The sequence below is a fragment of the Mustela nigripes genome, chromosome 2 (genome assembly GCF_022355385.1).
Source record: "Mustela nigripes isolate SB6536 chromosome 2, MUSNIG.SB6536, whole genome shotgun sequence".
NCBI lineage: Eukaryota > Metazoa > Chordata > Mammalia > Carnivora > Mustelidae > Mustela > Mustela nigripes.
In genome coordinates this window covers 20861703-20933277 of record NC_081558.1, presented here as the reverse complement: position 1 = coordinate 20933277, position 71575 = coordinate 20861703, and the positions used below count along the sequence as shown (strand labels likewise).

The following is a 71575-nucleotide window of genomic DNA, read 5'->3' as shown; positions in this document are numbered from 1 at the left end:
GGTCACTATATAGAGGTAAAGGAGTCAATTCATCAAGAGGTTATAACATTTGTAAATTGATATATGCCAGAGCACCTAAATATTCAGAGCAAAAAAATTTTTTAAGATTTTATTTACTTGAGAGAGACAGACAGTGACAGAGATAGTGAGAGAGAGCACAAGTGGAGAGGAGAAAGAGAAGCAGGCTCCCACTGAGCAAGGAGCCCAATATGGGTCTTGACCCCAGGACCACAGGATCATGACCTGAGCTAAAGGTAGACATCTAACCAACTGATCCATCCAGGTGCCTCTAGAGCAAATCTTAACAGAGGTGAAAGGAGAATCAGATGGCAATACAATAAAAATAGAGGACTTCAAACTCCATTTTGAACAAAATATAGATCATCTAGACAAAAAACCAATAAGGAAATAATGGACTTGAATAACACTATAGATTAAATGGACTTAATAGATATATCCACAACATTCCATCCAATGACACCAGAAAAACATTCTTCTCAAGCACACATGAGACATTCTCCAGGATAGATCACATGTTAGGTCTCAAAAAAAAGTCTTGGAAATTTTAAGAAGATTGAGGCCATACAAAGTATCTTTTCTGACCACAATGGCATGATGCTAGAAATCAATAAAAAGAAGAAATCGAAAATTTCACAAGTATTAGAAATTAAACAACATGCTACTGAACAATCAATGGGCCAAAGAAATAAAAATGGAAATCAAAGTATCTTGAGACAAATAAAAATGAAAATACAACATACCAAAATTTGTGGGATGCAGCAAAAGCTGTTCTAAGAGGGAAGTTTATAGTGGAATGTCTACATTAAGAAAAAAAGAGAGCTCTCAAATAACCTAACTTTATACCTTAAAAAAAACAAGAAAAAGAAGAACAAAGGCCAAAGAGAGAAAATATATTAGAGCAGAAATAAATGAAATAGAGAATAGTATGATAATAGAAAAAAAATCAATTAACCCAGAGTTGTTTTTTTTTTTTTAAGATTTTTATTTATTTGACAGACAGACCACAAGTAGGCAGAGAGGCAGGCAGAAAGAGAGAGGAGGAGGAGGCAGGCTTGATCCCAGGACCCTGGGATCATGACCCGAGCCGAAGGCAGAGGCTTTAACCATTGAGCCACCCAGGCGTCCCCAGAGTTATTTTTTTTTAAAGATAAACAATTTTGACACACCTTTAGCTAGACTAAACAAGAAAAAGAGAGGCTTCAAATAAATAAAATTATAAAAGAGTGTATATTACAACTGATACTACAGAAAACCAGAGGATTGTAAGAGATTACTATAAACAGCTGTACATAAACTGATTGGATAGCTTTGAAAATGGGTAAGCTCCTAGAAACATACAACCTATTATGACTGAATCATGATGAAATAGAAAATCTCAGCAGATCAATGAGTGAGATTGAAGCAGTAATTCAAAAAAAATCTCCCCAAATAGAAAAGCCAAAACCATATACTTGATGAAACCATACACTTGATGGGTGAATTCTTTTTTCTTTTTTAAAAGATTTATTTATTTATTTATTTGACAGACAGAGACCACAAGTAGGCAGAGAGGCAGGCAGAGAGAGGAAGGGGAGCAGGGAGCTGATGCGGATGCTGGGCTCAATCCCAGGACCTTGGGATCATGACCCAAGCTGAAGGCAGAGGCTTTAACCCACTGAGCCCCCCAGGCACCCCTTGATGGGTGAATTCTACCAACCATTTAAAGCCAATTCTTTTCAATTGTTTCCAATCATTGCCAATACTAATGTCAAGCAGTTTTCCCTCCTATGCTTCCTTCTTGAAGTTTACAGTTTCAGGTCTTATGTTTAGGTCTTTAATCCATTTTGAGTTTATTTTTGTATATGGTATAAGATGAAAGTCCAATTTCATTCTTTTGCATGTGGATATCCAGTTTTCCCATTATTTATTGAAGACACCATTCTTTACCTATTGTGTATTCCTGGCTCCCTTGTCAAACATTGACCATACATGTGTGGGTTTATTACTGGGCTCTTTATTCTGTCCCATCAGTCTATGTGTCTGTTTTTATCTCAGTATCATATTTTTCTGAGAACTACTGTTTTGTAATATCAGTTGAAATTAGGAATATGATACCTCCAGTTTTGTTTTATTTTTTTCTCAAGATTACATTGGCTATTCAGGATTGTTCATGGCTAGATACAAATTTTAGATTGTATTTTCTATTTCTGTGAAAAAATCCCATTGGAATTATGATAGGGATTGCATTGACTCTATAGATCACTTTGTGTAGTGTGAACATTTTAATAATATTAACTCTTCTTTACCATGAACAGGACATAGGTTTCCATTTATTTGTCTCTTCTTCAGTTTCTTTCATCAGGAAGGTAAATAAGGCCTGCTTACAACAGCAGATGATAAATTGGTGGGTTCTGCTGCTACTGTTTCTGAGGACAACTTGGGCACTGCCGCTGGCCAATTTGGGTTGTGAAGAGGGTAGATAAGCCTGGGTTCCACTGCTATGGACAGATCATGCCTGCTGCTACCAGTGGGTATAGAGCATGGGATGGATTGACCCATCTGGGTACTGGTGTCATTACTGCAGTCAGTTTAGCCTGTCATTGCTATGACATATGGGTCTCCCTGCATAGTTTCTTCTGGGCTACCCTTCCTTTGGCCATAGCAGGATTTTCTTGTTTTTGTTTCGTTTTCCCTATACATGTTAGTGGTTCTTGATTGCAGATATTTCTGGTTTCCTGTCTGAGATATATGGTAGACAAAAAGATAACTGAGGGAATTCATCATGGTGTACATTTTAAAATCATGAGGTTTCTAGCTTATCCCCACTTTCTTCTTTCCATATTTAGAGTCCTTTTATGATTGTCTATTGAATTATTTTCAGACTATTTAGTTTGTATTTAGAGGGGAGGAGAAGGGAAAAGGGAGTTGACACCATCTTGTGCCAGAATGAGAAGCTCTTATATCTAGGTTTTTAACCAAAGAAAGTGCAAAACTTAGATTCACACAAGTATACATAGCAGATTCATTTGTAATCACCAAAAACTGCAAATAACTCCAAGATCCTTCAACGGTCAACCAAGAATACTATACCTAGGCAATGATGTCCTTTTAACATCCATACAGTGGATTGTTACCCAGCAATAAAAAAAAAAATGAATACTTACAACACCATATAGAGTTCTCAAACCAGTTTCAAAAGGCAACAAACTATTATTCATTCTATACGAAATTCTGGAAAAGGTAAAATAATAGAGGCAGAGTAGAGATCTGTGGTTGCTAGGGTCTGGTGGTGGAGTAGTGGTTGATTACAATGGGGCACAGGGGAATTATGCTTTATGTATTTTGAAGCTCAGTTATAGGGTGCATATACATAGTCTACAGTATTAAGGTATTAGTGTGAATGTTGAAAGAAGTAATAGTGAGGTTATTATTTTTTTACAAAGTTCTCATTTATTAAATATATATTAAAGTATTTATGGAGTAAATTGTAAGATTTTTGTTGTTTGCCTTTTTACAAAAGTATGTATTCTAATAAGGAAGTAGTAGTTAACTTTGTAGCCTGATGTAGAGAGGATGCATAAGGTAAAAACAGAGAAAAAAATCATTGGATTTGGCCAGCTGGAATATTGATAATGTTGATCAGTGCAGTCCCTGTGGAGTGAGAATGATAGAGAAGACTGGCTGGAAATGGTTGAAGAGAAAATAGTAGGAAGAGAAGTGGAAATGGCAACAACATAAAATATTAGGAAGAGAAGTGGAAATAGCAACATGTTTTGCTATGTATGAAGAGAAGCAAAAATCTGAATAGAAATTGACCAAGAGCATATTTGTTAAGGATGGAAGAGGTAGACACTGATAATTTAGATAGTGAGGTTTGGATGCAGGGTAAAATACCTTGAGATGGTAACAGGGTAGTGGAGGGGTTGAGCTTTGATGGGATCAAAGACCATTTATTTCAGCTGAAGGGAAGGCAACAATTATGGTCCAGATGGCGCTGGGATGGATAATGTGGTGGTGTGAAGATGGAGGTCCAGTCTGTTCTCATTTCTTCAGTTAAGTGTGTGGTGACATAATCAAGTTTAAGGGTAGAAAAAGTAGAGTTGGACATTTGGAAAGGAGGTGATATGGATATTCAACTCAGAAAATGGAAATGCAAGCAGGTCAGAGAAATGTATCAGGAAATTTGTCCAGTAGATATCTACAGTCATGCATATAAAATGATGCCATGCCTCAGGGTTGTTTGTTTTGCTCCAGTCATGCTCACTTTTCTGTAGGCACAGAGCAAGTAGATGGTTGAGTTCACCCCACATGCTGTTTGCACGGAGAGCACTAAGAGGACTCAAGTTGTGCAGGGCAGAGGTTACAATGATTACCCATAGAGTCTGAACTGGGTAAAGAAAGATGCAAGGACATGATGGGGATGATGGCTGTAAAAACTAAAAAAGTAGGGTTAATAGATTAGAAGACATTCTCACCTGAAGAAACATTCTATTGGGTGTATTTAAAGGGTTAACTGGAAGGATAGAATAAAGTAATCAGAAAATGGGACACTAGAAAAAGCAATTTGGGCCAGAGAAGAATTACTCGTACTGGTGAGGTCTAAAAACACACTGTCCAATGGAATAGCCATTACCCACATGTGCCCATTTAAACTTAGATTAAATTAAAGACTGAATTCTGGGGCACCTGGGTGGCTCAGTGGGTTAAGCCTCTGCCTTCGGCTCAGGTCGTGGTCTCAGGGTCCTGGGATCGAGCCCCACATCGGGCTCTCTGCTCAGTGGGGAGCCTGCTTCCCCCCTCTCTCTCTGCCTGCCTTTGCCTACTTGTGATCTCTCTCGCTCTGTCAAATAAACAAATAAAACCTTAAAAAAAAAAATTAAAGATTGAATTCTTTAAAGTTGCACCAGGCACATTTCAAGGGCTTCACAACCATATGTGGCTAGTGACTACCACATTGGGCTGCACAGATACAGCACTTCTATCATCACAGAAAGTTCTATTGAATCGTGTTGCTTTATATGACTATGGGAGTGAGTGGTTGAGGATGGGAGCAAAAATAATTAGAGGCAAGGAGATTGATAGGACCATCTGGCCACTGGTAAAATCACCAGTGGAGATCAGAGTAGGGATGGGATAATATCAGAGAGAGCTCTGTTTGTATCTCAGCCCTTAGAGAAAAGGATTCAGGTAAGGATATTGTGGAGATAGAGTTGTAGTACCATGAACTCCTGTTTTCCATTAACCCCCAGGGTCATACTGTTAGGTTCCATGATCAAAGGAAGAAGACTGATACAAAGCGAAGGTCAAGCAAAGCTTTATTTCGCGCCAAGCATCAAGAATCAAACTGACCGGTCAGGGCTGTCTCTTACGAAAAGGTGACGATGACGACCCCTGCAAGACCACTACCAACGTGGCCACTCTGGACAAGGCCGTTCCCTGACGGGGCTGCTCCAGACGAGGCCTCTCCCCAGACGATGCTGCTCCTGACTGGGCGGCTCACCGAGGAGGCCTCACGTTGAGGAAGCCACTCCCGAAATGAAGCTTCTCCCCGCAATGACACTGCTCCAGCAAGGCTGCTCAACGAGGCTGCGGCTTGGGTTGGTGGGGCCACTGGCTGCTCTCAGGGCTCTGACAGAGCTGTCAGCTCTGTGGGCTCTGACAGCTCTTACAGCCCTGGCGGCTCTGACGGCTCTCCCGACTCTCCTAGTCCTCCAACGGCTCTCCTACTCCTCCTCCTCAGCCCGGCAAACGAACCTTTATAGGGGTGGTTGAGCCCTGCCCACACACAGGTGGCCAATGGGATTTAAACTCACCTCAGTAAATATATGCGTGCCCCACTGATTGGATGTCTTCACCTGGCCTGACCCACCCTTGTATCTAGGCTTTGCAAGTAAGTTCCTCTGGGAGGGGCAGGGCCAATCTAAGTTCACTGCATAGGGTCAATCTAAGTTCACTGCAACAAAATGGCTCCCTCTGGCCAACCAGGCCCTTACATTACCAGCTCATCAGCCTGCCCAGCCGTACCTATCACTAAGACCAGCTTCTTGTCCATCACCTGGAGCTGCACTGCAGTGTTCCAAAAGAGTCAGGCAAATGTTGGCATTTTCTCTAAGGGCTTGTCAAAAATAACTTGTCTGAGGTATCCCCACCAACCTCAACCCCAGGCAGACAGAGAACACTCTAAGGTCTCTACCATATGCAGAGGTACTCAGAATCTTCAGGAAGAAGCAGCCCAGCTATTTTCAGATTCCCAGGTGAGAAGAAAGGAATGGGGCTGGGAATAGGAACTGAGACTCCTGGCTCTGTCATATATCAGGACAGTCTAGGACCCAGTTTCTGTTTTGACAATTGAATAAATAGCATCTGGTCATCGTGAGTCCAGAATGGGGTTCATGGGCACACAGGGAAAACCTCACTGAAGTTCTTTCCCAGGAAGAAGAGGTGGTAGCATGGCCCGAGACCCAACATTTCCATTAGCTGGGGGAGACCATGAGACATACCAGAACCGATTAGATCTTTACTGGGAACAGGAGACCCAGTGCCCCTTCTTGCCAGCCCTTAGGGGTTGATGATCTCAATGTGGAACTGTAGGTGAGTGGCTGTGACTACACAGTGGCCCCGGAGGAGAGCACAGGTATAACAGTTTTGGCATTCCCAGTGGCATTGGATGACACGGATGGCATTGAGCACCTGACAGTATCGCCAGTGGATACGCCACATACGGACCAAAGACTGGATCTTGACCACCGCTCTCACTGTATTTGCGTAGGTAACCAGGGCTTCCCTTCGTTTCTTCTGCAGCAGGTTCACCAAGGTCTGCCTCCACCAGCGCTGAATGATCCAGGCCCTGAGGGCTGCATGCAGCAATGTCCGGCGTACCAGGGTGCCACGCCACCAGGCCTGAATCTCTGTGGCTGCTTTTGTTTTTTTTTTTAAACTTTTCTAGGTGGAGATAAGAGAGACCACTCAGGGAACTTCCTGCCATCAACTTCCAAGATCTTCCTGGAAGGGGCCCAGATTCTCTTAACCATCATCGCTTCTTTGAAGTGTTTAGGGGAGTTAGGACACTGCCTGGGAGCCAGAAGACCTGGGTGGTGAGCCCTCCTCTGTCACTATGGGCAGATCACTCTGCTCTCAGAATTACACCATCCTCCTGATGGTCTCACAGTTGTATGGATAAAGGGAAAACCATTAGTAGCTAGAAGGGTGCATTATGAATATGAGGGACCTTGTTAGTCATTCTCTACCTCTTCAGTGCTTATTGGGTTTGGGAGGTTTGACCTCATAATGCCTTTGCCTGGTAGTCTTTGCTAATTCCAGTCCCAACCATCATTGATTGATTTCTCACTGCCACAACAATGTAGTTCAATACGGTGGTGGGTTTTCAGCACCCTCATTCCACTTTCGACTCCAGCCCATATTTTGAACATTATACTCTCTAATTCAGAGTCCTCACATTCTCATTTCCCAGATCCATTTGTTCCTTGATGGCTTTCATTCTCTCCATTCACTTTTCATGCCATAGTCTAACCGAGATCCAGAGAGTCCATGCAGAGAAGGGAGTGGAGGAAAAAATGAGCCAATATTGAGTTGACACCTGATTTTTTTAGACTCTGGATCCATAAAAAGCACATTTCCACACCCTCATGACACAGACATAAATGTGCTGGATATCTCCTAACTAAATGGCAATTTTACCCACCTCGAGGTTCTGCTTCTTCTTCCTCTTCAGTTCAATTACTTCATCAGCATCTTCAACTACAATTAGAACTAAATTGCCATGAGTCTGTCATCAGAATTAAATGGGAAATGAATGGATGAGTTAAGACTGTTGTTGACTCTTTATGGCTCTGTATTCAGATACCCCGTGCTTCAACATCCCTTCTTTTCCCAAGACCTGTGAAGTCCCTGGTGATTTCCACCCCCTTCTAGCTTGCCTAGTAAATCTGGCAACCGTCTCTTACACAAAATTGGATCCCCATGGCTTGTCTTTAGATGGTTCATTAGCCTTGATTTCTCTACTTCCCAAAGTCTGGCATGAGTAAAATGAGGGGGACAGCTGAGTTCACAACTGCATTATGACATAAGGATTAGGATATCTACCACAGAGTTGAGTCTTCTTCAGAACAAGCTCCGTGGGAATTTTTATTCCCTGTCTACTTTCCTCTTGTCAGAGATGTACCAGGGCTCAGAATGGAAAGATATGGCAATTGAGAAACCAGGGCTCTCCTCCTGTGAGGCCCATCCACATCCCTCCTCATTATCAGCCACACAGGAGAGTAGGAGGGACCACTCTCCTGTATCTCCATATAGCTCTCTAGTGTCTTCTCAGACTTAGCATTTCCTGTCTTCCCCTGACTGAAATTTCAGTGCCTCAATATACCATAGGAAACTAGAAAGAAAGAGAACAGATGAATCTAGAAAGTGGTAAAGTAAAAACAAAAATGTAAATTAAATAGAAAACAAAAATGGGTGGTGGAAAGTAAATTTAAAAGGTGGTATTTTTGAAAAGACCAGTATTAAAGATAAATGCTCCATGAACTTAGGTAATGGATAAAGAGAACAAAAATGAAACAAGAAAGGCAAGACAATCACAAGGAGATTTAAATAAATATAAGAATATCATGGTAATAACGGGGCACCTGGGCAGCTCAGTAGGTTAAAGCCTCTGCCTTCAGCTCAGGTCATGATCTCATGGTCTCAGGGTCCTGGGATTGAGCCCCACTCTCTCAGCAGAGAGTCTGCTTTCTGATCCCCCTCTCCACCTGCCTCTCTGTCTACTTGTGATCTCTCTCTGTCAAATAAATAAATAAATAAATAAATAAATAAATAAATAAATATAATAATAACAACTTTGACAACTAAGAGGAAATGTTTTCCTAACAAAATGTAAATTAAATTAATCGAAGAAATATGTAAAACTCGATAAATTGAGAAGGATATTAAAGATCCACCATAAACAAGTCCCTAAGGTCAGGTAGATTCATATCCAAACTCTAAAAAAAAACTTTACATATTCAGGTATTTCCAATGTGACAAATATTCAAGCCTATTGAACTGAGATTTCCAACAAACATTTCATAGTGTCAGTGTTAGTTCCCTGAAAAGTCCCACTAGGATTGTTGGTTTTGGGGAGAAAGGCTACCGTGTGATATTGAGTTCCTTCTAAGACCACGGATTATTCCTCTCTTTGCTTAAGAATTCTTTAATGTCTTAAAAAAAAAGAATTATTTTATGTCTTTCTAGAAGGTTTCACAATTTTTCTCTTTAAAAGTCTTTTTTTAGAAGATTTTATTTTTGAGTAATCTCTACAACCAACGTGGGGCTCAAACTCACAACCTTGAGATTAAGAGTCACATGCTCCACTGACTGAGCCAGCCAAGCACCCCTGTAAAAGTCTTTTTTTTAAGATATAATTTATATTCTATAAAGCTCACTATTTAAAACTATACAATCCAGTAGTTTTTAATATATTCACAGAGTTGTGCAACTATCACTACTATATGATTTGAGAACACTTTCGTCAGCCCCCAAATAAGCCTCATACCCATTAGCAGTCAATCTCCATTCTTCCCTAACCCAATCTCTGAATTCCACTGTTCCAATATATGTCCTTATAAATTTGCCTATTTTGTATGTTTCATATGGTTTGAATCACACAATAAGTGGCTTTCTTTGTCTGGTTTCTTTTGCTTAGTATAGTGTTTTCAAGGTCCACTTACATTGTAGCATGTCAGTATTTCGTTCCTTTCTTTCTTTTTTTTTTTTTTTTAAAGATTTTATTTTTTTATTTATTTGACAGAGAGAAATCACAAGTAGATGGAGAGGCAGGCAGAGAGAGAGAGGGAAGCAGGCTCTCCGCTGAGCAGAGAGCCCGATGCGGGACTCGATCCCAGGACTCTAAGATCATGACCTGAGCCGAAGGCAGCGGCTTAACCCACTGAGCCACCCAGGCGCCCCAGTATTTCGTTCCTTTCTATGGTCATATAATATTCCTTTGCATGCATATATTACATTTTTTAATCCATTCATCAGTTAATGGACATTTGAGTCATTTCTACTTTTTGACTATTTTGAAAAATAAAGTTATAAATATTGATATATAAGTTTTTGTATGGGCATATGTTTTCAGTTCTCTAGGGTATATACTTAGGAGTGGAATTGTTAGGTCATATGGTAAGTTATTTTTTCCCTAAAAACAAAACAAAACACATGTATTTCTCCACCTCCCCTCACTGCCTCTTGCAACCATCAATCTGTTCTCTGTATCTATGAGCTTATGTTTTGTTTTGGTTTTGGTTTTAGATTCCATATAAGAGAAAGTATGTGGCATTTTTCTTTCTTTGTCTGACTTATTTCACTTAGTATAATGCCCTTGAGGTTCATCCATAGTGTTGCAAATAGCAAGATTTCATTATTTTTTTATGGTTGAGTAACATTCCATTGAATACACCACAATTTCTTTATCCATTCATCCATCGATGGACATTTAGGTTGTTTATATATCTTGGCTATTGCTGCAATGAATCTGGGGATGCATGTATCTTTTCAAATTAGTGTGTTTCCTTCAGATAAATACCCAGCAGTGGAATTGCCAGGTAGTATGAGAGTTCTATTTTTAATTTTTTTAGGAAACTCCATTCTGTTTTCCACAGTGACCAGCGCCAATTTACATGCCACCAACAGTAAATAAGTGTTCCCTTTTCTCTGCATCCTCATCAACTTCTTTCTTTCTTTTTTTTTTTTTTTTAAATCATAGCCATTCTAACCGGTGTGAAGTTATATCTCCCTGTGTGTGTGTGTGTGTGTGTGTGTGTGTGTGTGTTTAAAAGATTTTATTTATTTATTTATTTGAGAGGGGGATAGTGAGAGAGAGCCTGAGAAGGGAGAAGGTCAGAGGGAGAGGCAGACCCCCCGCTGAGCAGGGAGCCCGATGCAAGGCCTGGTCCCAGGACTCCAGGATCATGACCTGAGCCAAAGGCAGTTGCTTAACCAACTGAGCCACCCAGGCGCCCTCACTGTGTATTTTTTAAGTGATTTTATTTATTTATTCCAGAAAGAGAGTGAGCAAGCAAGCTGGGAGAGGAGCAGAGGGAGAAGGACAAGCAGACTCTGCATTGTGGAGGACCCTGAGATCAGGACTTGTGCCAAAACCAGAGTCTAACGTTTAACCAACTGAGCCACCTAGGCCCCACTCTTCTTGTGGTTTTGACTTACATTTTCCTGATGACTAATAATATTGAACATCTTTTCACGTACCTGTTGGCCATCTATATGTGTTCTTTGGAAAAATGTCTGTTAGGTCTTCCACCCGTTTTTAAGGATTGTTATTTTTGTTTTTGTTTTGCTATTGAGCTGTATGTGTTCTTTATATATTTTGGATATTAACCCCTTATCAGATATATGATTTGCAGTTATTTTTTCCCATTTGGTAGGTTGCCTTTTCATTTTATTGATGGTTTCCTTTGCTGTGCAGGCTTTAATTTTTAAGTAATCTCACTTATATATTTTTACTTTTGTTGCTTTTACTTTTGGTGTCATATTTTAAAAATCATCACTAAGGCCTATGTCAAGGAGGTTATCACCTATGTTTTCTTCTAGGAGCTTTATGATTTCCGGTTTTACATTCAAGTCTTTACATTTAACTCTTTGAGTTAATTTTTGTGCATGATATATAGATGGTGGGCCAGTATCATTCTTTTGTATGTGGCTAATTTTCCCACCATCATTTATTGAAGAGATTGTCCTTTCCACATCTTATAACCTTGACTCCTTGATTGACCATATGTATATGAGTTTATTTCTGAGATTTTTATTCTGGTACTTTGACCTTTGTGTCTCTTTTTATGACAACACCATACTGTTTTAATTACTATAGATTTGTAATATCATTTGAAATCGGCGAGTGTGATGCCTCTAGTTTTGTTCTTCTTTCTCATGACTACTTTGGCTTTTCAGAGTCTTTTGTGATTCTACACAAATTTTATGATGATTATTTTCTACTTCTGTGAAAAATACCATTGGAGTTTTGATAAGGATTGTATTGAAATCTTATATTGTTTTGGGTAGTATGGATGTTTTTAAAATATTAATTCTTCTAATCCATGGACATGAAATATATTTCCATTTATATAAATTTTCTTTATATAAGAAAATTTATATAAAGAAAATTTATATTTATATATTTTCTTTATATAAAGAAAATTTCTTTCATTAATGTTGTGTAGTTTTCAATTTATAGGTCTTTCACCTCCTTGGTTAAATTTATTCCTAGGTATTTTATGTTTTTTGATACAATTGTAAATGGGATTATTTTCTTAATTTCCCTGATAGTTCATTATAAGTGTAAAGAAATACAACAGATTTTTGTATATTTATTTTGTATTCTTTAACTTTACTGAATTTGTTTATTCTAACAGTTTTTGATGGAATCCTTAGGGTTTCCTAATATAATATCATGCTATCTGTAAATAGTGATAGTTTTATTTCTTCCTTTCCAATTTTTGCTCTTTTTTTCTTTTTCTTACCTAATTTATCTGGCTAGGACTTCAGTATTCACTTTTATGGTGAATAAAAGTGGCAAGATTGGACATCCTTCTCTTGTTCTTGACCTTAGAGGAAATCTTTTAGGTTTTTAGTATTAAGTACGATGCTACCTGTATTCTTGGCATATATGGCGTTTATTATGGTTGAGGTACATTCCCTCTATAACCAATTTGTTGAGAGTTTTTACAATAAATGAACATTTAATTTTGTCAATTTTTTTTTCTGCATCTGTTGAGATTATGTGATTTTTATCCTACATTTTGTTAATGTGGTATATCACATTGGCTGATTTTTGGATATTCAATCATCCTTGTATCCCTGGAATAAATCCCACTTGATCATGGTATATTATCCTTTTAATGTATTGTTGAATTCAGTTTGCTAATATTTTGTCGATGACTTCTGCAGTTACATTAATCAGGAATACTGACTTGTAATTTTCTTTTCTTACGGCATCCTTGTCTAGCTTTGGCATCAAGGTAATGTTGGCTTTATAAAATGAGTTTGAAAGAGTTCCTTCCTCTTCTATTTTTTGAAGTTTGAGAGGGATTTGTATTAATCCTTCTTTGAATGTTTGGTAGAATTCACCAGTGAAGATGTCTGGTCCTAAACTTTTGTTTGCTGAGAGGTGGTTTTGTTTTGTTTTGTTTTGTTTTTTTAAGATTTATTTATTTATTTGAGAGATAGAGAGTGGGAAAGCAGGGAGAGAGGCAGAGGGAGAGTGAGAGGGGAAGCAGACTCCCTGCTGAGCATGGAGCTGGACACAGAACTTGATCTCCTGATCAGGAGATCATGACCTGAGTCAAAACCAAGAGTCAGTTGTTCAACTGATAGAGCCACCCAGGCACCCAAATAGGGTTTGGTTTTTTTTTTTTTTTTAAGATTTTATTTATTTATTTGACAAATAGAGATCACAAGTAGGCAGAGAGGCAGGTAGAGAGAGGAGGGGAGGAAGCAGGCTCCCTGCTGAGCAGAGAGCCCGATGCGGGGCTCGATCCCAGGACCCTGAGGTCATGACCTGAGCCTAAGGCAGAGGCTTTAACCCACTGAGCCACCCAGGCGCCCCCAAATAGGTTTTTGACTACTAATTCAATCTTTGCTAACAATCAGTCTGTTCAGATTTTTTATTTCATCATGATCAGTCTCAGTAGGTTATATGTTTCCAGGAATTTATCAATTTCTTTCGTTTTTAAGATTATTTATTTATTTATTTGACAGAGAGGGAGATACAGCGAGAGAGGGAACACAAACAGGGGGAGTGGGAGAGGGAGAAGAAGGCTTCCCACAGAGCAGGGAGCCTGATGTGGCACTCGATCCCAGGACCCTGGGATCTTGACTTGAGCCAAAGGCAGACGCTTAACGACTGAGTCGCCCAAGCACCCTGAATTTACCAATTTCTTCAAGGTTGTATAACTGTTCAAAGTAGTTTCTTATAATCCTTTTTATTTCTGTGGTATCAGTTGTAACATCCCTTTTATTTCTGATTTTGAGTCCTTCTCACTTTTTTCTTCAGTGAATCTGGTTACGCTTATGAATTGTTTATTTTTTTTCAAAGAACCATCTCTCATTGATATTTTTGTTGTCTTTTTAGTCTCTATTTCATTATTTCTGCTCTTGTCTTTGTTATTTTTTTTTTCTTCTACCAACTCTGGCCTCCTTTGTCCTTCTTTTTCTAGTTCACTGAGGTGCCAAGTTAAGTTCTTTATTTCATACTTTTCTTGTTTCCTGAAGTAGGCATTTATCACTATGAACTTTTTTCTTAGACCTACTGATACTGAATCTCATAAATTCTGGTATGTTATATTGTATTTTTTTTCAAGGCATTTTTAAATTTCTTTTTTGATTTCTTTGGCACATTTGGGAATTTTCCAGTTTTCTTCATGTAATTAATTTCTATTAGAGTCAGAAAAGGTGCTTGATATGATATCAGTTCTCTTAAATTTATTAAGACTGGTTTTGTAGCCTAACATATGATCTATCTTGGAAAGTAGTCCATGTGCATTTGAAAAGAACATGTATTCTGTTGCTTTTGGATGGCATGAGGGATAAGAAGAGAGAACTACTGACCTAGGTTCTAGGAACAGCTCTGAACCCAGAGTCTTGCTCTCCTGGAGCTCACCCTCTACTGGGGGCAATAGAAAACAGAAAATGATGTGAGATAAGCTTGGGTAGCAACGGGGACTTTGAAAACAGGAAAGCAGGGTCAGGTACTAGAACATACAGTACAGGGTGGGGAAGTAATTTCAATAAGATGGTTGAAGAAGGTCTCCCTGAGGAGGGAGCATGGGGCAGAAACACACACGAGTGGAGGGATGCTCCACATGGAAAGTCCACCAAAGGAGAGGAGGCAGCAAGTGCAAAGTGCTGAGATGGGAATGTGGAGGCACGGGGGGGGGGTGATCTGAAGAGCAGGTGGCCAGGAGGGACATGGAGAGGGTGACATGGTCAGGCCGGGACCATGCAGGCTTATGGAGACCCCAGGAGGGCTTCTGGACTTGTTCTAAATGTAATGGGAAGACAGTGAAGAATGAAGAACCCTCCGTGGGGCATAGCCACAGGGGGCACCATGTGCATGGACCGTACTGTGAAGGAGTCTCCCTGGAGTTGGCTGAGTGGGTGGCCCTGTGACCCCAACTCTCCTCCCTGTGGAATTGGGGAGGCTCATGGGTTCCAGGCCCCACCCTCTAGCACCAGAGGCTCAGAATCCTTCTCCACCAGGGACCCCAAAGGAACTCGGCCACATCCTTGGAGCAGACTGTGCCAGGCCTAGTCTCTGCCGCCATTTTCAGGGGCCGACCTGAAAGAGACCCGTTGACGCAGAGTTGGAGCAGACCTGATCCGTTCTTTATGGGAAAAGGATGCAGTCGGTAATCTGACACATCTGTGACCCCAGAGAGATCTCGAGTTCAAGTCCCAGATGGGATGCTGTGAGGTCGTAGGTGCACTGGAAAAAGCCACGGGAATGGCAGTTATGCCAGCATGAGTAGACCTGGTTGATGCAGACAGTGTGGAGCAAATTGCAGGAACGAAGGTGTATGCACCACATGTGGACGAAGGACTGCAGCTTGACCACTGCCCTTTCTTGCTGTGTTTAAGACTCTAGGGCTGTTTGTCATTTGTCCTCCAGCAGCTTGGTCAGCATCAGCTTCCACCAGTGCTGAATGACACATGCTCTGAGGGCCGCGTGCAGCAAGGTCCTGCGCACCAGGGTGCCCCGCCACCACGCCTGGATCTTTATGGCTTTCTGCTCTCGGTCAGGATGCTTCTTTTTTGGGGGGGGAGAGAGGTGGCAAAGATAAACAAAGGATCCTCAGGGAACATTCCCCACCCACCTCAGCTCCAGGGCAGGCCAAGCAGGGCTTGCTCAGAAGTTCAGGAGCACTGGGCAGGGAGCCAGTAGACCAGATAGGTGTCTGGTCTCTGCGCCTCTCTCTCAATGGACCTCAGATTGCCCCCCGGGGCTCAGGCTCCTGGACTGTAGAATGGAACATTCTGGCACTAGCTATCCTGGCTGGCCTGTCTGGAAGAAGCACGCCATGCATCACGTTCCACCTGGGCCTGGGCCTGGCCACCTACCTGGGCTGCGTATTCCTTCCCCTCCACCCCACCCAGGTGGCTGGAGAAGTGGCAGTCTTTGTTTGCATTCATGCCTGACTCCATCCAGCTCAACCCACAACCTGCTGTGTCTCTCCATCAAGTCGCAGTAGTACAAGTTTCCCTGCTCCATGCAGTGTGGAGTCCTTCTCATTTATCTCTCACTTTCACTTCGTGGGGTTCTCACATCTTAAACGTCAGTTAGCACGCATACGTGCACACGTGTACACGCACACTCCCAGTTCTATACTCGGCTTTCCCTGCACGTGGCAATGCCTTCTCCAAACACAGCCTCACTGCCCCACTCCCCAGCTTGGCAGGGTCTGAGTCCCACTTGTCAGGGGTTCCCGTCCTTACGACCAAGTCTCTGTGCCTCCGTCACCCACCTTTCTCTGACCGAGAAGGAACTTGGAGGAGAGGATAACCAAGGATAAAGCGGAATGTCCCAAGCCAATCAGGATGAATGGTTGCCCTACTCATTCCAGCTCTGGGTAGGGCAACCGTTCATTTCAATTGGCCTGGACATTCTGGCTTATGCTTATTGTTCTCGAGGAATCATCAAAGCCCAACCTTGTACTCACACATGGAACCTGGTCCCGGTGACAGATTCCAGGATCATACCATGCTATGGGGCACAGAGAAGACAACCCAACACTCCTTGCAAATAAGAGTCACCCTCAACTTTGAAGGCCTCCATTGACCTGCCTTTGGTGGAGGGGATGGAGTTGGAAGTAGAGACTCTTCTTTCTCTATCTCTTTCTCTTTTTTTTCTCTTTCCCTTTCCCTTTTTATTTTTCTTTCTCTTTCCCTTTCTCTTTTTCTTTCATCACTGTGGTTTCATCTGGGTCCTTCTTAATGATTTCATTCTTCTGTAATTAGAGTTTACAAGGGAAAAATATCAGTAAGTCTTCTCCATACAATTGTGTGGCAAGTCCACCACACACTACCGACTTGCCCAGAGATCCTAGATGTAGGACTTGCATCCTCAGTTAACTGTGGAAGTCCACCTTCCCCTGCTTGCAACTTTGGGTGGCTCTCTCTTATATGACATCCAATTCCCATGCCTTTGATATAGATGATTCATATACCTCAGGTCAGCAATCCCCTAAATTCCCCATAGTTAGGAGCTCAATTGTCCCATCGCTTTTAGGTCTGCACTCTACTTTGAGACCCATACAATTTGTTGCATGTATCAGTAGTCGGTTCCTTTTTACTGCTGAATAGTAGATGTACCACGGCTTGATTAACAATTCACCCATTTGGGTTAGGTCCACTTTTTTTTGGCTATTACTCTACTATGAAATTTTTGTAGTTGTTTTTATTTACGTTTTCAGTTTTCTTGGATATATACTTCAGAGTGGATTTGCTGGGTCTTATGGTAACTCTATATTTAGCTCTTGAGAAACCAACAAACTCTTTCCACGCCAGCCATTCCACTTTACATTCCCAAGATCAGTGTGTGTAAGGTCCAGTTTCTCCTATCTTACTATCTGCTATATTTCAGATATTACCATATTGCTGAGACACAGCCAACTGCATTTGCTGATGTAAATGGGAATGAACAGAGATAAGTAAAAGGGAGGGTTCAGAAAGGAATTTAAATCAAATAGATTTGATGGATGGTCAAGACACAAGGAGAACCAAATTTGTATAGAATCAAGAAGGTGGGGAATGAGAATCCTGTTTTTGCCACATTATCTTTGAAAGTACTGTATGTTATTTATACACAACTAATGAGTCATTGAACACTACATCAAAAACTGATGATGTGTTTTATATTGGCTAAATGAATTTAAATTAAAAAAACAAAAAGAAAGGAAAAAAAACCCATTAGACATAAAAACAATATGTCAAGTACGAAGCCATACCTTTGGTATAGAATTCAAAGGCCGTATCAGGGATAGCGATATAGATTTGAGTGTCATCAGGATATAACAGATATTTAAGACCATGTGACTGGATGATATTATCCAGGAGTACACATTAAGTGGAACTAAAAGAAGTTTTAAGACTGAACCTCTCATAGTTTAGTGGTTCATCAGCAAAGAAGCCATTGATAAAAATAAGAAGAAGCAGCCAGTGAAGAGCACCAGAAGAGTAAAGTGGAGGGGTGACTTGGGATGGGGCAAGGACAACTCATTTCTTTCTTTCTTTTTCTATTTCTTTAAGATTTTATTTATTTATTTTATTTTAGAGAGCAAGCCTAAGCGAGAGGGGGAGGGGCAGAGAGGGAGGGAGAGAATCTCAAACGGAGTCCATGCTGAGTGTGGAGCCCGACACAGGGCTCAATCTCAAGACCCTGAAATCATGCCCTGAGCTGAAACCAAGAGCCAGACACTTAACCAACTAACCTAGTTGATTAACTAGGTAGGTTAACCAACCAACCTAGGAGCCCCTATTATTCAGCTTTTAAAAGGAGGAAATTCTGACACACACTACAACGTGGATGAACCTTGGCAATATTATGCTCTGTGAAAGAAGCCAGTTACAAAATACTGAATACTGTATTGTGTCTACTTTTATGAGAAACCTGGAGTATCTACTTTCGGAGAGACAGAAAGCAGAAATGGGATTGCCGAGGGTGGTGCGGGGAGGTTTGGGAAGGTATGGAGAGATTGTTTAATGGGTGCAATGTGTCAGTTTGGGGAGACGAGAAAGTGCTTGAGACAGATAGTGATGATGGTCGTACAACAATTTGAATAGACTTAGTTACAAACCATACGCTTAAACTTTAACACTTAAAATTAAAAACTAATCATTACAATGTAAGTTTCATGTTATATGTATCTTACTGCAATTTTCTTGTCCTTTACTTGTTTGTTTGTTTGTTTGTTTGTTTGTTTTTTAAAGATTTTATTTGTCAGAGAGAGAGTAAGCACAAGCAGGGGGAGAGGCAGGCAGAGGAGGCAGAGGGAGAAGCAGGCTCCCCGCCGAGCAAGGGGCCCCACGCAGGACTTGATCCCAGAACCCTGGATCATGACCTGAGCTGAAGGCAGTGGCTTACCCCATTGAGCCACCCAGATGTCCCATCCTTTTTTAAATTATTATTATTATTAATATATAATGTATTATTTGTTTGAGGGATACAGGTCTGTATACATACACTCCCCAGGGTCCATCACCCAGCCACCCCATCCCTCCCATGCCCTCAGTTTGTTTCCCGAGATTAAGAGACTCTTATGGTTTATCTCCCTCTCTGCTTTCTTCTTGTTTCATTTTTTCCTCTTTTCCCCTATGATCCTCTGTCTTGTTTCTCAAATTCCACATATCAGTGAGATCATATGATAATTGTCCTTCTCTGATTGACTTACTTTACTTAGCATAATAACCTCTAGTTCCATCCACATTATTGCAAATGGCAAGATTTCGTTTTTTGATGGCTGCATAATATTCCATCGTGTATATACATCACATCTTTTTTTTTTTTTTAAGATTTTATTTATTTATTTGAGAGAGAGAGAGAACATGAGAGGGGAGAAGGTCAGAGGTAGAAGCACACTCGCCATGGAGCTGGGAATCTGATGCGGGACTCGATCCTGAGACTCTGGACTCATGACCTGAGCTGAAAGCAGTGGCTTAACCAACTGAGACACCCAGGTGCCCCACACATCACATCTTCTTATCCATTCATCAAAGACAATTCATTTTAATTCACGGAGAGTGCGATGTTCTGAAGTCAAAGAGAGAGTGTTTCAAGTAAGATAGAGTGGTCAACCTGTAGTCTGATGCAGAGAGAGGGAAGAGGGAAGAAAACTCACCATTGTCACGCAAGCAAGTTAGCTGGTGATTTTAGATGGTGTAGTTTTTGTTGTTTAACCAACCACCCAAAACATAAAGGCTTAAAACAATAACCATTTACACAGCTCATAGTTCTGTGGAGTGACAATGGGTTAGGCTCATCTGGGTGACTCTTTTTTTTTTTTACGATTTTATTTATTTATTTGACACAGAGAGAGATCACAAGTAGGCAGAGAAGTAGGCGAGAGGGAGGGAGGGAAGCAGCTCCCTGCTGAGCAGAGAGCCCGATGCGGGACTCGATCCCAGGACCCTGAGATCATGACCTGAGCGGAAGGCAGAGGCTTAACCCTCTGAGCCACCCAGGCACCCCTCATCTGGGTGTTTCTTTTCTCAGCTGGGCCCACTCAAAAATATGTGGTCAGTTGGCAGGTGTGATAGAAGCTAGTGGTGTAAGATTGGCCTTATCAGAGATGGCTCGTCTCTGTCCCATGTGGTGTCTCATGCTACAGCAGTAGTCTCCTTGTTTACATGGTGGATGGTTTTTCAAGACCTCTTGAAGTCTAGGCTTGCAACTGGCACAATATTGCTTTCACTGCATACTAGTGACCAAAGAAAGTCACAGGGAAGCCTAGATACAAAAGGAGGTTTCTTTTTTTTTTTTTAAGTATTTTATTTTATTTTATTTATTTATTTGACAGAGAGAAATCACAAGTACACTGAGAGGCAGGCAGAGAGAGAGAGAAGGAAGCAGGCTCCCTGCTGAGCAGAGAGCCCGATGCGGGACTCGATCCCAGGACCCTGAGATCATGACCTGAGCTGAAGGCAGCGGCTTAACCCACTGAACCACCCAAGCGCCCCACAAAAGGAGGTTTCTTAATTGCTAAACTCTGTTTCTTAATTGATAAAGCTACAAAATCATGCTGCAAAGGGGTATGGATACAAGAAGGGCAGTAACGTTGGTCATTTTTGCAGTCTCTCTCTCGGTCAACAATTTTGACTGGTGTAGATTCTGTGGGGGTGGGGGGAAGGGAAGTACAACTGAAGTGAGTTCAGGAGAGAAGGGAGGAGTGAAAGGAGAGACAGTGAAAACATGTTTTGCTATGAGGAGATGCAAAGAACCAGAATTGTTGTTATTGTTTTTTAAAAGATTTTATTTATTTATAGAGAGAGAGATCACAAGTGGGCAGAGGGGCAGGCAGGAAGAGGGGAAAGCAGGCTCCTCGCTGAGCAGAGAGCCCAATGTGGGGCTTGATCCCAGGACCCTGAGATCATGACCTGAGCGGAAAGCAGACGCTCAACCCACTGAGCCACCCAGACGCTCCAAGAATGGTGTTTTTAATGGTGGGGGACACTGTATGCTGATGGAAATGATTTGGTGAAAAGGTAGAAACTGATTTAGAGTAACAAATGAAATTACACAAAGACATCATTGCAAAGGCAAGAGTTGATAGTGGGCAAAAGGAAAAGAAGAGAACCAGAAGAATAATGTGTTGGGGTGGCTTTGGGTGGTGCAAAGACAACTCATTTCAACTCAAGGAAAGTAACAAGTGTGATAGGGATGGCATGGAGATGGGGGATGAGATGGTAAGGAGATGGGGAGGCCAGTCCATGGCTATTTTCTCAGTTAACTGTGTAATAACATCATCATTTGAGGTCAGAAGGAAAAGAGGAAGAACTGCCCATTTGGGGAGAAAAGAAAGAGCGTGAAGTCTTCAGGTCAAAAAGCAAATTTACAGAGAATTCTGTCCATCTGTGGTCGTGACTATGAACCCCAACCATGCAATATAGTGATTTGTTCTTCATCAATGAAATTCAGCTCTTTTGGTGAAGGATGAAGTAGGTGAAGAAGGGTCGGGTTCATACAGAGCTAGAGAGAGGGCCAACGGCGGTAAAAATTGTAAGAGAATCCTCAACAAAGAATGGCATCCAAGCTGGGCACAAGGGGAGCAAAACGCTGGTAAGGTCAATCTTTGCAAAGTCCTGATTAGAACTGAAGAAACATTTGCAACGATGCAAAAGAATCAATGATTGTAGCACAGAGGTTGACAAATACTCTCTGTAAAGGGCCAGATAGTATTGTAGGATTGATGTCAATACAGTCCCTGTCACGACCACTCAACTTTAGGCCATAGTTTTCTGACTTCTGCCCTAAAGCATCGAAAGCAAAAGTTAGGGACCAAGGTGATAAAAATCAGCACTATTGTCACTGTGGTCAGTTATGACAAGAACCATGGCAATGCCACCAGAACTACGGTGAGCATTTATTACCACCAAGATTAGGTACAAAAATTGAGATGAAGCACTTAGAAATTTGTATATCAAGTTGAAATAGCAGTTTGATGTATGTTCAATCTAACCACTAAAAACAAGCTGTATACTCATATGTACACCTTTTCCATTTATTTTTCTCAGAATTCACTTTTCTTGTTTTACAGAAGAATTGGTCTATGATGGATTGAACATTTTAATAATAATGCTACTTCCTTACAGGCAGTTTGAGAAGCAGTAATACCTGGTGCAGTTAGGAGAGAGTGATTCAGGTAGGATGGAAGTGAAAATCACTGGAGGTGAGAGGCAGAGGGCTTGGGATGTCATAGACAACGTTCACGTCACTAAGAATGGTAGCCCACAGAAGGTGGCACAGAAGGAAAGCCTTGGGAGCCCTATTTGTGTTTCAGCACCCTGCAGAGGCTGGTCCTGAGGATGGAGGCAGGGCTGAGGTTCCTCATCATCACGATATATGCTATTTTCCAATGAAAACAGCATCCAGATTAGCACAAAACTTGCAAAACGGCCATCACTAAGGCCAACCAGCTTTCTGTGCATTCTCCGGGCTGTCTGGCTCCCAAGAGAGCCAACCAAAGGTCTGACTTCAGTCTGGGGGCTTGCCAAATAGAGAGCCAATATCTGGGGCATCTGGGTGGCTCAGTCGGTTAAGAGGCTGCCTTCGGCTCAGGTCATGATCCTGGGGTCCTCAGATCGAGTCCCACATCAGATCACGTTCCTAGCTGGGTGGAGAGCCTGCTTCTCCCTCTCCCTCTGCCTGCCTGTGTGCGCGCGTTCTCTCTCTGTGTCAAATAAATAAAATATTTTTTTAAAAATAGAGGGAGGGGGCACCTGGGTGTCTCAGTGGGTTAAGCCTCTGCCTTCCGCTCAGGTCATGATCTCAGGGTCCTGGGATCGAGCCCCGCTTTGAGCTCTCTGCTCAGCAGGGAGTCTGCTTTCCTCTCTCTCTGCCTGCTTCTCTATTTGTGATCTCTCTCTCTCTCTCTCTCTCTCTGTCAAATAAATAAATAAATAAAGTCTTTTTAAAAAATGGAGGGAGAGAGAGCCAATGGCTGTGAGCCCCAGCTGGCCCACAATGCCAGGCTGAGAGAGCACAGATCGAGAGGCCACTCTCATAAGAGGAGGTGTCCAGAGTCTTTGGGATTATAAACCCCCCCCCCAAAAAGCCAGCTGCAAGTTCAGGAGACAAGGATGGTTCCAGGGTGAGGAACTGGAGACTTGGCTCTGGATGTGTGACAACAGCCTCAGGTGCCAGCTTCAGATGTGGACAGAGTCAGTGGCATTCGGGCACAGTCAGCCCAAAGCAGGGGCAACAGGCACTAAAGGGTGGGAGTCGGGGGACAGACAGCTGTCTCCCTCCGCAGAAGAGGGACAGCAGGACCCTTGGGGGCTTCGTGGTGTGCGAGTCACTGAGACACCCAAAACCTGGTCAGACATTTATTGGGGTGGTGGAGCCGGTTCTCCACCCTGCAGTACTTTTAGACTGATAGGATTTCGATGTGGAACTCGGGCTGCCCAGGAGGGACGTCGTACTGGTCCTGTAGATGGTCATCGGTCTGTAAGGCGAAGCAGCTTTTTGGGACCTGGAGGATGCAGAGGGCGTGCCATATGTGGCAGTAACGTCGGTGGCACTGCCACATGCGAACCCAGGACTGGAGCCTGACGGCTGCCTTCTCCTGGATGACGTAGATCTTCAGCAGGTCCTGCCGCCGCTGAAGAACCCGCCTGCACAGCACCGCCCTCCACCAGTTCTGGATCACCCAGGCCCAGAGGGCGGCCGCCAGCAGGGTGCGGCGCACCAGGGTGCCACGCCACCAGGCCTGGATTTTCCTGGCCGCCTTGATCCGGGCCTTGATCCGGGCCTTGATCCGGGCTCTGCGGCGTTTCTCGCGAAGCCGCTGACAAAGCAAAGCAGAGGACTCTGCGTGAATGCGTTGTGAAAGCCCACTAGGCTGGCGTCTGCCACGGAGGAGCTCTCATCTTCTCTCTTAGCAACCAGGCTTCCCCCTGGTGGTTCTGGGGACCCAGGAGTCCCGGGTGGGGTTTTGCCTCTACTGTCTTGTCTGTGGCCACAGACACATGGGCTCGTCCTCTGAGTCTCGGGGTCCTCATCTACACAAGGGGGAGATGCTTCCTCTCTGGTCTTCCCAGGTTCATGGAATCAGTGGAAACACTTTCTGATCCAGAAGCCCTGGCATGGGTGTGAGGGACTGAAAGTTCCTCTGACGATGACCCTTTCTGTGTTTATGGCCTGCAGCTCAGCCCCAATCCCCGCCTGGGATATCGCCTCCTGACGCTTCCACGCCATGCCATGACCTTTTGAGATCTCGCTCTTACCTCACTTCTCTTAATTTCCATTACTACCTCTCGGTCACCCCCATATCCTTCCAGCTTTCCAGTGCCCTCTGCCGTGCCCCAGCTGCCCCACCTTGCTGCTGTCTCTTCAAGCTTCACACAGCTCACGTACAACAGGGAGGGAATTTATGGGGACAAGAGAGACACACTGAAGTGACTCCTTAGCTGTGGGACCAGAGATGGCTCCTCCCCTTTTCCGGGGGCTCTGTGGCCAGATGATCAGTGATCTGTGGTTCTCTCGTACTCCTGGGCGCCACCTACCTTCAGTCTTTCTTCCTCTAGTGCATCCTCATCTGGACCAGACTTCTGCAATCAGAATATAGGGAGAAAGCATGAGTGGGGACCAGCTTCTGGGCGGAGTCCTCAAAGCCCTACCTCCCCATTTTTTCTGAGTCCTTTGAAGTCATCTGGTGTGTCCTTCTGCCATGGGCCGGCTCCCCATCCCCAGGGAGGGGGGGTGCCTGACTGTCTTACGCAGCACTTATTGCCCATGGTTTGGGGCAGTCTTTCTGGTGTTCACACCCCCTCTGGTTGCCGCTCCATTGGTCCTGCCAGAGGCAGAAAGGGTGGAAGAGGGGGAGATGACCATGATGTCACAAGGGCAACTATGACCCAGGGACCAGGTGGCCTTCTTCAGGCTCAAAGTTGTTGGATAAAGAGGAAACATCTGCCCATTTCCCTCCTGCCAGGGATGGGCTAATGTTCTTTGTGAAACCACAGCCCCCGTGAGTCTGTCCTTTCCCAAGGGTGACTTCTATTCAGCCCACCCACAGGACCTTCCTGTCATCAACCACTGAGGACAGCAGCTCACCCAACGCTGAGAAAGGCATATGGGCTCAGGCTGCTCTCTGCGTCCTGCCTTCTCTGCCACTGTGCCCTTCCTCAATGTGTGGGAATGAGGATCACTGTGAATATGGAGGCTGAACTGAAGGGGCCAAGGAAGGGTTAGGATGGAGGTACCTCAGCCAATTTCTACACCCTCCCAACTGCTGTAACCCTCTGTTCTTTTGCTGTTTGGTGCCTAATAAGCCAATATATGATTTTTTTCTTTTTTTAAAAAAATATTTTATTTATTTATTTGATAGTGTGAGACACAGGGAGAGATGGAACACCAGCAGGGAGAATGGGAGAGGGAGAAGCAGGCTTCCCACCTAGTAAGGAGCCCAATGCAGGGCTTGATGCCAGGACCCTGGAATCATGACTGAGCCAAAGGCAGATGCCCAGGCAACCCATGTTAGAAGAATCTTTAAACAGTGATGTCACTAATGTGTTCTACTCTGAGAATCCTGGTATATAATTAATCTCTGAGCTAACCATCCCATATCCCTTGTACCCAATAGGTATGTTGTTCTCAGCCTCTCTGAGATCATTGTATGAGGCATGTTAGTTTATAAAATTTGTATGACCCAACTCTGGGAAGCCTTACTGTATTGGTGTCTAAAAAATAATTTCTACCAGGATGCCCAGTTGGCTCAGTCAGTTAAGTGTCTGCCTCCAGTTCAGATCATGATCCCAAGGTTCTGGGTTGGAGCTCCACATGGGCTCCCTGCTCAATGGGGAGCCTGCTTCTCCCTCTCCCTCTGTTGCTTCCCCTGTTTATGCTATCTTGCTCTTCTTCTCTGTCAAATAAGTCAATAAAAATCTTTAAAAAAATAATAAAAGAAATAATTTTTACCTTTTAATTTTCTCAATTTAATACTTATAGAAATCCTACTAGTTCATCATTGATCGATTCTCTTATTTTCCAATATATTCTACACAATTTTGTTTTATTTATTTATTTATTTATTTATTTTTGAGAGAGAGCATGAGCAGGGGAGGAGCAGAGGGAGAGGGACAAGCAGACTCCATGCTTAGCAGGGATCCTGATGTGGGGCTTGACCCCATGACCCTGAGATCATGACCGGAGCTGAAATCAAGAGTAGCACATTTAACCAACTGTGCCTCCCAGGCACCCCTATGCTATTTTCTAACTCTGTTTTTTTGTTCTACTTTCTGGAAGATTTTCTCCATTTTTAAAAGAGTCTTAACTTTCAAGAGCTCGTTCTTGTCCTCAGACTATTCTCCTTTTGTAGCACACTATTCTTGTTTCATTGGTTTGTTATCTTTTACTAGGAATATTAGTTTTAATTGTTTGTTTGGTTTTTTAAAACTTTTTCTTGTTTCCCATATTGTCTCTATTTAATTTAATTCCCCTTTTTTCTGTTTTTGTTTTTATCTCCGTCTCTCATGTTTATAATCCTTGGTTGTCTCTTCATGTGTATAAGCATGGCACTGGAATGCCAAAGGGAAGCTCAGTGTGCATTGGTGGGGCTTACTAATTGGCGCCACTCAGTGTAGGTTAATAAGGCAGAGTTGGGTTTTGTTTCAGTGGGGTGGTGGGCCAAATACCACTATTCACTTGTTTTATTCTTTGGAACTTGTGATAGATTGCTTTAATCATCCTAGGTGCATATATTTTCCTATAGAACTTTGTGCTTTCTTCCCATAAGGGGAAAGAGCTATCGTCCTGTGCCTTGGGTTTAACAGTGCAACATGCTCTGGCCTGAGAGTAAAGTGGAATGATGAAAGGCAAATTTGACTTTGGCTTCAGAAGTCTTTGCCAATTTATGTTTGCCCTCTTGCACTTCTACCATTGCCAACAAGGAAGTGACGGGTAGCCTACTGGTATGAAAAGGAGGATGAGAGACATGTGGAGCAGAGCTTCCCCCACTGAAACACTGCCCAGGGCAACATGCTTACTGTGGTATGCCACTGAGGCTGTGGCAGTTTGCTATGCAGCATTTGTGTGGCAATAATTAACTGATGCCCCAGAGGGGAATCCCGGAACACTGAGTCAGAGAGTAGAATGAAGCCTGAGCACAAGCCTACAGGCAGGTGATCCAGCAGAGAGGGCTGGAGGCCTTGCTGTTTGGCCTGTGAAGTTTCAGTTAATCCCTCCATTTTGGTACGGAGCTTCACCTCTGCCTTCAGCCAAGACTGAAATCCCAGAGTCTAGATGCTCTCTGGTTCAGCTTATGCAGAAAATAAAACTTCTCTTCTGCTAGGGTGGAAGAGGGTTATTGTCCCGCTATACACATGAAGGAGGAGAATGGGGTGAAGGGGAAATACAACAAATTCTTTTTATTTGTTTATTTTTTTTTTAAATTAATTCTAGCGAAATAAGTCAAGCAGAGAAAGACAACTATCATATGATCTCCCTGATATGAGGAAGTGGAGATACAACATGGGGGGGTTAAGTGGGTAGGAGATGAATAAATGAAACAAGATGGGATTGGGAGGGAGACGAACCATAAGTGACTCTTAATCTCACAAAACAAACAGGGTTGCTGGGGGGAGGGAGGTTGGGAGAAGGGGGTGGGGTTATGGACATTGGGGAGGGTATGTGCTATGGTGAGTGCTATGAAGTGTGTAAACCTGGCGATTCACATACCTGTACCCCGGGGGTTAAAATATATTATATGTTTATAAAAAAATTAAAAATTAAAAAAAATTTAATTCTATATTTTTCAGTGTTCCAAGATTCATTGTTTATGCACCACAGCCAGAGCTCCATGCAATACGTGCCCTCCTTAATCCCCACCACCAGGCTCTCCCAACTTTGGAAAACAAATTCTTTTAAATGTTTATTCCTCGGGGTGCCTGGGTGGCTCAGTGGGTTAAGGCTCTGCCTTTGGCTCAGGTCATGGTCTCAGGGTCCTGGGATCGAGCCTCGCATTGGGCTCTCTGCTCAACAGGGAGCTTGCTCCCCCCCGCCCCCACCCCCTGCCTGCCCCTCTGCCTACTTGTGATCTCTCTCTCTGTCAAATAAATAAATAAAATCTTTAAAAAAAATAAATGTTTATTCCTCATCTCAGATTCTTAGTGGTTGGTGCCTCAATTACATACTGTTGTTATTATATTCTTGTGGTACATTTTAATGTGACTTATGGTATTCCCACCTCCTAGTCTCTTTTTTTTTAAATTGTCTTGACTAATTATGGACACTTATTCAATGTGATTTTTTTTTTTTGTATAGGTTTGTCAAGTTCCCAAAAAGTCTTCATGAGATATTTATAGGAATTGAATTTAACTTATAAATTTGGAGATAACTGACAACTTTACAATGGTAACTCATTCTATCAATAATATATGGTATATTTCTCCTTTTATTTAGTCTTCTTTTGTAGCCTTTGAGTTATGGACAGAAGTGGCATGTGTAAGGGTGATGGGTATTAAGGAGGGCACGTGTTGCAATGGGCACTGCAAACAAGGAAACATGGAAGACTGTATCAAAAGGTAACGAAGTACTGTATGGTGACTAACATAATAAAAAAAAGTATTTGTAAAAAAAAAAAAAAGAGAGAGAGAGAGAAAAGAAGTGGTATGTGTAACTTCAAGGATATGCCCTAAAAGAGAAGGAGTATGACTTTCTCTTCCTCTTTTCTCCTTGCTGGCTAGACTGGATGGGAATATTGAAATTGAAGTAGCTGCGGTGTCTGGGTGGCTCAGTCAGTTAAGCTCTGACTCTTGATCTCAGCGCAGGTCTTGATCTCAAGGTCGTGAGTTTGGGCCCCAGGTTGGGCTCCAATAGTGTGGCGCCTCCTTAAAAAACAAAACAACAATAACAAAAAGAGGGGCGCCTGGGTGGCTCAGTGGAGTAAAGCCTCTGCCTTCAGCTCAGGTCATGATCTCATCATGGTCTCATGATCTCAGGGCCCCCTTCCCTGCCTGCCTCTCTGCCTACCTGTGATCTCTGCCTGTCAAATAAATAAAATCTTAAAAAAAAAAAAAAAAACAGTAACCAAAAGAAACCTCAGGAGCCATTCAGGATCATGAAGTGACCTTGGGCTAGAGATTATATATAGCCAAGTAGCAAGTTAGAAGGGGCAGGATTCCTCCCCCTGTGAAGTTCCAACTGGGCCTGGGCACCTATTTCTGAACTTCTTTGGGAAAGAGAAATAAACTTCCAATTTATTTGAAGTTTGTTTCTTTGGTTGTGTTGGCATTCACAGTGACCACATAGTTACGCTCCACCCCAGTGGTGCTCAAAGTGGTCTCTAGAACAGAAGTCATAGCATCACCTGGAAACTTATTAGGGATACCCGTTCTTGGGACCCTCTACTGAATCAGAAGTGCTGGGTGGATCCCAGGGATCTTTTTTAATGAGCCCTCTACGTGGTTGTAACATATGCTACTGTTTGAAAAGCATTGGTCTATTTCTCTCCTAGGTCCAACACATATAATAGGATTTCCATGGGACGACTGCCTACTCTTTTTAGGAGGTAGAGCTCAGAGGTTATCCTGGAAGTGAAGGCTGCCACACATATGCTTTGTGTAAGCTGAGTAGAGGGCAAGGGAAGGATGGGACAATTTTATTTATTCCTAATACAGTTGTTTCATAAATGGCTGATGGTTGCCCATGGCTCCCTCCTGCTGACTTGTTGAACTAGGCTAATTAAAGACTCCACATTTGGCTCATAGGTGACCAATCCATGATTAGATTAATATTCTGGCCATTCTGATTCTAGATAATTGGAAGAATTACCCATTAATCCACAACACTTTTCCATTTCACCACGCTGCACAGCATTACAAGAATGCTTTGGTCCTTTGGGCACATTAAATGAGAGATAATTCCACACTTACTGTCAAGAATTCCCTAAGCACACCTTCTGCCAAGTTTCTAATTAAAAAACTAATTTTTGAAAACCACTTTCTGAAAACCAGCTCACATAAAATTCAATCTAAGTGTTTATTAATCTATTGAGATCTCCTATTCTTTTGCTATCTGTCTCAGCAAACTGACTTAAGTGAAAATGAAGGTTGATTGTCTCACAAAATGAATTCCCATAGTATAGGTAGTGGTAGCTTCAGGCATGGCTGGATCCAGAGGCCCAAAGCAATCCTCAGAGCTTCCTTTCTCTCCTGGCACCTGTTGGATCTACTTTCCTCTGTGTCAACTCCATTCTCAGCTATTTCCATGTGGTGTCTATAGCAGCTCTGGTTTCATAATCTTTATAGTTGGCAATCCTAAGAGTTCCAAAACCATACCAGAATGGAGACTCACTGGCCTGACTTGCGCCATGTGCTCATCCCTGAACCATAGGCATAAAATATTTTGACATTCCTCTAAGTACTTGCACATATCCTAGGCTGATCCATGATGGATGATGGATGATGCCTCCATCATCCAGGAGCAACCATGCTGGTGCCCTCCATGAGACCTGTCCCTCTCATCTTTGTGGAGTTCTTAGGGATAAGGAGTAAGCAGGGTCTAGAAGAGCAGAACTGTGTCTGAGAATTAGCAGGTTAACTATTAACGATCTCTACCAGAAACATACAGATCCAGAAAATCCAGCAAATTGAAACGACAGAGACAAGGAGACATGACATTATGAAATGTGTAGAGAAGAAGGTCTGGACCGAAGGAGAAAGATACTGAGGAACATAAACAGATAATTATATAGTGAAAGATGAAATTATGAGAGATAGACAGAGACACATAGGCAGATGAAAAGCAACGGGGAAGGATCTGTAGCTGAAATGAAGAGACAACAGTAGATCCCCCCTCCACCACCTGGTACACACACACACTCACACATATGGGAACGTTATCAGGGAGGGATAATAACTCAAGAAGCCCTAGAATAATGTGTCTATTGGGCATGACGGTTCGAAGATGGTTGTCAAAGCGATTCATTCAGGGATGGTAGGACATGTGTTTCTAGAAAGTAGGGTGTGAACCATAGTGAAACCACAAATCCATGGTCTGGTAGGATCATGTACTCATTCATTACATAAGTATTTACTGAAACCACCAAAGAAAGCCACAACCTAATGAAAAGTCTCTTTTCAAAACTTGAACAGATGTTCCTCCAAAGGTGTGCAAATGGCCAAAAAGCATGAGAAGATACCTAACATCATTCATCACAAGGGAAGTGCAAATAATACTGCAGTGAGATACCACTTCCCACTAAGTTGGCAAGAATTTGAAAAAAAGACAATAACAAGTGTCAACAAGAGTGTAGGGAAATTGGAGCCTGTACATCGTTGGTGGGAATGTGAAATGGTGTAAATGCTAAGTATTCGTAGTGGCATCATTCACAGCAGCCAAAAGGTGCACCCAATCCAAATGTCTATCAAAAGATGAGTGGATAAACAAAAGCTGGTATAGCCAGACAAAACATACCAATCACCCATAAAGAGTAACAAAGAGGGGCACGTGGGTGGCTCAGTGGGTTAAGCCTCTGCCTTCGGCTCAGGTCATGATCCCAGGGTCCTGGGATCAAGCCATGTTGGGCTCCTTGCTCAGCAGGAGCCTGCTTCTCCTTCTCCTTCTGCCTGCCACTTCCTTGTGCTCTTGCTCTGTCAAATAAATAAAATCTTCCAAATAAAAAAGCAACCAAGAACAAGAGGCACCTGGGTTGCTCAGTAAGGTTAAGCATCTGACTCTTGATTTTGGCTCAGATCATGATCTTATGGTTATGAGATCCAGACCCACACTGGGCTCCATGCTCAGTGGGGCATCTGCTTGAGATTCTCTCTCTCAGTCCCTCTAAAATAATAAATCTTTTTTAAAAAGTAATGAAGTACTGATGCATGCTACAGGGTGATGAGCCTCCGAAACGTGTTAAGTAAAACCAGACACAAAATATTTTATGATTTCATTTATACCGAAAGTGTCCCATAGGGAAATCTCTGGAGACAGGCTGCAGACTGGTGGTTGCCATTGGCTGGAGGAAGGGGTGCTGAAAAGTGATTGTTTCAGGGGCACAAGGTTTTCATTTAGGATGGTGAAAATGTTTTAGAACTTGGTACAGATGATAGTCGTTGCTTAACACCATGAAGGTACTAAATGCCACTGAATTGTTAGTCTTACGTTAATGGTTAAGGTTATGTGGTGAATCTAGAAATGGTTACGTGAAATGTACTTAAATTAGATTCATGTTCTGTGTCCTTTTATGTGATGGTCTGTCAGGTGCAACCATAACAGAATAGAAGCACAAGAACACAAAATCTGTTATACTCCGACGTCTGAAAGAGGAGGTCACCCCATGTCATGCAGGGTCACGGGGGAGGCATCAGGTGTGGTCGGGCGGCAGAAGACAGGACTGAGAAAACAGCTTTTCCCATGGCTTTTGTTGGAGTGGGAAAGACAAGGCAGGATAGGGTGAACAGTGTAGGATTGACTGGTTTGAGTATTTTCTGTGGCCACGAAGTTATACAGATGCTTGGTACACCTGGTTTAGGACGATTAAAGCAGAGGACTATGGCCCCCTGGGGTGTACAGGACAAAGAAAGAGGAGGTATGGCCCTGCACTGGTTCCTTTGCGGATGAAAAGCATGCTCTGGAATGAGTCCTTTGCTATCTCTAAGGACTGGCTGGCCCTAGGAAGGGCAGTCTCTCCCAAACCCAAAAGGGATTTTTTTTTAAGGATGAAAAAATGGCTTATTATGTAGAATATGTAGAATAGCATATATATGTGTGTGTGTGTGTGTGTATACATATATATATGTTATTTGTCCCATATATATGTGTGTGTGTGTGTGTGTGTGTGTGTGTGTTTATTTATTTATGGAAGAGAGAGGGAGAAGAAGAGAGAACTACTGACCTAGGTTCCGGGAACAGCACTGAACCCAGAGTCTTGCTCTCCTGGAGCTCACCCTCTACTGGGGGCAATAAAAAACAGAAAATGATGTGAGATAATCTTGGGTAGCAACGGGGACTTTGAAAGCAGGAAAGCAGGGTCAGGGACTAGAACGTACAGTACAGGGTGGGGAAGTCATTTCAATAAGATGGTCGAAGGAGGTCTCCCTGAGGAGGGAGCATGGGGCAGAGACACACATGAGTGGAGGGGATGCCCCACCTGGAAAGGCTATCTAAGGAGAGGAAGCAGCAAGTGCAAAGTGCTGAGATGAAAATGTGGAGGTGCGGGGGCGATCTGAAAGGCAGGGGGCCAGGAAGACATGGCCAGGCCTGGACCATGCAGGCTTATGGAGACCCCAGGAGGGTTTTTGGACTTGTTCTAAATGTGATGGGAAGACAGTGAAGAATGAAGAACCCTCCATGGGGCACAGTCACAGGGGGCGCCATGTGCATGGACCACACTGTGAAGGAGTCTCCCTTGAGTTGGCTGAGTGGGTGGCCCTGCGACCCCAAGTCTCCTCCCCCAGTGTCAGACGGGGAGGCTCCCGGGTTTCAGGCCCCACCCTCCAGCACCAGATGCTCAGACTCCTGGGCCCCTCCTTGAGCAGACTGTGCCAGGCCTAGTCTCTGCAGCCATTTTCCCTGACCCTCTGCTGACACATGGCCCTCCGGGGGCCGGCCTGAAAGAGACCCGTTGACGCAGAGGTGGAGCAGACCTGATCAGTTCTTTATTGGGAAGGGGATGCAGTCTGTAATCCGACAAATCTGTGAGCCCAAAAAAATCTCAAGTTCAAGACCCAGATGGGATGCCGTGAGGTCGTAGGTACCCTGGAAAAAGCCACGGGAATGGCAGTTATGCCAGCGCCAGTAGACCTGGATGATGCGGGCAGCGTGGAGCAAACGGCAGTAGCGCTGGCGGACGCGCCACATGCGGACCAAGGATTGCAGCTGGACCACTGCCCATTCTCGTCGCGAGAAGGACTCGAGGGCTGCTCTCTTTCTCCTCTCCAGCAGCTTGGTCAGCATCAGCTTCCACCAGTGCTGAATGACACATGCTCTGAGGGCCGCGTGCAGCAAGGTCCTGCGCACCAGGGTGCCCCGCCACCACGCCTGGATCTTTATGGCTTTCTGCTCTCGGTCAGGATGCTTCTTTTTTGGGGGGGGAGAGAGGTGGCAAAGATAAACAAAGGATCCTCAGGGAACATTCCCCACCCACCTCAGCTCCAGGGCAGGCCAAGCAGGGCTTGCTCAGAAGTTCAGGAGCACTGGGCAGGGAGCCAGTAGACCAGATAGGTGTCTGGTCTCTGCGCCTCTCTCTCAATGGACCTCAGATTGCCCCCCGGGGCTCAGGCTCCTGGACTGTAGAATGGAACATTCTGGCACTAGCTATCCTGGCTGGCCTGTCTGGAAGAAGCACGCCATGCATCACGTTCCACCTGGGCCTGGGCCTGGCCACCTACCTGGGCTGCGTATTCCTTCCCCTCCACCCCACCCAGGTGGCTGGAGAAGTGGCAGTCTTTGTTTGCATTCATGCCTGACTCCATCCAGCTCAACCCACAACCTGCTGTGTCTCTCCATCAAGTCGCAGTAGTACAAGTTTCCCTGCTCCATGCAGTGTGGAGTCCTTCTCATTTATCTCTCACTTTCACTTCGTGGGGTTCTCACATCTTAAACGTCAGTTAGCACGCATACGTGCACACGTGTACACGCACACTCCCAGTTCTATACTCGGCTTTCCCTGCACGTGGCAATGCCTTCTCCAAACACAGCCTCACTGCCCCACTCCCCAGCTTGGCAGGGTCTGAGTCCCACTTGTCAGGGGTTCCCGTCCTTACGACCAAGTCTCTGTGCCTCCGTCACCCACCTTTCTCTGACCGAGAAGGAACTTGGAGGAGAGGATAACCAAGGATAAAGCGGAATGTCCCAAGCCAATCAGGATGAATGGTTGCCCTACTCATTCCAGCTCTGGGTAGGGCAACCGTTCATTTCAATTGGCCTGGGACATTCTGGCTTATGCTTATTGTTCTCGAGGAATCATCAAAGCCCAACCTTGTACTCACACATGGAACCTGGTCCCGGTGACAGATTCTAGGATCATGCCATGCTATGGGGCACAGAGAAGACAACCCAACACTCCTTGCAAATAAGAGTCACCCTCAACTTTGAGGGCCTCCACTGACCTACCTTTGCTGGTGGGGGTGGGGGAGGTGGAGGTGGAGGTGGAGGGGGTGGGGGTGGGGGTGGAGTCTCTTTCTTTTTCTTCTTTTTCTCTTTTTTTTCTTCCTCTTTCTCTTCCACTTTTTCTTCCACTTTCTCTTCCTCTTCCTCTTTCCTCAAAGTGGTTTCCTCAATATCTTCTATCACGATTTCACAAACATTGCCATCCTTCTGTAATCAGAGTTCAGAGAACGCTATCATTAGAACTGTGTACAACTTCATGCTAAGTCCACCACATACTCAACCTCCTGCCTGGCCCAGAGCCCCTCGATGTAGAACTCGCATCCTGAGTTTTTTTTTTTTTTTTAAGATTTTATTTATTTGACAGACAGAGATCACAAGCAGACAGAGAGGCAGCAGAGAGAGAGGAGGAAGCAGGCTCCCTGCTGAGCAGAGAGCCCGATGTGGGGCTCGATCCCAGGACCCCAGGACCACGACCCGAGCCGAAAGCAGAGGCTTTAACCCACTGAGCCACCCAGGTGCCCCTCACATCCTGAGTTAACTGTGGAAATCCACCTTCCCCTGACTGCAACTTTGGGTGGCTCTCTCTTACACAAAACCGAATGCCCATGACTTGGATATGGATGGTTCAAAGTCCCTCAGGTCTATAATCCCCTAAATTCCCCATGATAGGAGCATGATGGTTCCATTGCTCCCAGGTCTGTACTCTCCCCGCCGCAGCCTGGCAGGAAGAGGGGAGGAAGAGACAGAGATGTGATGTCATAAGGGCACCTGTGACTCGGGCTCCAGGATGGTTCCAGACAGTTGAGTTCTTTTTTGGTGAAAATATGGAAGTCCTTGCCCACTCTTTCTTACCATTAAGTGCCCAAAAGTTGGCAAAAAAGGCAGCACGCAGAAAATACCGCCCATGGACACAAAAGTTTATAGACACAGTCATTTCAGGCTGGTGGAGAAAACCACAAATTTGAGACAATTTAAATATTAAGAGAGAATTCAACTAGATGCGTTTCATTTCAATCAGACAATGGAACCAAATAATGATTAGAAAGAATGAGTTGGCAACAAAATCTTAAATAAGCAGTTCCCTAAAGATTTATGAATGGCTAGGAAGCACAGGAAGCACATGAAAAGTTCCCCAACATCATCAGTCATGAGGAAAAGGAAAATCAAGACCACAATAAGATCCCCCCCACCGAACACGTTAGAGAAAGGCTAACACAAAAAATACCGACAACACCAAATATTGGCAAAGACATACAACAGCTGAATCCTCATGACACTCCTGGCAGGAAGGTAAGGGACAGTTTCTACTGAAGTTCAGCATCTATCCACCCTAGAGCTCAGTGGGTCTGTGCCTAGATATTTACACACAAGGGGCGCCTGGGTGGCTCAGTGGGTTAAGGCCTCTGCCTTCGGCTCAGGACGTGGTCCCAGGGTCCTGGGATCGAGCCCCGTGTTGGGCAGAGAGCCTCAGTAGGGAGCCTGCTTTCTCCTCTCTCTCTGCCTGCCTGTCTGTCTACTTGTGATCTCTGTCTGTCAAATAAATAAAAAGAAATTTTAAAAAAGAATGAAAACACATGTCTGCAAAAGAGTTGTGCATGCCTGTTCACAGCAAATTTATTCAAAGAGGTCAATGCTGGAAATAATTCAAATGTGCATCAACCGGTGACTAGGCAAAGAAATTGTGGTATATTCATTTAAGGAAATAATAAAAAGTAATAAAAATGGACAAACGTCTGACACCCACAATAACACAGGTGAACCTCAAAAACATGCTAAATGAAAGAAGCCAGACATCCAAGAGCATTTACACGATGATTCCACTTATAAAAAGTTAGAAAACCGACAAAATGAAACTATTGGTAAGATAATTCCAAATGGACTTTACACCTGGGGTAAGGTATAAGAGGTTTTGCCAGCAAACAGCATAAAAAAAAAAAAAAGAGAGAGAGAGAAATTTGCTACATCTTGTTTTGGGTGGTGGCTACCTGGGAAAACAGAATCATGAAAACTCATCAAACACCATAAAGAAGCACTTGATAAAGTCATAGTGAGGGGGTATGCAGAGAGGGGGAGGCCATTTAAGGTTGGAGGGTGTTAGTGTAAAGGTAGTGAAGTGAGGGGAAGGGAAGACAATGGTTGGCTAGAAGAGGCAGGAAGAGGTTGGCACACACGGAAGAGGGCAGGCAGGGAAGCATCTGTTCGGAGACGTAGGTGTTGGACCATCCCAAATGCAAGGCTTGCGTCTCCGGATCTCTTTCTTAGCTTAGATCTCAGCCCAGAAGTGTTTTTTGTTTGTTTCTTTTTACTATATTGTTATTTTTCAATTCATTCAAGCAGAAATTTATTTTTTTTAAAGATTTTATTTACTTATTTATTTGAGAGCGAGACAGAGAGCATGAGTCAGGGGGGTGCAGAGAGAGAGGGAGAAGCAGGCTCCCCGATGAGCAGGGAGCCCAATTCGGGGCTTGATCTCAGGACCCTGGGATCATGACCTGAGCCGAAGGCAGATGCTTAACCAACTGAACCACCCAGGAGCCCCATTCAAGCAAAAATTAAAAAAAAATATTTTGATCAGTTTTCCAGTTCTTCTCAGCAAAAGGATTAATTCTAATGATTCGGCACACCATCATCTGAAGTGGAAATGTCTCCAGATTATATGCGCTTCTTTCAAATTGAATCACAGTTAACACACGGGTTACGTTCATTTCGGGTGTACAACACAGCGACTGGACACGTTTAACTCCTGCTCTATGTTCATCCACCGCCTTATTCTCAACTTCTCATCACGTTTTGTTAACAAAATACAGGTGTCTTCCCCCTCCCCCAGCATTCTTATATTTATTCAAATTAAAAATCAGAATTTGATTCTTATACCGCTAGGGTAAACAGAGCACATACAATCATAGTGTAGAGCAAACCCACCCCCGTCCCCCTCCCACGCCGCCCTGGGAACCTTCTAGAATAACAATCACCCTGAAAGAACTCTGAAGACCAAGAGCCTCTAATGAAGGAAACTGTTAAAGCTACCCTTCTTCCAGGATGCGGGGCCGGGCTTCAGGTCACTCTCGTCCAGCTCAGCCCGCCAGCCATCTCCGAACTGTCCTGACCGGAACAGCTTCTCGTGCTTTCATACCCTCCTCCCTCTGGACAGTTCTGGGGATCTTGGTTTCTGTGTGTGTGTACGCTGGAAAAGTGACAGCACCACGAGGCACGTGGTGCCATCAGCGCAGGAGCGCGCCTTCCCCAGGAAAGTGACAAACCCGCGTGGGTTGGGGAGGAGGGGTACCAGCTTGCCAAAAATACCCTTTGGGTAACACCATGTCTCTCTCTCTCTCTTTTTTTTAAAAACAGTATTAAATTCAATATGCTGGCTAACTGAACATAATAAAAAAAACAGTATTAAATTCAGATGCACACAGAACTACAAAAATATTAATCCATTATGTTTTAGTATGAGCACATCTTGGATCCTTACCTCCTTACCCTGCCCTTTTGCCAAGGGTATTACCATTTTGGAAACATCTAAACAACAGACCTGTCAATCAAAATAACTCTGCAGAACCTTTCCGAAATGACCCAGAGAAGAATATGAAATGGTGTTCCCGGGTTCCAGGGTACAGAGTCTCTGCATCCTCCTGGAATTCTAGAAATCTCCAGCATAGCCATATGCTAAGGGGATCAATGCAGAATGTTCAGCAGGTTTCCCCCTGTATCTCAGACAGCTTTCGGCATTTGTGTAAAAGAACTGCTTTTACGTCCCAGAAAAGACCCAATGCAGAGTCAGATCTTGAGGGGGAAAGTTCAGGGCAGCAGACAAAAGCACCGAGCCATCAGTGAGTCCCAGGGAGCAGCATCTGGAAAGAGAAGAACCAGAGCAGGTATGCTGCCGCCTGCTGATGACCCTTCTTCGTATGCCCAGGGTCAGTGCGATCCTGGCCCCTGTGAAAGAATCGCACTGTGATGATTCATCTGGGCCCTCACCGCCTCAGCTGGGGGTCCACCCATCTGCTCCTTGGTCAGCTCAAAGCACCCGCAGGCCACCTGCTGCTGCCTGGCCTCCTCACTCCCTGGCAGCTCCCAGAGAGATATATGCCCGTGGCCTGATCGTCCTGGAGGACTCTCTCCACATCTTTGTATGCTTTTGTGCACTTGAACTTAACAATGAGTTCCCACCTGGTGGTGAACCTCTGCCTCCTGCTGGGGGAGGTGGTATGTTGGTCAAATTGAGGTTTTGCAGAGTTGGAGGGGGGCATTTCAGTCTTCTGCTTCAAAAGATGCTCCCTCCAGAAGCAAGACAAGCTGGTCTGGGAGGAGCTTTTCAAACTCTTCAGTCTCCCTTTGTTTCTGTTCTCAGGGTCTCTAGCCACTCGTATTCAGTTCTCCCCCATGTGAGACTGGTGCTCCCTCTGCAGTAGCTCAGCCCCAGAAGGGGAGGGTGGGAACGGGCGGGCTGGCTCGTGGGAGCGCAGGAGGAGTGCTCCCCGCCCCCCCAACACTTAAGGCACAGCGTGGGAGGTGGGCGGGAGGAGTGACAAAATGCAGGTGTCTATATTTTTGCTAGATGAATGTGACAGATTCACATTTATCATGATTTCTAATATGACTGATGTTACGGTGCTACTGTTTCAAGGCTTCCATGCCTGGTTTTCCCAGGAAGCAGGCAGCAGAAGAGAGGAACGCTTCGTGTCGTGGACCCTGGGGAGGGAGGCGGCAGGCAGCTGCTCCTCAGCTCCTGGCCTGGTCTTCCCAGCTGGCTTCTCTGTTCTCCTACCCTGAGTGGAGGGGATGCCTGGACAGGAGATGCAGAAGAGTAAAACCCAAGACCCATACTCCTTGGGGACAGGTGTTAGACCAGGTTCCCTGTCCCTACTGGCATCCCAGTGAGCCTGAACCCTAGGGTCTAGTTTAGAGAGGAGATTTTCCAGCTCTGTCATCAAGAGCAGGGGCAGCAGGTGGCCTTGACCCAGAACCCCCCTTCTATGTCACGGATTTCCATTAAGTGGCCATCAGGTTGAGTAGGCTGTGGCACCCTATGTCATGGCCTCCTCTATTTCAAGCTCCATCTGGCTTTGCAGACCATACCGACTTAACAGGAATCAAGAAAGGACCTGGTAACACTGTCTGGGGGCCAGCCAGTGGCTCTTGAAAAAAAGAAAAATTGGACTCCAAAAGATAACCATGTCAAATCCCTAGAACCTGGGAAGGTTATCTCCTGCTATGAAAGATGGGATTAAGTGAGGGGTCAGGAGCTTATCCCGGATTATCTAGGGAAGACCTCCACCATCACACACATGCCTCATCAGAGAGAGGCTGAGAGGGTTTTGAGAGAGATACAGAAGGAAAGGTGACGTAAAGATGGAAGCAGAGATCACAGCAGAAGCTGGAAGTGGCAGGGAAGGAATTTTCTAGAACTTCGTGGTGGTGGTGTTTGGTGGGGGGATCTGGCTCTCCTGATGCCTCGATTTCAGGCTCCAGCCTACAGAATTGCAAGAGAACACATTTCTATTGTTTTAAGCTCCCACGTTTGTGGTAATTTGTTCCAGCAGCCACATAAACTAATACACCCCCTACATTTTAAGTAGGGCAATGAAGTCTCTTTTTCGCTTAAGCCAAGTCAGTTTTCTATCATTCGCAACTGAAAGAGTCCTAATTCAGACAGGACTTTAAGAGAGAGAGGCAAAGGAATAGAGTGTTACCTGATCTTAACAGAGGAGGGGAAGCTGAAGGCTGGGGAAAGGGCTGGGGGAAGGAACTCTACCGGTGCGGCTGGATAAGCCAAATTCCAATACCTAATAAAGCAACACTGGGACGTGTCTGTTTTATGCAATGACATAAAAATCTTGGCCACATACTAAGAAAGAGTCAAGACAATACGAGGTTGGGGACGGGGGCTAGAAAAACCAGAACTTGCCTGAGGAAGAAGAAAAAAGGAGGGAAGGGGTCCCTTCTCAAATCCGTGATATTGCTAAATGTGCAGACACCCTTTATTGGTACAAGCAAGGGCAGACCAAGCCATGGGAGATGCCCAGCCATGAGGGGGAATGTCTACACCTCCTACTGGTAGCAGGTGCAGCCATAGGGAGATGTCTATACATTGGGAGAATGTCTAGCTATGGTGGGGATGTCTCTAGCCTTAATGAAGATGTTCAGTCATGGTTGGGATGGATGTGTAAGGACCTATTTAGCCAGAGCGCTTCCATCCAGTTAAACAATAACATTGCTGTTTAAAACTTAAACTGTCCCTGTCCCCCCTTCTCCCTGGCGACTTACTTAAAAACAAGTCCTGGAAACCAGTCCTACAAAGCCCAAATACAAGGGTGGGTCAGGACAGGTGGAGACATTCGATCAGGAGGGGGATGCATACTGTCTCCCTAGTTACCAAGCAGTATGGGCCCTGCCCTTTGGCCACCTTTAGGGCAACAATTCCAACCAAGGTGATAAGCTGGTTCAAATATCTACTAGGGTAAATTGTAATTCAATTGGTCACTTATGTGTGACCCAACATGACTGTGCAGCTTTCTCTGTGTGTTACAATTTCATTGGCCACCTGTGCATGGCCAGGCCCAACCACATGGCCTTTGCCCTTAGAAGCTAGTCTGTGAAGCAGAACCAAACCGAACGTTCAGTTTGATTCTTGATGCTTGGCACAAAATAAAGCTTTGCTTGACCTTTGCTTTGTATCAGTCTTGCTCCTTTAATCATGGACCCATTATTGGGGGACCTTACAGGATGTCCAGTCATGGTTGGGCTGTCCAGTCATGGTTGGGGTGTCCAGTCATGGAAAGAGGTCCTGCCATGGGTCCATGCTCAGTTGATTAGGAATGTTCAACCAATAAAGATATCTCTCAGAAGCTCAGCTGAACTAGAAAGAGTTCAGAGCTGGCGGTTATTACAGTAGATGTCCTGACCGTGACCTTGAGGCCCTCAGGGGAAGAGAAGGACAGGAGAGTACTTGAGCCTGAGATGGGTGCCCTGGTTGGTCTCTGAGGCTTCATTGTTTTTTTGACCTGTGTGGGATCTGTTTCCAATCATTTGAGGTATATACCCAGAAGTAGGATTGCTGGATGTTATTTTTAATTTATTTAATTTGTTTGTTCTAGTTTTAATTTTTTGAGGGTCCACCATACTGTTCACTAGCGTGACTGCACCATTCTACATTCCTAGCAACAACGCATGAAGGCTCTGATTTCTCCACATTCTCACCCACATTTGTTATTTGCTGTTTTTTTTTTCCTTAATTAGTATCCACTCTCATGAGTGTGAGATGTGTCTCACTGTCGTTTTGATTTGTACTTCCCCCATGACCAGTCATGTTGAGTCCATCTTTACATGGACTGTCTTTTCCAGGTCCTTCGCTCATTTTTAAATTGGGTTGTTTCTTATTGTTGCTGAATTTTAGGAGTTCTCCATATATTCTAGATATTAATCTCTTACTAGATACATGATCTCAAATATTTTCTCACATTCTGGGGGGTGCCTTTTTACCTGATGATAGTATCTTTTGATGCTCAAAACCGTAATCGAATTGGTCTATATTTTTCTTGTTTCCTGTGCCTTTGGTGCCATTTCTTGGATATGGCCAAGCCCATGGTACAGCTTTTGCCCTATGTTTTCTCCTGAGAGTTTAAGAGAGTTTTAGGTCTTACATTTAGGTGTTTGATCCACTTTGAATTAATTTTTTATATGGTGCTCAGTAAGGGTTCCAATTCCTTCTTTTCTGCATCTAGAAAAGCAGTTTTCCTGGCCCCATTTTTTTTTTTTTTTGAAAGCACCGTCCTTTCCCTATTGTGTGGTCTTGGCATCCTTGTCAAAAACCAGTTGACCATACATATGAGGACCGTATATGTGGGCTATCTGTTCTAGTCTGTTGGTCTGTCTTTATGCCAGTACCACAATGCTTTGATTACTTTAAAGAAAAACTTTGGTAGTAATTTTTGAAATCAGGAATCAAGCATGTGTGAGTCCTTCAGCTTTGTTCATTCTCAAGACTGTCGTGGCTGTTCAGAGTTCTTTGAGATCCCATATGAATTTTATGTTTATATTTATTTATTTATTTATTTATTTATTTATTATTTTTATTTTATTTATTTTTTATTTATTTTTCAAACAACAAGTCTCACATATTTGTTACTGAACCAACCCACCAGTGCATAAACATAGCAACAGAGAAATATCATTTCCCCAATAAAGCACATCTGATGTTCAGGCAGTAGTGATGCTTATTCATGACCTTCATTCAGCATGAATATATGTGTGCCCTCTCAAGTGTGATCCCTTACGCACCTAACTTCATTCTTCTCCAGTACCTCCTCAGTTGTCGCTGAGGAGCCTGATGTAGGCTGTTGTGGACTGGTTTATATTCCACAGCTCTATCTGGGGGTGCAGAGTTGGGCAGAGAGCTCTGCTCCTCATCAGAACCCAGAACCCAAATGTCTCGTAATAGCCTTCCAGGGAAGACAGCAGCTCCCACAAGCCCCCCATCCTCTCCTGTTCCAGAAGGATCCCAAGGCATCTAGCCAAGACTAGATTCGCTGGGGTTCAAGACTTTGCCTTTGTAACCTATGTGGGTAGGCGCAAGCCTGCCATGGCGAGATCATCCCTCTACGGCTCCATCCCTGGAAATTCCTGGGTCCACTAAGATGTCTCAGGGGCCCGGGCCACCCCACTGGATACCCTCATTGGTGGTGCAGATTGGGGCCGGAGCCCTATTCATCTTAAGGCAGCATTGGCTGAGCGACCATACTGTGACCCCAGGCGGGTGATCAGGCCCTCTGAGGGCACTGGACCATAGCCAGGCTCCCCACCTGGAGCCGAGCCAGCTGAAAATGTCATTCATCCAGGGGCAGCAGAGGCCCAAACTCTTCTAGCCAGCAGAGTCCGGAGCAATGGCAATGTCTATCACCAATCTCACTAGGAAGTTTAGCACGATGAGCAGTCTGTGAAAAGGTATTAAAAAAGTCCAACAAAACCAGGATGAAGTTGCAGGGAATCATACCAGGGTCCAGAAAGTCCATTATCTCAAAGGGAAGCCATTCCTTTCTGGATTCAGCAGATGCTGACGGGTTCTGAGCGTTTTCATTTCCAAGTTCTCATTGGTCAGTGAGGGTGGTGGAGGCCGCCTGGGTGATGTTGACCAGATGCCCAGCGGACGAGAGCTGAAAGAGAGAGTAATGGTCCCTCCAGCCATGGAGGGACCATTACTTCGGGGGCTAAGATGTTCTCTTTTTTAAGGGGGGAGGGGCAAAGGTAGAGGGAGAATCTTAAGCAGACCCCACAGGCAGTGAAGAGCCAGTGTGGGGCTCGATCTCACTACCGTGAGATCAAGATCTGAGCTAAAATCAAGAGTTGGATGTTTAACTGACTGAGCCACCCAGGCGCCCCTAAGGTGCTCTCTTCTTAATTCAGCTTGGTTCAGCAAGAACCTGGTTCTGCGGTCTTCCTTAAGTGCATTGTGCCATCCCAGCATGCCTCCCATCTCCTGACATCTGGGCCACATCATCACCTTAAGAGTGGTCACCTCATGGTCATGATCAGAATTTTTGCAAGGAAAGCATCTGACAAGGCAGCCTGGAAGCCATCTTTGGAAGTAGAGATGTCTGTGGGAAAAGCCCAGCCCCACTTCCGCCCTTGACTCACAGGGTCCTTCCTCATTGCTGGAAAATTCTCAACCATCTTCCCTAGGCATTTCACATCTCTGTGGCACGTCTCCTGAATTTATCTTTCTGACTTTGTCCTCCTCCCCCTCCCCATCTCTTGCTCCGCTTCTGCCACACCAGCCTCATTGATGTCTCTCAAGCATGCCAGGCACATTCCTGCTTCAGCGTCTTGACATCTCTCCATCCCCGAGGTATCTACAAAGCTCCTCCTCCCCGCCTCATTAACCCGGAAGTGACTTCCCCCACTCTCTGACCATCATATAAAAGAGAGACCTCCTTTCCACCCAGCATGTTCTGTCTTCCCCTGCTTGACTTTTCCCCATAATGAACACTACTGTCCAAATACTCTCTCCATAACTGTCCCAGAAGTACAAGAGTCTTGCCTGCTTTTTTTCACTGTTGGAGCCCTGGCCTCAACAACACTCTGTGGCAGAGAGTGGATGCTCAGTAACTAAGTGTTGAGTGAATACATTGGTCTAAACCAGTTAAATAAATCCCACCGCAGAGCAGCTGGGTAGTTCAGTGGGTTAAGCCTATGCTTTCGGCTCAGGTCATGATCTCAGGGTCCTGGGATAGAGCCCTGTACGGGGCTCTCTGCTCAGTGGGGAACCTGCTTCCCCCTCTCTCTCTGCCTGCCTCTCTGCCTACTTGTGATCTCTGTCTGTCAAATAAACAAATAAAATCTTTAATCAACAATCAATCAATCCACCCCACCAAACACAGGCCACTCAGCCATGGGTCACGGACAAGTGCCTTCCCTGGGCCTCAGGACCTAGTCAAGGATTCCCAGCAACACTAAGCAAAGAACTTTTGTTCAAAGATTCACTCATTTACCCATGTAACAATTATTGAGCCCCTACTATGTGCCACGTAATATTATAGGTATTTGTTAAAGCAAAGAGTCAGGCAGAGAGGAAGTCCCCACTTGCCTAGAGGTCTCATTCCAGGGAGGGAAAAAAAACAACAAATAAATGTGCTTTCAATGAATTGGGACAGATGGCTATTTGTGACTGGTGTGCCCTAAGGGGTTTAGGGATCATACTGCCTAGTTTTGACAACGCTAACTCTCACCAACCAGGGCAAGGCCGTTAGAAAGTTTTCTGCAAAAAAAAAACCCTCACAGAAATGTTACTAACTCACAAGCCCAAGCCACCAAATGAAACTCTGGTGCTGAAATTTTTCTGGCCTCTGGAGGGAGCTCCTCCATTAGCCAAAATAAGATGCCTTGGAAAATGTTTTTGGAAAACGGATGTTTTGAAACATTTCCTTTTATGTGATTTTGTTGCCAAAAAGTTCACTCGCAAAAACTCTTAGAGCTGAACACTTAAGACTTTGAAAATACAATTTCCTCATCTATGTATCACTGACAATCTCCCATCTCCATCCCCCTCAAATTGTCTTAGTTGTCAGTGTTCTGGACAGAAGAAGTAACTAACTGTTAGAAGTATGAAAGGCAGGAGAATACGATCATTATTGTAAGTGGTTTCGACATCAGTAGCCAAAACTAAGGGCATGGGGGGAACTGAGTAATAATAACAAACAAAATTCATGAGACTCATGTAGAACTTTAGATTTTTTCAAATGGAGTAATCATTTATTTCATACATCCATAGAATATTTACAAAGGAGTGGCACACACTTGGCCCACTAGAAAAGCTTCATTTACAAGTATAATCAGTGATCATGTCTAGTTATCTCAGAAACAAATCAGTTAAAAATTTTTTGAAGTCTCATCTCATTGAAAATTAAGGAAAACCTTCGATGGAAGGCAAAACCAAAATAGAATTGCAAACTACCAAAAGAGCAAAAAGAAAAAGAAGACTACTTCTTTTTTTATGCTGAAAAGAGATTACTTCCTAACAAAGCCTGAGTTGGAGGGACTGCCATAGTCTTGAATCCCTCCAATTATCAAGGAAGAAAGACCAAAAATATGGAAACCCAGCTCTCATCCCTCAAAAGAAAACAGAAACAAAAAACAGAATTCAAAAGAAATGAGAGGACAAAGAAGATAATAATATGGTTTTTTTTAATTAACATATAACATATTATTTGTTTCAGGGGTGCAGGTCTGTGATTCATCAGTCTTACACAATTCACAGCACTCACCATAGCACATACCCTCCCCAGTGTCCATCACCCAGCCACCCCATCACTCCTACCACCCTCTCCTCCAGCTACCCTCAGTTTGTTTCCTGAGATTAAGAGTCTCTTATGGTTTGTCTCCCTCTCTGGTTTTGTCTTGTTTCATTTTTCCCTCCCTTCCCCTATGATCCTCTCTCTTGTTTCTCAAATTCCTCATATCAGTAAGGTCATATGATAATTATATTTCTTTGATTGACTTATTTTGCTTAGCATAATAGCCTCTAGTTCTAACCATGTCATTGCCAATGGCAAGATTTTGGTTTTTTGATGGCTGCATAGTATTCCAGTGTGTGTGTGTGTGTGTGTGTGTGTAGATATAGATATATGTCACATCTTAAAAAAGATAAAAATAAAAAGTTCAAATTACTGAAACAGGAACCCTCCCCTTAAAAAAAAAAAAACACAGGAAAGATAAATGAGCTTAAAAACCGTTATTTGAAAAAGACTAATAAAATAGATGAATTTTATGAGCCAGATTTTTTTTAAGAGCGAGGGTATAAATATAGAAGATAGGAAATGAGAGCTGAGGACATGACTACAGGTGTAGGGAAAATTAAAATTATTTGGAGAGAATATTCTGTGCAATTTTATGGCTAACCAACTTTGAAACTATTGAGGAAATGGATGATTTCCTAGCAAAATATAAATTACCAAAATCAACCCAGGAAAAGTTGGAAACTTGAACAGCTCAATTACCACAGAAGATTATATTTATTATGTATTAAATATTGCCTGGGAACCAGATGGTTTCATGGCTGAGTCTTATTTAACATTTACAAAGGCGACAATTTCAGATCTATTTAAATGACTCCACATAACAGAAAAAAAGAGGGAAAAGTCTCCAATTCATTTCATGAAGCCAACTTAGCATTAACACCAAATCTGATAAAGATAGGCCCCATAAAGAAAGCTAGATAGACCAGGGTTGGCAAACTTTCCCTGTAAAGAGCCAAATCGTCTATATTTAAGGTTTGCAGTCCATACGGTGTCTGTGGCAACTACTCAGCTCTGTGTTGGAGCTCAAAGGCAGTCACAGACATTATGTAAATAGATGAGTGCAGTAGTGTTCCAATAAACCTTTATTATGGACACTAAAATTTGAATTTGATATAGTTTTCAAGTGTCACAAAATATTCTTCTTCTTCCGGTTGTTTTTTTTTTCCCCCCCTCAACCATTTAAAAAACGTGAAAACCATTATTGGGTTGTGGGTTGTTCCAAAATGGGCACTGGGCCAGACTTAGTCTGGTCATGGGGCATGGGGTGGGGGAAGCAGTAGTTTGCTCACCCAGGGCCAATGTAATAGCCCAATCTCACTCATCATTATAGATGTAAAAATGTAAAATAAAACATTACTGGGGCACCTGGGTGGCTCAGTCAGTTAAGCGTCTGCCTTCGGCTCAGGTCATGATCCCAGAGTCCTGGGATAAAGCCCCACATCCGGCTCCCTGCTTGGTGGAGAGCCTGCTTCTCCCTCTCCCTCTGCTGCTTCCCCTGCTTGTGCTTGCTCTCTCTCTCTCTCTCTCTCTCTGTCAAATGAATAAATAAAATCTTTTAAAAATTACCAATAGAATCCAGCAATATGTCAAAAGAATACTACAATAAGATGAAACAAAGTTTATTCTAGGAATGTCTCAATCATCAGGAAGAATTAGCATATGTCCTTAGTGAACAATTTAAAGGAAGAAGGAACAGCCTTTTGATCAAATCAGCATATGCTAAAAGGATGCTTATTAAGTTCCGCAGCTGATCTTAATAACACTCTGGGTAAAACTGGAATAGGAAGAAACTAGTTAAAATTGATGAAAACTTATTTTGTTTTGTTTGAGGCGAAGAGCATTCCAAATGGTGGGGGGGAAGAAAACCATGACCAATAAAATCAGGAATCTAACAGGGATGCCTTCTATCATTCCTATTATACATGGTGTTTTGGTATTAGCAAACGCATAGATTGGGAAGATCAGTATAAAGTTTGAAAGGGAAATAAAAATTATTTCTTTCTGGTGCCAATACGATCATATACCTAGAAATTCCAAGAAAATCCAATGAGAAAAAGCAATAGATGAGAAGTAATAGAAAATTTGGGGGTGCCTGGGTGGCTCCGTGGGTTGAGCCTCTGCCTTTGGCTTGGGTCATGATCGAGTCCTGATTGGGCTTTCTGCTCAGCGGAGAGCCTGCTTCCTCCTCTCTCTCTGCCTGCTTCTCTACCTACTTGTGATTTCTCTCTGTGTGTGTCAAATAAATAAATAAAATCTTTAAAAAAAAAAAAGAAAATTTTGTATGTAAAATAAATATATAGAAAACTGATATAAAATAAATACATAGAAATCAGTGATGTTTCTTCATTTTAAGAGTAATCAAATGGAAATTGGGTTGGATAAAACTTTCCATCCACAGCAATAACAACAAACTATTAAATATTTAAGAATAAATTAAAGTGTAAATAATGTAAAATTATTTTTACATTACACAAAAAAGTGTAAAATAAAGTTTTTGTCATTAAAGTGACAAAAACAACATAAGATAGGGTGGGGCGATATAGGACCAAAGTTTTTATATACTATTGAAACTAAACTGTATTAATTTGACTAGGTTGCTGTAATTTAAGATGCTCATTGTAATCCTCAGAGTGACACTAATAAAAAATTTAAAAATATATAGTAAAGGAAATAAGAAAGAAATCAAAATGGTAAACTAGAAAATCTAACACAAAAGAGAGCAATAAGGGAGGGATTTTAAAAAAACAAGGATATGACATATAGAAAACAAACAGCAAAATGGCAGAAGGAAGTTTTCTTATCCATGATTACATTAAAGAGATTAAACTCCCCAATCAGAAAGCAGAGGACAACAGAATAGATTCAAAAATGAAACAAAAGAGGGTGCCTGGGGGCTCAGTTGGTTAAGTGTCCAAGGTTCAATTTTGGCTCAAATCATGATCTCAGCGTTGTGAGTTCAAGTCCCACATCAGGCTCTGCACTGGGCATGGAGCCTGCTTAAGGTTCTCTCCCTCTCCTTCTGTCCCTCCCCCATTCTCCCTCTCTAAAATTAAAAACAGAAAAGCACACAGTCTAACTATATTGTGTCTACAAGACATTCTCTTTGCATCCAAGAACACAAGTTGAAAGTGGAAGGATGGAAAAAGATATCCCAGGCAAACCATATCCCAAAAGAGATTTGGGTAGGTATACTAACATCGGACACAGTAGACTTTAAGACAAAAATTGTACAAGAGACAAAAAAGACACTATATAGTGATACAAGGATCAATCTATCAAGAATATGTAATAATTATAAATATATATGCACGTAACAAGAGTCCCAAAATACAGGAAGCAAAAAATGACAGAAACCATGGGAGAAATGGAAAGTTCAACAATCATAGTTGGAGACTAATCAATAAGTCAATCAGACGAAAGATGGACAAGGAAATGGAAGATGTGGACATCACTAAATAGCCATCAGACCTGGCAGACCTCTACAGAACACTCCACCGAGCAACAGCAGAACCCACATTCTCCTCGAGGGCACAGACCATATGTAAGGCCACAAAACAAGTCTCCATAAATTGAGAAAGACTGAAATCACATAGAGTATCTTCTTTGGCCAGAGCAGAGTGATAATAGAAATATACAGGAATAGCAGAATACTAATAAAAATTAATCATTCATAATAGAAGGAAATCTAGAAAATTTACCACTTTGTGGAAATCAAAAACACTTTAAGGGTGTCTGGGTGTCTCAGTCAGTTAAGCATCAGACTCTTGATTTTGGCTCAGGTCATGATCTCAGGGTCATGAGATCAAGCCCTGTAAAGGGCTTGGTACTCAGCTCAGAGTCTGCTTGAGTTTCTTTCTCTCTCCCTCTGCCCCTCCCTCAGCTCACGCACATGCACGCTCTCTCTAAATAAACAAATAAAATCTTTAAGAAAAAAAAAAAAACACTCTTCGGGGCGCCTGGGTGGCTCAGTGGGTTAAAGCCTGTGCCTTCAGCTCAGGTCATGATACCAGGGTCCTGGGATGGAGCCCTGCATCAGGCTCTCTGCTCAGCGGGGAGCCTGCTTCCCTTCCTGAGATGAACAAAATAGAAAATAGAAAAACAACAGGGGTGCCAGGGTGGCTCAGCCGGTTAAGCATCTGACTCTTGCTTTTGGCTTGAGTTATAAACTCAGGGTCGTGAGATCAAGCCCGGAGTTGGGCTCCATGTTCAGCATGAAGTCAGCTTGGGATTCTCTCTCCCTCTCAAGAGTCTCTGCCCCTCCCGCTCATGCTCTTTCTCTTAAATAAGTAAATAAATCTTAAAAAAAAAAAAACAGATCAATAAAAACAAAAGTTGATTCTCTAAAAAGACCAACAGAATTGAAAAACCCTTTGCTAGACTGAACGAGTGAAAAGAGAAAAGACTTGGTTTACTAAGATCAGGAATGAAAAATAGGGACCTTATAAAATAAAAAAGATCATAAGAGAATCTTATAAACAACTGTATGCCAGCAAATTAGATAGCCATGGTGAAATAGGCAGATTCCTAGACACACACAAAGAACCAAAACTGAAGGAATAAGAAACAGAAAATCTGAAAAGGCCTATCACAAGGAAAGAGATTAAAGCAGTAATTTAAATATTTCCAATAAAGAGAAGTCCAGGACTAGTCAACTTCATGGGTGAATTTTATCAAACATTAAAGAACTGATACCATTCATTCTAACATGTTTCCCAAAAAGTGAAGAGAAGGGAATGCCTCCTAATTCATTCTTTGAGGCCAGTATTGCCCTAAGACACTGCCAGACAAAGAAACCATAAGACCATACCAAAAAACCCCAAAAAACTAAAGACCAATAATAATTATAAGTGCAATGCAAAAAGTTTAGCAAAATACTAGGAATCAAATCCAAGAGCATATTTAAAGGATTATATGCTGTGACCTAAGGGGATTTATACCAGGAATGCAAGCAAGGTAGATGCAACATGTGAAAATTTATGTAAATAGAATACAAGGCTACCAAGAGTCAGGGGAAATAATTGATACAGAAAAAGAATTTGACAAAACTGGGCACCTGGGTGGCTCAGTGGGTTAAGCCACTGCCTTCGGCTCAGGTCATGATCTCAGGGTCCTGGGATCGAGTCCCGCATCGGGCTCTCTGCTGGGCGAGGAGCCTGCTTCCTCCTCTCTCTCTCTCTGCCTGCCTCTCTGCCTACTTGTGAAGTCTCTCTGTCAAATAAATAAATAAATAATCTTAAAATATATATATATATATATAATAGCCTTTCATGGTTAAAAAAAAAAAGGGAAGAAAGAAAATTCAATAAGCTAGGAGTAGAAGGAAGTTTCTCAACCTGATAAAGGGCGGCTATGAAAAACCCACAACTGACATCATACTTAATGGTGAAAGACGTTTTTTTTCTCTAAGATGAGGAAAGGACAAAGATATCTGCTTTCATCATTGCTATTCAACACTGTATCAGAAGTTTTAGCCAAGGCAATTGAGAACCAAAATGCATCCCAAATGGAAAAGTAGAAGCAAAATGATCCCTACTTGCAGTTCACATGATCTTACATATAGAAGATGCGAGAGAATCCACAAAAAAATTATTACAGTTAATAAACTAATTCAGCAAAGTTGTGACATACAAAATAAACACACACACAAACCATTTGTATTTCTATGCACCAGCAATGGAAAATTCAGAAATGAAATTAAGGAAACAATTGTAGTTATAGTAACATCAAAAGGAATAAAAATCCCTAGGAATAAATTTAACCAAGCAGGTGCAAGACTTGTACACTTAAAACCATAAAATATCGTTTAAAGAAATCAAAGGAGACCTAAATACATGGCAAAATATTCTGTGTTCGTGGGTCAGAAGACTTAATATTCCCTACATTGATTTACGGAGTCAACACTATGCCTCTCATTCCCACTGCCTTTTTTTTTTTTTTAAATGGAAGTGGAAAGCTAATCTTCAAGTTCATATGGAATTGCAAAGGTCTCGGAATAACCAAAAAAAACCTTGAAAAAGATAAAGTTGGAGGACACAAACTTCTTAATTTGAAAACTTATTGCTAAGCCACAATAATCAAGATGGTGTGGTACTGGTATAAAGACAGACATGTAGGTCAATGGATTAGAATTGAAAGACCAGAAATAAACCAACAGCTCTATGTTCAACTGATTTTCAACAAGGCTACCAAGAGTCAGGGGAAATAATAATCTTTTCAAAGAATGGTCCTTGGACAACAGGGTAACCCCCTGCAAAGGCATGGCATTGGATTCTTATCTCAGAGCATATACGCATATTAACTCACAGCCGAAGTCCTAAAGGTGAGAAATAAAACTATAAAACTCTTAGAAGAAAACATGGAAGTAATCCTCATGACCTTTGGATTTGGCAGTGGATTCTTAGCTGTGACACCAGAGCACAAACAACAGAAGAAAAATAGATAAATTGGACATCATCAAAATTAGGAACTGTCGTGCATCAAAAGACATTAATGAGGGCAGTGAAAAGACAACCTGAAAAATGGGTGAAAATATTTTCAAATCATATATCTGATAAGGTCCCAGTGTCCAGAATATATAAAGAACTCTTACAACTCAACAACAACAAGACAAAGAAGCCAATTAAATAAGTGGTCAACGGACTTGAACAGACATTTCTCCAAAAATATACAAATGCCCATGAAAAGGTGTTCAACTCAGAACACTCAGTTCAGGTCGTGATCTCAGGGCCCTGGGATTGAGCCCCATGTCAGGCTCTCTGCTCAGCAGGAAGTCTGCTTCCCTTCCTCTCTCTGCCTGCCTCTCTGCCTACTTGTGATTTCTGTCTGTCAAATAAATAAATAAAACCTGAAAAAAAGAGAAAAGAAAAGGTGTTCAATGTCATTTATCGTGGGGAAATGCAAACCATAACCCCAAATGAGATGCTATAATTTTTAAAAATGGGCAATAACGAGTCTCCACATATTGGCAAGCATGTGGAGACAGGTGGGAATGCAAAATGGCCCGGCTGCTGTGGAAAACAGTCGGGCGGTTCCTCAAAGGGTTAAACACAGAATTCCCGCATGGCCCCGCAATTCTGCTCTTGGGAGTATAAATAAAAGCACTGAAAACAGGTGTTCAAACTCATACTCATACACAAGAGGTCACAGCAATGGTATTCATAATCACCAAAGAGGTTAAACCACTCAGTTACCTGCCAGTTGATGAATGGACACACAATGCATGGTCTATCCACACAGTGGAACAGTATTCAGCCGTAGAAAGGAATGGAGGCCTGACACATGCCATGTATACCATGATGAACCTGGAACACACGCGAAGTGAAAGAAGCCAGGCGTGTGGTCTAGGATTCCATTTATACGCAACATCTGAAATAGAGTCTAAAAGCAGATTCTCAGTCACCAGGGCCTGGGGTGACAGAAGGGTAATGGGGATTGACTCTGTAATGGCTACATGGTTTCTGTCTGGGGGATGAAATTAGAATTAAAACATGTGGAAGACAGAAACTGGAAGTAGATAGTTGTACGGCACCGTGTGGGTACTAAAAGCCACTCGATTATACACTTTAAAATGGGTAAAATGGTCAATGTTGTGTTCTATGATTTTTGTTATCTCAACCAACTTAAAAAGATACTTAAAAACACCCAAAACCAGTCTTACATTTCCTTTAGGTACATGGATGTAATGCATCTATAAATCATCATTCAGGATGCCCTTCAAGCGGGGAGCGGTAATAATGTAAAAAAGGATTGCTGAGGGAAATTTCAGCTTCAAATGTATGAGTTAAAAATAAATTATTTTGGGGGTGCCTGGGTGGCTCAGTGGGTTAAACCTCTGCCTTTGGCTCAGGTCATGATCCCAGGGTCCTGGGATCGAGCCCCGCACCGGGCTCCCTGCTCAGCAGGGAGCCTGCTTCTCCCTCTCCCTCTGCCTCTCTACCTCCCATGTGCATTCTCTCTCACGCTCTCTCAAATAAATAAGTAAAATCTTAAGAATAAATAAATATTTTTAAATAGAAAATTTCAGCTCATCTGTGCATGGTATAAATTCCGGAGGACGAGCTTTGGGGACAGATTTCATGGAACATTCGCTTTCCCCCTTATATGTTTCTGCATTATTTGAAATTCAAGCAACAGGTAAACCATACTTATAATCAGCGCAAGAATTCAGGCAGAAGAGAGCCGGCAGCTGGGAAGGAGAGAACTGATGAAACAGAGGCCAAGTCTCGTGCTCTGTGATCTGACCCCTCAGCCCCACCAGCTGCCACTTTGTGAATATCTATCTGCAGAAGCGTGAACATAAAAGCGATGAGCAGGTTCTTCCAGGGACTTCTAAGCAGGAGACAAAGCCAGAATATTCTTGCAACAACCCAACCAGGCCAGAGTTGGAGTAAGGGAGAGATCTACAAGGAATAGTGGGATCTGGCAACCTGGACCAGATGGACTGAGCCTCAGAACACTGGCCTCAGCCCCAGCCTGGCAGACTGGGCTGGGAGTGAATGGATGTCTGATGCCATCAGTGCAGCGATGGGGGCCTTTGAGAGACTGATACCAGCGCTCTGCTCACCCAGACTGATGGTCATTAAAGGAAGCAATAGGGTCTTCTGCCTATTTGACTTTTTTTTTTTTAAGATATACATTTATTTATTTATTTATTCGACAGACAGATCACAAGTGGGCAGAGAGGCAGGCAGAAGAGGGAAGGGGAAGCCGGCTCCCCACTGAGCAGAGAGCCCAAGGCGGGGCTCGATTCGGGGCTCAATGCAGGGCTCGATCCCAGGACCCTGGGATCATGACCTGAGCTAAAGGCAGAGGCTTTAACCCACTGAGCCACCCAGGTGCCCCCTGCCTATTGGACTTTTTTTTTTTTTTAAGATTTTATTTATTTATTTGACAGAGAGAGAGATCAGAAGTAGGCAGAGAGGCAGGCAGAGAGAGAAGGGGAAGCAGGCTCCCGGCTGAGCAGAGAGCCCGATGGGGGGCTCAATTCCAGGACCCTAAGATCATGACCGAGCTGAGGCAGAGCTTAACCTACTGAGCCACCCAGGCGCCCCTTGCCTATTGGACTTTTAACATGAGGCAAAAGTGGCTGGGTGGTTGACAATAGGGTCAGAACCTGTGAGACACCCCAATAGCCAGTGCCATGGCCATGAGGACAAGTGAGCAGGTGAGGCTTCAAATACACAAAAACAGGAGCTGCAGACTGTGCACAGGCCAACAGTAAACCGTGGGCCCCCAGCAAACCCACATGCAGAAAAATGAATGCTGGGACACATGCTGAAGCCAGAGCCAGAATGGCCTTCCAAACCCCGAAGGACTCCCAGCATCTCTGCATCACCTGCGTCTGCACTTCCGGTCCTAACTCTGAATCCTAGAAACACAGCTTTCCCTGAGCTCCCAGGAGACCGGGCTGCACAAGGCAGGGCAGAGCCAGGTTTTGTGGGACCTGAGGCTTATATAATTTGGAAGGCCTACTTTAAGAAAAAGGATGCAAAATTACAGGCTTAAAATTAGGCAAGTGAATATGTAGGACAAATAAAGAAATCGCAACCAATCGTAAATTTTCGAAAGTCGGCAAATACCAAAGCACTACACAGCGTTTATATCAAACCACTGTTCCACATCTATCATGGTTTTCCAACATTTTTTTGCAGCATAACCTGTGAGTACTTCTTCATATGACGATTTCGCAATGTCATTTTTGATAAAAGTGTGTTTATTTTGGATGGACCGGATGCGTAAAGTGCGATTTCTCATGCTGCCTTCCACACTGTTCATAGCAGCTCCCCTAGCTGATGCCCTGAAATCACAAGAATTCTGATCAATTCTCTTTCACCAAATTCACACCAAAATAAGAAAGAAGTATGGTATGCTTTATAATTGTCTCACTGTGTTATCAAGTATATTCCCAATAAGACAGAACTTCAGTTTTAATCAGGCGTCAGTGAGAACAGCATCTTCCATTTATGGTTTTACATATCTGATAACAAGAACTTTCTACAGACTGGCTCTTGTCTCCACACTTTTCAAACCTCCCTTTTCCTCCCCTGCCCAGCTACTTCTGGTGCCAAGCACTGACTGGGGGACACGTTCATATCTGTCCTATCACTGTAGCACCCTGTGTCCCCCCAAATTCATTCCATGGCACGGTAACAGGTAGGAAACCTCTAGGAAGCCATCTCTAATGAAATGGCTAGCAAGGACATGTCTATTCCCAGGGGTGACTGTGAAACCCATAAATCTGCCTCATTAAACCCAAAGTAAGCAGGCATATCCGTGGTCATGTCCCAAAAGAGGCTGCAGCCCATTCCACACCACCCAATATAGAAGGGTGACAGGAGGCACCAGAGAGGTGGAGACAGAGGCCCTCTCTAGTTGCAGCTAAGGGACCTTGCTTCCCCAAATTTTGCATGAAATCATACTTGCCCGCAAACACAGTGCTTGGAGGCCATCCCACGGGCTCTGCCACTTGAGCTTCTGGAAATCCAAACCTGCTATGGATTAGAGTTGTGTGCCTCTCTCTTTGCTCCCACCAGCAGGAGCAGAAAGACGTGACCGGAAGGCATAGGAAGATCAGGACTCAGGATGCCACTGGGGTCTGAGAAATATACCACAAGCAAGAAATATACCACAAGGCGCCCCCAGATGACAGGAACCACCAAATGAGGGGATTGGCCAATCCGCAAGAAGACACGAGCAAGAGGCGAGAGGAGAGAGATGTGACAAAAATGTGTAGGGTCAGGACCTGATGAGGGGGAACCTTGTGTGTAGGTGGGCGGGGTCTCATGAGGGGCGTGACTAACAGTTGAGGGTGGGGCTAAAGACTCAGGTGTCCTAACTGACAGATGAGTGAACTCTTTAGACCGGGGCCATGGACACACAAAATGTGAGTAAGGCCCACCTGGCAGGGGCCTGCCCCGCGGATGATGAGCCTTGACTTCCAATGAGTGGGAGACTGGAAATCAGACGGATGGGCCTGGAAATGAAGGGGCAGGGCCACTTAGGCCAGGACCCCTTTCTTCCCAGCCCCACAGACGGGGACCACAAGGGGAGGGCGTCCCACTGAGCATGTCCGTGTTCTTCCCTCCCCCGATCAGTCGGAGAAGGCAGCCATAAAGATTCAGTCATGGTGGCGTGGCATCATGGTGCGCCGGTCGCTACTGCATACAGCCCTCAGGGCCTGGGTCATCCAGTGCTGGTGGAGGTCGGTGCAGGCCAAGATGCTGGAGCAGAGACGGCGCCTGGCACTAAGACTCTACACCTGCCAGGAGTGGGCCGTGGTGAAGGTGCAGGCGCAGGTCCGAATGTGGCAGGCCCGCAGACGGTTTCTCCAGGCGCGCCAGGCGGCCTGCGTCATCCAGTCTCACTGGCGCTGGCACACCAGTCAAACCCGGGGCCTGATCCGGGGCCGCTATGAGGTCAAAGCCAGCCGGCTGGAGCTTGACATCGAAATCCTCTTGACCTAGGGACGTAGCAGAGCCAAGGAGACTGGATCTCTCTTCCAATAAAGACACTTACTGACCACAGTCGTGCCCTTTGGAAATCAGACCCATAAAAGAGGGATCCACTCCAAAGTCATGGTCTGGAGCCCGTCCCAGGGCATGCCACCCTAGACCCTGGCACCTACTGCAAACCTGAGTCTTCTTGCACCCCAAAGAGACCCCCACAGCCCAGGATGGGCTCTGACACCTCAGTTAGCCTTGCTCAGCCAGGCTCTGCGCTGGGTCTAATTTTTTGGCAGCCCCTCCCCTGGCTTCTCCATTCAGGGTAGGACACCAGAGAGGCTGCAGCCAGAGCCAGCTGGGAAAGCCAGGATTCCACAGTCCTGTGCCGGGCAGGGCCCTCGGGGCCAGTACAGGCTTGGCGGGGAGCCGGGAGGACAGGGCACCCAGCTGAGCAACAGCCCGCCAGGCTCTGTGCCTTCCTGGGGGCTAGTCCGCCAGAGCCATCCCTGGGGGAAGGCCAGGCCAGGACTGAGGAGCAGCAGCTGTGCGGGCTGCTTCGCCCCCAGGGGCTGAGACGAGGCTTCCCTCCCCTCCGCTGGCCATTTCTGGGGAGAACCAGAAGCGGAGGGGGAGGGGAGAGAAAGCCCCAGAAGGTGCGGCTGAGGAAACAGGCAGAGGGAGTCTGGGGTGGGCAGGGGGAAGGACTGTCCCTAGACTGCTGGAAGTCATTGGTTTGGGGATCATCCTCTAAGTCTTACCACATCCTCAGAAGCAGCTGTCCTGGAGTCCCCCCAAGATCCCCTGTATTGGCCCCAGTCCTTCCACAGACTGCCACAGCCTCCGCAAGGTCGGCCTCAAGGGGGCGTCAAGGGGCCTCTGAGGGCTGAGTCTGCTGCGAACAGGCGGCGTCTAGGTTCAGTTCTCCGTGTACCAGTCTCTCACAGCCTCTGCTCTGACGTTCAGGGTCCCTCAGATGTTTGTCTTGGAAGCTGCCTCCCAGAAGCCTGAGGCTCGTGACCCTCCCTAGGGGTCCGTGATGGGTGGCCTTGCCCAAGGGGTGGGAGGACCAGCTGGGGAGGTCCTCATGGGCCTGGCAAGTGGGTAAGGATTTCCTCCTCTTCAGGACTGTGTGTGTTTTGGGGTGCTTGCGTGTGTTTGGGGCTCAGGGCAGTGTCTCCGGTACAGCTGTGGCAGGTATGGGGATTCAGAATCAGTCGGACACCGGCCTTCAGTAGCTGCAGGTGGCCATGGCGCAGCCGGATATCTGCTCTTCCAGAGGAGCCCCTTCAGGAGTTTTGGGCACGGCTCTCACCTGCCCGCCTTGCAGGAGCGAGTGGTAGGAGGCTAGTTAGGTCTGCATCCTAGCAGGACAGAATTCTGTCTGACTGTGCCTGCAGCCACCACCGCTGCGGTGAGAGGTGGTTAAACCGAGGCTGGCAAGGCTCGAAGTGTCTGATTCTTAACCTGCATTGGATGCTGGAATCCTCTGGGACACAAAACACACCAACGCCTGGGCCCGCCCACAGATTCTGTTTAAGTGGTCTGGGGAGAGGCCTGGGCATGATTTGGAAACTGCTGAGTTTTTGTTTTGTTTTGTTTGGTTTAAGATTATATTTGCCTATTTGACTGCGAGAGAGAGAGAGAGAGAGAGAGAGAGAGAGAGAGAACAAGCAGGCAGAGCAGCAGGCAGAGGGAGAGGGGGAAGCAGGCTCCCTGCCAAGCAGGGAGCCTGATGTGGGGCTCGATACCAGGACCCTGGGATCACGACCTGAGCCAAAGGCAGCCTCGTAACCGACTGAGGCCTTCCCAGCCGCAGGCAGAGGAAGTGAACAGGATGTTGGATGGGAGTCCACAGACAGGACCCCCGTTAGCACCCAGGTCCACCAGAGGTGAGGCGGCAGGCAGGGCCTTCAGAGGCAGACACCCTCCTGGAACATCACAGAGCCTCCCTTCTCTTCCCTGCTGCCATTGAGAATTGGGCTGCCAAGAAACTCTCCCTGAGAATATACTGCAACCCCAGAAGTGAGGATGGGGTGGGGGGCAGTGATGCTGGCAGCCTTGGGGCAGCCTGAGGGGACTCTGAGGAATTCTGTATCCCCATTCTTGCTCCTCCCCCAGACGACACTGTGTCCCCAAGAGATAGGTGCCCTAGGCCTGATCAACAAAGAAATTTATTGACCCTCAGACTGGTCTGCATACTGGGCTCCTAAGAAGACAGTTCAGGCAGTGAGGGTTCATCCCCTTCTGGTCCCTTCCAGTCCTGAAATAGGATTCCCAGGTGGCATTTCATCTCCTTACTCCCAGGATGCCTACCCCGTGCTCTCAGGCCCCTCACACGACTGACCCGTCTCCAGCCTCAGCTCTGATCCCACCGTTCAGGTCTCCATCCTGATTTGTGTTTTGCTTCTCTCTGTCCCACATGGCAAACCCAAAATGAGATGGCACTGAGCCATTTCAAGATTTACAGTAGAGCTACAGTAATCAAGACAATACGGTACTATTGAAAGAACAGACAAGTAGATCAATGGAACCGGAGAGCCCAGAAATAGGCCCACACAGATACAGTCAACTGAACTTGGAAAAATGACCAAAGGCAATTCAATGGAGAACGAATGATGTAAAAAAAAAAAAAAAAAAGTGACTCTAGACATAGACCTTACACCCGTCACAAAAATTAACTCAAAATGGACCACAAAAGTACAATACTCCCAGAGCCACGAAAGAAATAACCAGCAAGCTAGACTTCATTAAAATAAAAAATTCTGTTTTGCAGAAGACACTGGTGAGGGCGCCTGGGTGGCTCAGTTGGTTAAGCGACTGCCTTCGGCTCAGGTCGTAATCCCGGAGTCCTGGGATCAAGTCCCACATCAGGCTGCCAGCTCCATGGGGAGTCTGCCTCTCCCTCTGTCCTCCCCCTCATGCTCTTACTATCTCTCTCTCAAATAAATAAAGTTAAAAAAAAAAAAAAAGAAGACGACACTGGTGAGAGAATGAGATGATAAGCCTCAGACTAGAAGAAAATTCTTGCAAAAGACACATCTGATAAAGACTGGTTATCTTAAAAAGACAAAGGACCCTGAAAACTCAACCCTAAGCAAATGAACAACTCATTAAAAATTAAGAAAATTATGAGCAGACAATGTAGAGATGGCAAATAGGCCTATGAAAAGATGTGTCACAACATATGTTATTAAAAAATTGAACATTAAAAATTAAATTTAAAAATTTTAAATTAAATTTTAAATTTTAAAAATGAAATCACCCTATACATCTATAATTAGGAAGTCTAAAGTCCAAAACACTGATAATACCAAAACACTGATAGCACCAAATATGGAGAAACAGGAACTCTCATTCAGTGCTGGTGGGAAGGCAAAATGCAAAAAAAGAAAAAAAAATACACTCTGGGAGACACTATAGTTTAATACAAAACTGAAGTAGGCTTCCCCATAGGATCCAGCAACTGAGCTCCTTTGAATTTACTCAAGTGAGTTGAATGTCTACACAAAATCTGCGTATGAATGTTTACAACAGTTGTATTCATGATTGTCAAGTTGAAAGCAACCAAGAAGTCCTTCCCTTGGGTGAACTGAGAGACCTCCTGCTGTGCATCCATACCACAATGGAATATTTAGTGAGAAAAAGAAATGAGCTCTCAGGGACACCTGGGTGGCTCAGTTGGTTAAGCAGCTGCCTTCGGCTCAGGTCATGATCCCAGCGTCCTGGGATCGAGTTCCATATCGGGCTCCTTGCTCAGCAGGGAACCTGCTTCTCCCTCTGCCTCTGCCTGCCATTCTGTCTGCCTGTGCTTGCTCTCTCCCCCTCTCTCCCTCTGATAAATAAGTAAAATCTTTATGGTGAAGTGAAAGTGGTCTGGAAAGGCTATGTATTACATGGTTCCAGCTATATGACATCCCAGAAAAGGCAAACTACAGAGAGAGTAAATAGTTGGGTGGTGTTTGGTGGAGGAAATGAGGGATGAATAGTTGAAGAACAGAAAATTTTATGGTATTAGAACTATTCTGTATGATAGTATAAATGCAGATACATGAAATTATATATTGGACAAAAACCATAGAGCTACATATACAAAGTGAACTCTAAATTATGGATTTCAGTTAATAATAAGGGATCGATATCAGTTTATCAATTATAATAAATGTAGCACACCAATGCATGATGTTAATAAGTTAAACTGTGTGCAGCAGGGAGCCCATAGGAACTCTATTTTTCTGCTCAATTTTTCCATAAACCTAAAACTGCTCTAAAAGGAAAGTCTGTTAATAAAAAATAAAAGGCATAATGATTAGAACTAAAGTACTAAGGCTGTCTGCATTTTTAAGCAGCCTGATTATGTACATAGAAAATCATAAAGAATCTACCTAAAAACCTACTCTAATACATGAATTTAGAATAGTCATGTCCAAAGTCAATTGTCCAAAGATATACAAATGGCCAACAAGCACATGAAAAGACGTGTAATGCCACTAGTCATTAGGGAAATGCAAATCAAGACCACAATGAGATACCACACCATACCCATTAGGATGAGTTTTATTAAGAAACAAAAACTGGGGCACCTGGGTGGCTCAGTCTTCAGGTGTCTGCCTTCAGCTCGGGTCATGGTCCTGGGGTCCTGGGATCAAACATTACATTGGGCTCTGTGCTCAGTAGGGAGCCTGCTTCCCCCTCTCTCTCTGCCTGCTGCTCTCCTTACTTGTGATCTCTCTCTCTGTCAAATAAATAAATAAAATCTCTTTTTTAATCTTAAAAAAAAAAAAGGAAACATAAAGCCAAAATAACAAGTGTTGGCAAGGATGTGGAGAAATCGGAACATCTGTGCATTGCTTGCGGGGGGAATGCAAATGGTAGAGCTGTTGTAGAAAATGGTATGGAAATTCTCAAAATATTAAAAATAGAATTACCATATGACCCAGCAAGTCCAGTTTTGGGTATATACCCAAAAGAACTGAAAGGAGAAATACAACAGATACTTGTACACACATGGTCATAGCAACATATTTGCAATAGCCAAAAGGAGGAAGCTACCCAAGTGCCCATTGATAAAGGAATGCATAAACAAAATATAGCATATATGGAATGTTACCCACCTTCAAGACGAATGAAATAATTTTGTCATAATTTTTGACATAATTTACAATATGAATGAGCCCTGAGGACATAATTCTAAATGAAATAAACCAGTCACAAAAAAATAAGCACTGTATGATTCCACTTATATGAAACTCCTAGTGTAGTCAAATTCATAGAGACAGAAATTAGAATGGTGTTTCCAGGGGGAGGGGCAGGAGGGAATGGGATGTTAGTGTTTATTGTGTACAGAGTCAGGTGGAGAAGATGAAACAGATTTGGAGATGGAGGGTGGAGATGGTTACTTAATGTGAATGTTTAACCCCATAGAAATGTACTCTTAAAAATGGTTAAGATGGAAAATTTTATATCACATATATTTTACGACAGTAAAAAAAAAAATAAACAACAAACTTCAAACTGAAATTAAACTTAAATAAGCATTTCCAATAACATCGCAAAAATCAAATGTAGGTGGCTCAGTCAGTTAAGCATCTGACTTTGAGTCAGATCATGATCTCAGAGTTCTGGGATCAGGCCAGCTTCAGGCTCCACACTCATCATGGAGTCTGCTCATCTTTCTTCCTATCTGCCCTTTCCCCCACTCATGTACTCTCTCTCTAATAAATACATAAAACCGTTAAAAAAATAAAATGCCCAAGATACAACATAAATAGAAGACTCCTACACTGAAAATTATACAACATACTGAGAGAAATTAAAGACTGAAACAAAGGAAAAGATACACCATATTCATGCACTGAATAACAAAACTGCTTAGTTTTCCATAAACTGATCTATATATTCCATGAAATCCCAAACAAAATTCCAGAAGATTGCTTTTTTAAAACTCAAAAAGGCTGATTCTAAAAACCCATGTTGAAATGCAAAGGACCTAGAACAACCAAGACAATCTCGAAAAAAAAAATAAATAAATAAAATTGAAGGGCTTATCTGATCTGACCTCATTTACTATAAGCTACAGTAATTAAGACAGTGTGGTGTTCGTTAGGGTAAAAAACACATCCAATGAGACAAAACAGAATCCAGAAATAGTCCCACTCATTTATGGTCAACTGATTTTTTTTTCATATGGTCAAGTAATTTTTTAAAAGAGTGTCAATATAATTCAGTGAGGGAAGTAGGGTCTTTTTAACAAATGATGCTGAAGCAACTACTTGGGGGGAAAGATTATAGTTGAAGCATACAAGAGTGCTAAAGGCCTCAGAGGAAAATCTGGGGATAGTTTCACTCAGAAATTAGGGCATTCAAAGTGCCTGGGTATACTAGGAAATTTAAAAAGCTGTGCTCATGACCAGGGCAAGATTCATGCCCTGAAAACACCTGCAAAGACCTGAAGCTTTCACCTCTCTCTGATCTCTAAGCTAAGAGCAAATAGGAAGGGAAGGCTAAGGGAGAGTTCTACATGGCCCGGCTAAGTGTTGAAAGAGTGTCCCAGTGCAGAAACACTTTGCAAAAACCAGGAGAGTCCCTTTTCTTTCTTTGTTTCTTCTCTCTTCTGGCATTTAAGAAATTTTCCAATAAATCACTAACTGAACACAGCTAAAGGAAGCTAGACTTCAGAGACCACATACTAAGAACACTGACTTAAAAAAATAATTTAGAAAAGTCAATAACCAAACAACTATAGCCCACAGCAAGCCATAAAAAGATAACTTAGGGAGAGAGAAAATTCCAATTTCCAGAGTTACCACATTATAAACAAAATGTTCAGTTTTCAGCAAAAGAGTTACAGAACATGCAAAGAAACAGGAAAGTATGACCCATTCACAGAAAAAAATGAACATAAATTGTCCCTGAGGAAGCAGAGACACTGAACCAATCAGACAAAGGCTCTAAATCAACTGTCTTAAATATTCTCAAAGAGCAATTGGACACCATGGACAAAGAGCTAACAGAAACTGGGACAATGTATGAACAAATAAAGAATATTAACAAAGAGAAAGAAATTATAGAAAGGAACCAAATAATAATTCTGGAGTTGAAATGTACAGTAACAAAAACAAAAATTACAAGAGGGCTTCAATAGCAGATTTGAGCAGGCAGAAGAAATAATCAGTGAACTTGAAGATAGGTCATCTGAAATCATTCAGTCTGAGGAGAAGAGATAAAAAGAGAACAGAAGGAAAATGAATAAAGCTTAAGAGAATGAGATACCATCAAAAGTACTAAAATATGCATAACAGGAATCCCAGATTAAGAGGAGAGAGAAAAATGGGCAAAAAGAATATCTGAAGACACGGTGGCCGAAAACTTCCCAAATTTAATAAAATAAAATAATCTAAATCTCCTAGAAGCTCAATAAACTCCAAGAAAGATGAACATGAAGAAATCCACTCTGAGACACTTTATAATTAAATTGTCTAAGGCCAATGACAAAAAGAGAATCTTGAAATTAGCAAAAGAAAAATTCATCATGCATAAAAGACCCTTAGTAAAATGAACAGATTTCTCATCAGAAACCAGGGAGACCAGAAGGGAGTGGGATGATAGTTTTGTTTTGTTTTTTAAAGGGAAAGCCTTCTCTTTTTCTTTCTTTCTTTTTTTTTTTTTTTAAGATTTTGACTTATTTATTGAGAGAGAGGCAGTGAGAGAGAGCATTCATGAGGAGAAAGTCAGAGGGAGAAGCAGACTCCCCGTGGAGCTGGGAGCCTGATGCGGCACTCGATCCCTGGACTCTGGGATCATGACCTGAGCCAAAGGCAGTCATCCAACCAACTGAGCCACCCAGGGGTCCCGTGGGATGATAGTTTTAAAGGGCCGAAAGAAAAATCTGTCAACCAAAAATTCCATATTCAGCAAAACTGTCTTTCAAAAGTGAAGGAGAAATTAAGACATTCCCAGAAAGTTGGACGTGTACACCATAAATAGACTGCCCTTAAAAAATACTAACAGGTCAGGGCACCTGGGTGGCTTAGTTGGTTAAGCATCTGCCTTTGGCTCAGGTCATGACTCTATAGAGTCCTGGGATTGAGCCCAGCATTGGGCTCCCTGCTTAGCAGGAAGCCTGCTTCTCCCTCTCCCTCCACCTCTGCTTGGGTCCCCTCTCTTTCAGCCCCTCTCTCTGTCAAATAAATAACATCTTAAAAAAAAAAAAAAAAGAATCTGTGGCAATAACAACTTTGGGGGAATGGAGCTTTTTGCAGAATTTTGTATGTTACTGAAGCTACATTGGTATCAATTCAAATCAGATTGTTATAAATTTAGGATGTTAACAGTAATTCCCTCATAACCACTAAGAAAATGTCTTCTTAAAAATACATAAAAACACTGGGGTACCTGTGTGGCTCAGTCAGCTAAGTATTTGCCTTCAACTTAGGTCATGATCCCAAAGTCCTGGGATATAGTCCCACATTGGGCTCCCTACTTGGCAGGAAATCTGCTTCTCCCTCTCCTGCTCCCCCTGCTTGTGCTCTCTCTTTCTCTCTGTCAAATAAATAAATAAAATATTTTATCAATAATAAAAAAAAGAGCTGCAATGGCCTCACCATTACTACTATAAAATGTCTATATTAAAAAGAAATGTCTCAAATTAAATAACCTAACTTTACATCTCCTAGGACTAGAAACAGAAGAGCAAACTAAACCCAAAGACAGCAGAAGGAAGAAAATAATGAAGATTCAAGTGGGGATAAAAGAAATAGAGAATACAAAAATGATAGAATAAAACAAAAAATTGGTTCTTTGAGATCAAAATTGACAGACTTTTAGTCAGACTTACCAAGAGAAAGAAAGAGATATAAATAACTAAAATTAAAAAAATAATAATTCCATTACTACTGACTCTAAAATTAAAAGAATTGTTCCCCAGTGGTGGGCTTACTGCCACAGACCCAAAGCCATCTAGCCCATCTGTGGTTCTGGCAGGAGCACTGCTCCTCATGCCCCTGTAGTGGACCCACCACAGGCCAATATAATACAGAGGTAGGAGATGTTAATACCCCACTCTTGGTGATGGATAAATCATCCAGACAGAAAACCAATAAGGAAACAGCAGAACTGAACAACCCCATAGACCCAATGGATCTCATAGATGTATGAAAAACATTCCCCCCAATAACAGCAGCATAGTCATTCTTGTCAAGTGCACCCAGAATATTCTCCAGGAGAGATAGTACACAAGGTCACAAAACCAATCGTACTGAACTGAAGAAGCCTGAACTCATTCCAAGTATCTTTTTCCAATCACAAAGCAATAAAAATAGAAGTCAATAATAGAAAGAAAAGGGGAACATTCACTAATACATAGAAATTAAACAACAAACTCTTAACCATTGGGCCAAAAAAGAAATAAAAAAGGAAATTAGAAAATACACTGAGAGACAAACAAAAGTGAAAAGACCACATATTTTATGAGATGTAGCAAAAGCAGTTATACAAGGAAAATTTATAGGAATAAATGTCTACCTAAAATATAAGATCACAAACCATCTAACTTTATACCCCAAGGAACGAAGAACAAACTAAACCCAAAATTAGTAGAAGGAAGAAAATAAATTAAAGCAGAAATAAATGAAAGAGAATAGAAAAATATTGAAACTAAGGGGTTTCTTTTTTTAAGATAAATAAAATCAAACCCTTAGCTGGACTAATTAAGAAAAAGAAGATTCAGATAAATAAAATTGTGACTAAAAGAGGAGACTTTACAACTGATGCTACAAAAATAAAAAGAATCATAAGGGACTATTATGAATAATTATATGCCAACAAACCGGACAATGAAGAAGAAATGAAAAAAATTCCTAGAGACATACACACTATCATGACTGAACCAAGAAACAGAAAGTCCAGACAGACCAATAACCAATAAGGAGACAAAGCAGCAATCAAAATATTCTCATAAATAAAAGTCCAGAACCAGATAGCTTCATGGGTGAGTTCTACCAAATATTTAAAGAAAAAATTAATAACAATCCTTAAACTCTCACAAATTTGTTTTAGGAAGTCAACATTACCCTGATACAAAGGTCAAAAACACCACAAGAAAAGAAAACTTCAGGCCACTGTTCTGGATTAATATAAATGCAAAATTCCTCAACAAACAAACAAATACTAGCAAGCAAGTGTGCTCGAGTGGCTCAGTCGGTAAAGTGTCTGACTTTGGCTCCAGTCGTGACCTCAGGATCCTGAAACTGGGCCCTGCACCAGACATCACGCTCAGTGGGGAGTCTGCTTCTCCCTTGTCCTCTGCTCCTACCTCCCATTTGTGCTCTCTCTTTCCCAAATAAATAAAATCTTTTAAAAAAGTAACAAACCTTGGGGTGCCTGGGTGGCTCAGTGGGTTAAAGCCTCTGCCTTCGGCTCAGGTCATGATCTCAGGGTCCTGGGATCGAGCCCCGCATCAGGCTTTCTGCTCAGCGGGAAGCCTGCTTCCCCCTCTTTCTGTGCCTGCCTCTCTGCCTACTTGTGATCACTTTCTCTCTCTGTCAAATAAATAATTTTTTTAAAAAAGCTTTAAAAGAAAAGTAACAAACCTTAAACCAAATTTAGTAGCACATTAAAAGGATCATACACCATGACGGAGTAGGATTTATCTTTGCATCCCTGAAAGGCAAAGACCCTACAATACACAAATCAGTCGTCTGAGATACGACACTAACCGAACGGAGGGTAAAAATCACATGATCACCTTTCAAGATGCAGAAAAATATTCGCCAAAAGTCAACACTTTCATCATTAAAAAAAACACACACAACAAATTAGGTATAAAAGGAACTTACCTCAACACAATAAGGGACGTTTATGAAAAGCCGACAGTTAACATCATAGTCAGTGGTGAAAAGGGGAAAGTCTTTCCTCTAAGATTTAGAACAAGGCATGGAAATCTACTCTTCTCTCTTCTATTCAACATAGTACCGGAAGTCCTAGACACATCAATTAGGCAAGAAAAAAATATGTAAAAGGACTCTAAATCCAAAAGGAGAAGTAAAATTATCTGTTTTACAGATGACATGATCTCATAAGTTAAAAACCCTAAAGACTACACACACACACACACACACACAGAGGCATATATACACGTACAACCTGCTAGACTAATAAACACTTTTAGTAAAGTTGCAGAATATAAAATCAAATAAAAATCAGTTGCATTTCTAAATAAATCTTTTCAAAAGTGGGGACAGTCCCTGGGTGGCTCAGTAATGATCTTGATTTGTTCTGGATTTGAGTTCAGGTCACGGTCTCAGGGTTGTGGAATCCAGCCCTGCCTCCTCCCCCCCCCCCCTCCCCCCCCCCCCCAACATGCTCAGCAGGGACTCTGCTTGAGATTCTCTCTCTCCTTCTGCCCCTCCCCCTACTCATGTACTCTCTCTCTCTCAAATAAATAAATTAAAAAATAAATCCTTTTTTAAAATCAGGCCAGTATTTTTACACAAACAATTTTATACACTAAGAATGACCTATCTGAAAAGCAAATTAGGAAAACAGTCCCATTTACAATAGCATCAAAAAGAATAAAATACCTGGGAATAAACTTAGCCAAAGAGGTAAAAGACATGTACATTTAAAACTACAAAACACTGATGAGAGAAATTAAAGACAGAAATTAATGCAAGAATATCCCATGTTAATGGGTTAAAAGAATTAATATTGTCAAAATGTCCATATGACCCAAAGTGATCTACAGATTCAATTTCACCCCTGTCAACATCCTAATGGCATTTTCTACAGAAATAACAAATACGATCCTAAAATTCATTTGGAACCACAAAAGAACCCAAATAGCCAAAGTACTTTGAGCAAGAAGGACAAAGCTGGAGGTATCATACTCCCTGATTATAGGCTACATGACAAAGCTACAGTCATCAAAACAAAATGGCATTGTCGTAATAACAGACATGTAAGTCAATGCAACTGAATAGGGAGACCAGAAATAAACCCTCACATACATGATCAACTGGTTTTCAACACGGGAGCCAAGAATATGGAATGGGTAGAAAAGACAGTCTCTTCAATAAGTGCTGATAGGAAAACCGATATCCACATGCAAAAGAATGGTATTAGATATATAGATATATATAAATCAACTGGGGCGCCTGGGTGGCTCAATGGGTTAAGTCTCTGCCTTCAGCTCAAGTCATGATCTCGGGGTCCTGGGATCAAGCCCCACATCAGGCTCTCTGCTCAGCAGGGAGCCTGCTTCCACCTCTCTCTGCCTGCCTCACTGCCTACTTGTGATCTCTGTCAAATAAATAAATAAAATATATTTTTTTAAATCAACTTCTATTCAAAATAGAATAAGGACTAAAGGGCTCCTGGGTGGCTCAGTGGGTTAAGCCGCTGCCTTCGGCTCAGGTAATGATCTCAGGGTCCTGGGATCGAGTCCTGCATCGGGCTCTCTGCTCAGCAGGGAGCCTGCTTCCCTCTCTCTCTCTCTGCCTGCCTCTCCATCTACTTGTGATTTCTCTCTGTCAAATAAATAAATAAAATCTTTAAAAAAAAAAAGAATAAGGACTAAATAGAATAAATACTAAATAGATAGAATAATAATACTAAATAAATAATAAATACTAAATAATACTAATACTAAAAATAATAATTTTTAGTATTAGCATTTAGTAAATAATAATACTAAATAATAAATACTAAATAAATAAAATAGAGACTAAAATATAAAAGCTGAAACAATAAAACTTTTAGAAGAAAACATAGGGAAAAGTTTCTGGACACTGAATTTGGCAATGATTTCTTTGATACGACACCAAAACCACAGGCATCAAAAGAAAAAAAACCGATAAAACTAAAAGTGTCTTCACAATAAAGGAAACAATCAACAAACTGAAAAAGCAAACCATGTCAGGGGAGGAGATATTTGTAAACCATCTACCTGATAAGAGGTCAATATCTAAAACATACAAAGAACTCTTACAACTCAATAGCAACAACAAAAACGAAAA

General features: G+C 43.2%; 4 protein-coding genes across 4 annotated transcripts; 1 reads left to right on the top strand and 3 right to left on the bottom strand.

The window, feature by feature from the left end:
* Window positions 1–6558: 6558 nt before the first annotated feature.
* LOC132010416 (IQ domain-containing protein F2-like) lies at window positions 6559–7982 on the bottom strand. Its single transcript, XM_059388286.1, has 3 exons — window positions 7965–7982; window positions 7703–7786; window positions 6559–6942 (listed from the first exon to the last, which is right to left on the bottom strand). Exons 1-3 carry the CDS (start codon window positions 7980–7982, stop codon window positions 6559–6561), a joined length of 486 nt encoding a protein of 161 aa, XP_059244269.1.
* A 15660-nt stretch (window positions 7983–23642) lies between these two features.
* Window positions 23643–25011, bottom strand: IQCF3 (IQ motif containing F3). Its single transcript, XM_059387836.1, has 3 exons — window positions 24994–25011; window positions 24781–24825; window positions 23643–24050 (listed from the first exon to the last, which is right to left on the bottom strand). Exons 1-3 carry the CDS (start codon window positions 25009–25011, stop codon window positions 23643–23645), a joined length of 471 nt encoding a protein of 156 aa, XP_059243819.1.
* An 8689-nt stretch (window positions 25012–33700) lies between these two features.
* On the bottom strand, window positions 33701–38034 carry LOC132010415 (IQ domain-containing protein F5-like). Its single transcript, XM_059388285.1, has 4 exons — window positions 38029–38034; window positions 35447–35536; window positions 33976–34294; window positions 33701–33828 (listed from the first exon to the last, which is right to left on the bottom strand). Exons 1-4 carry the CDS (start codon window positions 38032–38034, stop codon window positions 33701–33703), a joined length of 543 nt encoding a protein of 180 aa, XP_059244268.1.
* Window positions 38035–57991: 19957 nt separating this feature from the next.
* Window positions 57992–58586, top strand: IQCF6 (IQ motif containing F6). The gene is made up of 2 exons (XM_059387835.1): window positions 57992–58006; window positions 58218–58586. Exons 1-2 carry the CDS (start codon window positions 57992–57994, stop codon window positions 58584–58586), a joined length of 384 nt encoding a protein of 127 aa, XP_059243818.1.
* Window positions 58587–71575: the final 12989 nt, after the last annotated feature.

Excerpts from the sequence above, each read along its gene's own strand:
- LOC132010416 (XM_059388286.1), bottom strand. Across the intron at positions 6,943-7,702 it reads AGAAGAAGCAGAACCTCGAG|AAAAGTTTAAAAAAAAAAAC; the intron begins GTGGGTAAAATT and ends ATCTCCACCTAG.
- IQCF3 (XM_059387836.1), bottom strand. Across the intron at positions 24,051-24,780 it reads TAGAGGAAGAAAGACTGAAG|AAACGCCGCAGAGCCCGGAT; the intron begins GTAGGTGGCGCC and ends CGGCTTCGCGAG.
- LOC132010415 (XM_059388285.1), bottom strand. Across the intron at positions 34,295-35,446 it reads AAGAGAAAGTGGAAGAAAAA|CATCCTGACCGAGAGCAGAA; the intron begins GTGGAAGAGAAA and ends CCAAAAAAGAAG. Across the intron at positions 33,829-33,975 it reads TTCCCGTGGCTTTTTCCAGG|GCCGGCCCCCGGAGGGCCAT; the intron begins GTACCTACGACC and ends GGTCTCTTTCAG.